At 47.4% G+C, this 72,089-nt stretch overlaps 1 protein-coding gene across 1 annotated transcript; it reads right to left on the bottom strand.

Moving 5' to 3' along the window:
• Positions 1-31,492: 31,492 nt before the first annotated feature.
• Positions 31,493-47,244, bottom strand: cdh10a (cadherin 10, type 2a (T2-cadherin)). Its single transcript, XM_068748049.1, has 11 exons — positions 47,035-47,244; positions 41,547-41,841; positions 39,661-39,780; positions 38,521-38,688; positions 38,220-38,401; positions 37,146-37,399; positions 35,421-35,557; positions 35,217-35,338; positions 34,693-34,801; positions 33,979-34,230; positions 31,493-31,983 (listed from the first exon to the last, which is right to left on the bottom strand). The coding sequence occupies exons 1-11, from the start codon at positions 47,242-47,244 to the stop codon at positions 31,493-31,495; spliced, it is 2,340 nt and encodes a 779-aa protein (XP_068604150.1).
• Positions 47,245-72,089: the final 24,845 nt, after the last annotated feature.

Raw genomic sequence — 72,089 nt, 5'->3', positions numbered from 1 at the left:
GACTTTAAAAGATCGCTCGAAGAGGTTGACAAGATGGATTCTTATTGCCTGTAATCCCTGACTGATAAACGAGCGCTGCCGCTTCCTCGCAACCACGTATGCAAACAGCGGCTCAGCGTAGTGGCGAGATCGCGCCTTCTTGAGATTATTATTATTTTTTTTTTTTACATCCGTAGGTGTCAAGTAATGGTTTCACCTTCATAAAATGTTCCCGGTTCCGACGTTGACGCCTTCTTCTAGGAGCATCAAGGCCGTGTCCGGGCTAGCCGTCACGCGAGCCTAAAGGATGTCGTTGTAATGTCTTTATAGCCGCACGGCTCTGTTACAGGAAATGACTGAATGCATTTGGTCGCATTTCACCCCTGTACAAATGAGATGTCCTGATTTATTGAGACCCATGAGTAACCGTTGTATAAATCATCTCACTGCAGCATAAAGATGGTGAGAATTTCCAACTCCCGCTTTCCGCAAAATTATAAATCACTTGGCTTCCTTCTGGGTTGCAAGGTTATCTTCACAGAGGCACGGTTCCTTCTGGCAAATAAGTAAAATATGATGCTGTAGCGATGAAGAGACGCTCACGAGGGACGTTTTTACCTGTATTGATAGGCTGGCGTGGCAGTTTAGCGGTTAGCGCTAGAAGGTCATGGTTTCTTTTCCGCTGAAGGACCTGGATTTGTCCGTGTGGAGTTTCCTGGCTTCCACACCCCACCACAAACTGGAATAGACGCCAGCCCGATGAAAATGAACATGTAACCACGATATGCCGCGGGAAATGTCTCCATTCTGATGTAACCGACGCACAATAATCACACAAAGCCATCCCTGGGATGGGTTGTGTTCCAGACCTGATGCCAGTACCTTTTATTTGAAATCCAACAAATTTCATTTTGACATCAGATAAGAATAAACAAGCCTCATTAGCATGACTAATTAAATCGCTGCCATGACTCTAATTAGCTCCAAAAAGCACTTCTTAGATCTCCCAAGTTACATCAAAAGGAAATCTCTCTCAATTAGAATTCCGAGTCCCATGCAATGTTCCCTTTGTTTACCTTTCCTCAGTCCCAGTCTCCTTACTACATCGTGGTTGACAGCTAGCATGCATCACATTTCCATATTCACCCGCCTCCCAGCTTGGGGTTCGCTGCCTTTTTTCAAGGCCTGACACACTTACAAGACGCAAAACTCATGGAGAGCAAAGTTTTATTGATGGAAACGCATTCAAGTCAACATAACAACTTTAAATTAGACTTCATTTGATTTAGGAATAGTTTTTCTGCAAGAAAAAGTGAAATATTGAAATGTCAAAATGAACGTAATGAAAAGTGACTCGACGTTCCTCCTGATTAGTCTGTTTATTTGCCATCTGCAGTGAAATGCACTTCGAAATTGGGGTGAAAGAGTTCACAACAAAGCAAATCACTCGAGTCTAAATCGAGACCGTTAAACAGTCACATTAGGTTAAGACAACTTTAAAGTGCACATGTGTAGTTAACTTTAAAAGTGCTTATGCGTAAATGACAGTGCGAGACAGTTTATAGCCACCATTAATAGTGGAGATTAACAGGGTGCGATTAAAAGTGTCTAAACTCGACAATTTGCAAATTGGAATGTATGCAATATCGCGTATAACTGCTGAAGCCCACTGGGCCAATGGATGCAGCGATTCTGCGGTGCTGACTCAGGTCCGGCGGCTCGGGGGTCAGGGGGGGCAGTGACGGAGTGATATTACTGTCATCGGTAATTAGAGTTAACGAAAAGGAAAATGCCTATCGATTGGCCGCTGAATGCGGAACCACAAAGACGGAACATTTCTTTGTGAAACGGTTGTTAAGCCAAGTCACCTGATTCGTCTGTCCAGAGGTTGTGAAACGGGCTTTAAATAAATAACCTCCTTAATAGGTTTTATTCTCTTTTGCCAGTATCAAGTCCACAGCGAGTCTCGTGCTCTGCTAATAAAAGTAGGTGGCCGTCCACGCCTGCAGGAATCCGATCACATTTAGGATCGCCCCCCCCCCCCCCCATGTCAAGGATACGGGCCACTTCAGGTTCAGTCCATTAGTTAGAACAGGCGTTCATCCGCCACCCAAGCCTTGACCCGGCACAGACATGTCACGGTTTTCAGCCGTGGCTCCGTGGGCGTGCACACTAAACCTGTCACGCAATGATTTGTCGAGTGAGACCTTTTAAATATTAAGTGCCCGTCAATGTTAAAAGGAAGTGGAGCTTTGAATCATTCAGTGACACGTCCAACAAAGGAGAGACGGGAGATGCAAGATGTGTCCGACAGCCTCTGCACCGCGAGTCACCGGGGGGACGATTTGGATCAGTGTGAAGGTTCATTCGTCGCTGTAGAAACCTGCGGTACACAATTACTGCCAAAGTAGCGATTGATTGCTTCACCTGGCTCACAATGTGCTGCAAATGAAACTTTGGGTGGTGGGAACATGCAGGTCAAAGACAAATTGTCAAAATGAAGCGGTTGGATGAAGATATTGTTTCATCTTCTGCATAAAGAATGAACTAAATGATTATTTATGTGATTAATTTCAAATAGAGGCAACGTTTGGAAACCAAGAGGCAGTTCAAGTATACAGTTGTTGTTTTTTTAAAGATGAAGACCAGATACTTTTTGTTATCCGACTCCATGGAACGGAAAATTACTTAATAAATATGGATGTAAGAGACATTTATGCACTTCGAGTATAACATCTATACGTCTCCAGAACTCCTGGTTTGATGTGCCCTCTATTCCCACAGCGCTGAATTCAATCTGAATGTATGAGAATGACTGCGTTATGAATATCTCATTACTGCCTCTCTCTCTGTCACGTCAAGTTTTTAAAGGTTTTGGTCAGAATGGGAAATTAGAAAATCACATGGGATGTCCAGTTTAATTTTTTTCTCCCCAAGAACAGTGCACTGCGAGTTTGTTAGGTCAGCTCTGGAAAAAGACAGGCTCCGGATGCCTCAAATAAAAGACTACTTGAGCTCTAATAAAGCCTAAAGCCGGCATCCGAGGATCAGCAAACCTTGTTCTTGACATTCGGATGAGTGTTAAAACAGTGTTTGAGACATAAGTGAGAAAGGCGTAGCTTATTTTCCGAGACTATTATCTGCCCAGCAATATTGAGCTTCTGGCCATTGTATTAAATGTCATGCAGTAAAATCAATAAATCAAGTCTAAATCCGAAAACGTGGAGGTGGCTGGAGGTTGGGGAGTGTCTGAGTGGCCATTGGTTCATCCTGGTCCTGGACTGGGAGGGTTCTGTCTGTGAATATGTAAAAAGAGAGAGAGAGAGCATCATTTTAATGGCTAAATAAAAGCAAACTCTCAAATGTCATAAAATAGTCAGTACGAAGCCCAGAAGGAAAGAGGATTGTATTTGTCTGGAATGGATTTGTCATTTGATCTTAGGGAGCCTATTCTACTGGAGTTTGATCCAGACACAAGTAATGGCGTCGTCGAGGAAATGCGTGTTAATGTCAGTGGTCAAGGACGAAAGCTGGAACGATATCCAGCACTGAAAATTACAGGCCAATTACCACCAGACGAAGAATCGGTTCAAATGACTTCGCAAAGACTTTGAGAAAACATCAAAGCTGCTGGCTGACAATCAACTTTGTAATGACGACTAAATGAGGATTGGTGTAAGGGAGTTCGCCGGTACAAATAAAACACACATATCTGCATTAGCCCATTAGCCCCCACTAGACGATTATAAAGTTAAACACACGAACGATAACTCCATCCTGGGTCAAAACGTCCAAAAAGATCTTTCTTGTTGTTCCTTCCTGTCTTCTTATTACAGCCCGGAGTCTTAACGTGAACTTAGCAAAGAGACCAGATAATCTTTGCAACAGGAGCTCATAGTGGAAGATTCTCCTTCTCCTTTACAGTCTGTTTTGCATCATATCCAACAAAGTGTTTCCAATCTCCTGTTTGTCAGCCACGAGGTCATAGAACACAGCCCTGGAAGAAAAGACCAAGAAATGGACTGCCCAGCTTAGCGAGACAGACATAGAACATCAACTTTATACCGCTGCTAAGCCCACATCTCCACAGCCGCCGCCTCGGAGAGGCCCTGTGAAAGCAGAACGGCGGCTAAAGAGCGTGGCGCTCTGTGGAGCGGGCAGCATGAACAGCCAATCAATGCGAAGGGAAAGGATGAAGCTTTCTGAACCTTTAACTCGGTTGGAAAACCTCTGGAATAAACAGCCGCCCGTAGAAACAAACAATGGCGGGACTGACTTTATTTCTCCATCTTTTCGTACTTATTTTTTTGCATGACCAGAAATATAACTCGGCTTCGGAGACGCAAGCATCGACACCAGTGACAAATGGATGGATGCACAATTTCACAAGAGGCCAAATGACGGCTGCAGCTAGCGTTTGGGGCGATGCGGCGGCTCGGCCCGCATCGAGGTGGGACACGCTTCTATAACGTTATGAGTTCGCCGCCCTTTCACATGATGGAGTATAGTCTTATTATCCTCGTGACATATACTGATGACTTAATCATCCCCGTCTTCTTCGGTGCTTGCCGCAGCATCTGCTCGCATTCTGCTCGCATTCTGCTCGCATTCTGCTCGCGTCCCGATGTGCAGCGACACATTAAATCAAACTCCAAGAAGAACAGATTCAAGATTGCCGAAAAGTGGAAAGCCTTTTTCACTTACATTTTTCAACTATCAGGGACGGTCCGTTAGATGATGATGATGATGCCATGCAGACTATATTATACTATATACTATATATTGTACTGTAATACATGCTACTGTGTGACTGTACTTGTACTCTAACATTCTATCTAATACATATATTCATCATCATCATCATGAACAAATAAGCTGTTCATGGCGAGTCGTCATAGTTACGTGGTTACATAGGATGCGTAATTACAGCTAATTTCACTGCAGTGTATTGACAAACGAAGGCTAGAGGCGCCAATACCCCCGTAAGCTATCACTTATGGGCCCGCGTTTTTTCCGTATCCAATTAAGGGACCCCCTTCCGAGCCGAATTAAAGGAAAAGTATGTGACAGAGACGGAAATAACTTTGCACCAAAGATGGGAAACCTCGAGCCTCCGGCGATCACGTCGAAGCCTTGTATGACATCACGCATACTCTCACGCTGTTGGCTTGAATACGTGAAATAAATGATTGATTAAATCAGATTTCAGCCTTTGTCTTTATGGGTAGCATGAATTCTAAATTGCATGCAGGAGCTGCATTCCTCCTGTTGAATAGCATTTTACTTGAAATGCTTTTCCACCAGATCAAAGTCCAGGTAAAGCAATTCCTAACCCGCCACGCCTTCTAGGACATCAAGTCATTTACAACTGCCCCTGACACGATGCCAATGTTCAAAGTTACTTGCACCATAATGTATTGGTAGCCGGTGGGCAGCGTGTGTGTGTGTGTGGGGGGGGGGGGGGGGGGGTGTTAGCTGTGGCTTGTGACTGGCTCTCAATCTAAAGCTGCTCCGCTGTCAGAGAACACAGAACTGTTGGCTAGAACATGCGGTCTAATTCAAGTCTACGCTAACGGGCCTGGCACGCCGCTCCGTTTGGAAAGCAGACTTATTTATAATCTCCAGCTAGAACACGGACATGTGAGACTTGGCCAATCCGAATCTGCGTCTTTACTCGAGATGAATCAAGAATAACACGTCTCGAGTCGAAGACGCGAGGGGATTGGCTGCTTCGGTATGCGGCGCCTGGTGAGAACCGAGCGGTTGCGTTGTGCTATGACAACTGTTTGCTGCCATCGAGTGTTGTAAATATGCTGTTGACATTTTAACGGGAGCCGTCACCCACCGAGCTATTCCAGTAATTGCTCACGTCTGACACAAATTCGTCAGCGGGAGCAATCGGAGTTCGTAAGCGCCATATTCATTATTTTCTGTGGAGCAGCCATATTTCAGACGTTATAGGCTTCGGCTAAAGTAAAGACACTTTAATATCAAGCTGGGTTTTAGTGCGGGCTAAGGGTGAGGGGAAGAAATACACCGTCGGCACGGTATTGAGTTCCCTTTGTCTCTAGAAAAGTCAATAAACAGTATGTGATTGCAGTAATTGCGTCTCTATTTGCACTGAGTGGTCATTTAGCTCATACAAAAGGAGATAAAGTTGTGAAGAATTATTTCTGCGTGGGTGAATTCTAGACCCGTTTTGGTTTATCCGAACAGGGTAATTTATTTGTCCTTCCACAGCAACTGGCTGCATATCAAAATAAAAGCTTTTTTTTATTGCCCCTTCATGCTACGCACATAGAGCACATTTACAAAGGTGATTACTTTTAGATTACAGAGACATCTCAGAGAAATTCATTGAAACCAAACGGCTTGATGCTTGGGTGCTGTAACCATGGCCACCGTGGATGGCGATGGGGCAGTAACAGTCAGCCGTGGCTTCTTAAAGATGGCGTCATCACAAAGAATCTTCTCGGAACCCAAGCCCTGCAATCTGGGGCACCTCCAAGGTCCCGAAAAGTCTGGTCATGCACAGTATCAAGCACAACGGCCTGGAGATTCGGAGCGCCTCCCTAACCAACCAGCATCTGTTGGTCTTTTGGGTTTTAAAAGCCCAGTTAGTGTAACTCCGGACACGCCTGTTGGTTTGTGACATGAAGATGTGGGAGTGGGGGTGGAAACCAGCTGCATGGCGTCCATGCAGCTCATCATTATTGGCTGCCAGTGGATCCATCCCGACTTCCACGTCATTAGCAGGGCAACTTTCATCAAGGGCACCCTTAAGTCAAACCATTAAGCCAACTGGTTTTAATTGAATTACCTTTTACGACATGTCCTGGATGGGGACCGGCTCCTCTGGAGAAAATGTGATGAATGAATTATAAATGTCCCTGTAGAAGAAAGAGGTCCGCTGGTGATGCTACCTTTCAGTTCAAGTCCCTGGGATAATGAGCTTAGGTTTAAGAGCAACGAGCCAGACAGCGCTGGGAGAAACCGGGGATCTCCGGGGATACAACTTCTTAAATCCTCATCTCTTTCATGTCATAACTTTCTAGGCACGGAAGCAGAATGACATCGAAATGGAACGCAGGCAATTTATCACACTTCCCTTCTGTTGAACTAACGGGAGTTTTAAATAAGGAATGACAGCCGCTCGGTGCCGCGTCTCCAAGGTACACAATGGGAAGTAAAATACTTTAATCTCGGTAAATATAAATAAATACACATTCAATTCTGATGGAGTTCTGTGGTTCTGGGTCGACCCAAACGAAGCTGCGAACATGCTTCCGGTTATCGATGCGACTTAAACACCGGTTTCAACAGCGCTAACCGCTGCACTTGTTCTAATTTGCTGTGGAGATTGCTTGTTCTCCGGCTGAACAAACACCATTAGCCGTCCTTCCGTAGACCCCCAACAGGAGCTTATCTCCAGTCGCCATTTTTTTGTGATGAGCTGGATAATCCCGTCTGCCCCGGTGGCATCGCAACAGTAGATGCTAACAACCGCTAGCTAATGAGGTGAAGGGAGATTGTTCTCCTGGCATTTAAGCGCTAAACGGCTAATTGTCTCGCTAGCTCCGTGATGGTTAAAAGATCGATAGTCGAGGTTTGCTGCATTGGATCTTAAATATTCCTTTGAGCTTTGACAAATTGAAATTTACATGCTTTGCATTGCGCCTCAATATTAACACACATGATGGGGTTTTTCTCTTATGTTCATATTTTTGAGAACATCTGTCTCTTTCTATAACCAGATGTTTCCGTTAATCCAGCTCTCTTTTTCTGATCTCTTTTAGCCCTCGCTGCTTTTCCAGTATACTTCATTTTGTGCGGTATTTTTGGAACCTTAAGTGTAAGCTGGTTACATGTGAGAGTTTTTTTCGTCCTTTTTTTTTTTTTTTAATCAATTGGCATAGAGGCTACAAATAAATGTTTCCGCTTCCATATTTTCAGTTATATTTTAAAATATCACATTAAGCTCAGTCTGAAACCTCAAAACACAAAAGTTCTTGCCGGGTTTTTTTTCCCCTGAGCATTTAAGCATTTTTTATTTTTTGCCCCCTCTGATGTAATTTCCCCCGGGGTAACAGTGATAAAAACACACCATTTCATTTCCCAACCTTATCCTGAAACTAATGGTATTCTAATTCTGTTTTACACCAGAAGAGAGAGAGCAACAACAAGAGCCGCGGGACCTCCGAGGGACGCACCTATGTTAATGAAGCAAGTTTTTTCCACTAATGAGACATGGATTGGCAGCGGGGATTGTTACGCGTTTGAAATGCTAATGAAATTTAGAAGAGAAATCACTCTTCGGTCACATGGCTATACCGAGATAGCGAAGCCAGGACTCCGCTGATCCAAATGGAGTCTTGAGAGATCGGCAGATATTTAAGAACAGAAAAATCAGTGTGTTTTCATCCCGCCAGTCGTGACTAGTTCATAATGCGGGGGGGGGCAAAGTTCATATCTGTGGCAGTTAAGCTGCTTTGAAAGAGTGCAGATCTTGGATTTAAATTGGGAGCTCGTCGGGTCACCGGAGGGCGATTCATATTCATCCCCCAGCCGGATACACACTGACCAGATCACAGCGGTCCAACGGGTTCCTGTGGCGCCGTTGGAACAGAATCATGGCTGGCGTGCGTCCATCTGCGTTTAGCTGCTTCGGCTGATGCGAGCATATGTCGCCTTTATAGACGGGTAATTACAGCGGGCATCATGGCCATATAGCAGACGGGTCGTAAATGGGCTTATCAACCCAAAAAAAAGATAATGTGAGCAGTTCTGATTGGCTTAATTGAAATATGCTAAATTTTCAGCGTCATTGCAAATATGGAAGATACTTAAGTATTCCCATTAATGTGTGGGGAAATATACGCATATTCAAATTTCCCGTTTGGTCAATGAACTAGAGACAATTTAGGATTACATTTTCACAGGGCTGCATTTTGTTCCTGCTGCTGCTGTGGCTTCACCTAAAATGCATTTAGCTGATGAAACATGAGCTGAATTTCATCTGGCAGCACTCTGGGAATGAACTCGGAGCTGAAGGCAACTCGTTCTGAGTGTGCAGGCGAGACCAATAAACTCAAACTTTAATTTTTTTTGTCAAACACAAAGAATCGGAGGAATATAAACGGTACATTTTAACGTTAAAGCAGTCAAGGAAACTTTTGATGTTCGTTTATTGGTTTGAGCTTCCGATTCCAGAACTTTTCTGCGGTTTTCTTGATTGTTTTAAATTGAACAGATTACAGATCACAGGAGGAAGCTGGCCTTTGAAGAAAACACGATAAGAACCAAAGCGGCGTTTCCTCTTATATTCGCCATTTGCTCGGGGAAAAAAAACCCAAACCCTCTTGGTAATATAGATTAAAGAAGCAAGCTGTCTGCCGTGGTTTAAAACGCTGCTTTGGATAAGGAAAAGCGAGCTGATCTATTGATCCCTGGGAAGAAACTAATACATTATTCCGTGTCTGAACACAAAAAGAGAAAAGGTCATCAATAAATTAAATGGAATATTGAACATTACTCTCCTTAATGGAATTTCTCCGCATAGATATCACAATTAATCTAAGTAGATATTCTGAATGGAATTCATTGTTGCCCTAGAATGTGGATGTGCATCGTAAATAATGAGGACTTCATGGCGCTGCTTTTAAAAGCAGTGCATGAAGTGGGGCTCGCAGAATTCAGGGGTCACGCCATGTCCTAATGGCTTCCCCAGTTTGAAGCACTCTGTGAATTAGTCTTATAAATTGTCTTCTGGGACGGCCATCATCCCCACCGGAGGAAGAGGGAGAGAGACAACAGGGATTGGAGCGGAGCGAGAGCTGCCAACATGTTTTATCTCGCCTCGGAACAAACGGTAGGAGGAGAGGTGGAGGGATTTAATGGATGCTAATAGCACCCCTCGAAGAACTAACAGCCTGGCCTGCTGAAAGACATCAGAGCTCTGTCAACCGGAACGTCACCCCCCCCCCCCCCCCGGCGCTCGTCTGCATCCATGCCGCTTTCAAACCACGGTTCCCGCCTCGTCAGAGGCGACGTGACGGGACGTTGTGATGACTGATGGCGGCCGTCTTCTCAATTTAACGTGACGTGGCGTCTGTCTGACACGTGAAAGGGCTGCTGAGTCTTTGTTAGGTGTAGATGTTCCAGACGCACGGCGCGTGATGTCCTTTACACCCGTGAGTGTCTCAACAAGAAGACGGATGCTAAGCTACGCTAAACATGGCTGCACCTTTCCGTCGTTGTTTCCCACTTAAAACTTTGGCAGTCGACTCGCAGATGAAATAAGAACAAATTCACGGTCCCGTCCTCCAGAAGCGCCGCCCGGGGGGACCGAGCTGCGGCGAGCGTGTCGGAGCCGGCGACGCCGCACGTCCCCCTTCAGCTGTCGTAACGAGAAGAAGCAGCTACCTGCCGTTTTAATTGCATTCCTCACTTTTCACTAATCACAGAAGACACAATGGCCCCCGTGGGCAGCCAGCCGGCTGCAGCAGAAGGACGCCGCGTCACGTTTATCCCCAGGCAACATAAAGCATGGCGGCAGCGGAGAAGTCGCCCCTCCCATTCTGGACGTGTCCGTCACATCTTACAGGTGTATCGTCCTTTTAATGCCCACACAGGTAGCGGTGCACACTGACCTGAATATGGTGACTTTATTTTGAGGAATAAAAACCCCGAAAAACGTTCCTCATCAGTTATGCAGGTGACTTTAGTAATGCATAAGTAAAGAGAGACAGGAAGCTGAGGCGGTTTTATTTCTGGTCTTTCGCTCGTCATTAGGAAGGAAGTGTTGATTGCGGCACATAATGGCCTCGCCGGCGGTGTTTAGATGGCCTCCGCATTAAGATGGGCGCTCACCGGCAGGCGTGAAATCACGATGCAGACTTCTATCTGCTTTCACGTCGCCGTTTCACGCTGACGAATGAATAAACTCACGCCTCTGTTGCACGGATAAATCTCAGAGCGGCGGATACGGAGGAAACCCAAGCTGATTGGCTTGCTCCGCTGCCCCTGCGTTCCGATCTTAGCCAATAGGGTCCGTTGTTGTGCTTCCTTCGTCCGAGTTAATGTTACAATTATAAGGATTATTGGGTGCAGGCGCGGCGACCTCTGGATTAAATACGGAGCTTCAGATGAAGATTATACGTCTTATCTCTGTCGATTTTCGGGGAGAGGCCGGTAAAAGCCGTGGACCAAGTTTCTCGGCCTCGCTCTGGCCGGCGATCAATAATCAGCAAAATGGTTCCATTTATTAAAACCATTATCTTTAACGGAGAATTGACCTGAGGCGAGATTATTTTTCTATACAGGCCAATCTTAACCCCCCCCCCCCCCGGCCACGGCATTAAAAAAAATGTCCGTCTGAATCGATATTTTCTGACGTCTGTGTCCATCCAATCTATTCATGGGGTTTGTTTGCCTCGCAGCACTTTCCACTTCCCAGCTGAGGTTGTCACAGACCGCTGTAGAGATGTGCCGATAGGACAGATCTGAGATAGATGCCCCCCCCCCCCCCCCCCCACCTCCGCCCCAGCGCAGCGGCACCATGGGGGCAGTGTCCCCCACGCTGGACGCACGCTCAGATCCTGAAGTGAACGCGCTTCTTAAGGCTGTAATTCCACTCTTTGCTGCTCTGGGCTGTCTATAGTTCAATTACGCCCCCGAACAAAACGCCATTATTGCATCATTGTGTTCCGAATCCTGGGAGACGATGCAGCAGCTCGCGGTAAATTAATTGGACGGCCGCCCCGACCTGCTGCGTGTAAAACACGAGATGCTTTCTTTGTTTTGATGATTAATCTTGCAGCAATTTTTCCTGACGGTTATTTTTAGCCTCCTCATTATTCTGCCAAGCCAAGGTCACGCTAACGAACCACTAAGTGACTCGCCATTAGCCGGTCCCTCCACCTGAGAGTCCACTTATCATGAGTTCCAACTTCCCAATTACGGTAACCATTAGTATTCCGAAACGGTCCTGATCTAACGGGCGGCGTTCGCCTCCGGCCTCCGGTGATGCTCGCAGCCAGGAAATAAATCTTTATTTGCTGCACCTTGACGAATGTCTCCGATAGAATTTACAATTTCTGAACAAGTTTCGAGACGGGCCGAACGACACCTGAAACTCGTATTGAGTGTGAAACAAAGAAAAGCGCTTACTGCAGCGGTTTCTGCCTGGAGGAGGGCGCAGGCGGGTTCTGGATTCACTCGTTCTCGTCGAGGCGTCCGGACTGGCAGCACGCTCGTAATTGAAGGCTTGGATTCACAGCTGGAGTTAAAGCACAGTGAGAGCAGCGTAGAAGATCTTTGAACTCACCCCGGATTCTTTCATAAATCAACTTTTCTTGTCCGGCCTAAAGAGTGTTCTTTTGGATTCACCTTTCTGGTTTGGGTGTGTTGTACATTCTTGGGAACTTAAAATCTCTTTCTCTGATATTAAATCTCAATAATATCCAAAATCTGGTTCTGGTCTGGATGAAATTCGGTGGTAAGACAAAGATCCCCACCCTACATAACTGTCAAAGCAAGCCACACCCAGTTCTGTAAGGAGGCGTAGCTAACCTAAGCTCATTTGCATTTTAAGCCACACCCATCCACAATGATCAGAAGGGTATACAGGCAGCTAATAATAGATGATCCAAGTGGTTTTAGGCCATAAATTAAATTGTTAATAATGAGGTCGAGGCGTCGGCCCGACAGTCTGGTTAGGAGGATCCTCTCTGCTCCTACATCCACAATTACACATTTCCTTTTGTTCGAGTTTTTGTTTTTTTGCAGCAAACTATTTGCATTAGCGGTAAACAAGTTCATAAATTAGGATTTGTTGTAATTAAAAGTACAGACTGCACAGAGCTTGAGGTAAATCGGGATGCGAGTCCTCGCAGGAAACGCCGTCTGCGAGCTATTAAAAGAATTAAATGGTACCTTTTTGAAATCGCGATACCTTAAACAATAATTTTATGAGTGGTCAAGCATGAAATTAGATCCTAACCTAGCCCGGAAACAGCATTATTGAATTTTAAGTGTGCACTAGCCTCTCTCGAAGCGGCCCCTGATTCCGGCCAGATGTGAGAGAATGTAACAGATATGCAACGAGACTGCAGACAGAGATTAACAAATGTAATCTACATAATCGAATAACCTAAAATAAAGGCCTGATTGTTGCTGCACGGAGCGCCAGCCTCCCCCACCTTGGACTCCTGGCTCCTGAACCTCCCCCACCAGAACATCGGGCCGTTACTTGTCCTCACAGCTGGTCCCGACGGTTGTGAGTGTGGGGCGGGGGCAACGGTGGCAGACTGATGCACAAAGAGTGTCTGTATTATGCTAATGAGCCGCAACGGCTCCTTTCATATGCTCTGCAGAATGAATTGCGTTTAGCGCTAATGGCTAAATTTAGCATCTGGGGGTGATGGGACAGACCAACGGTCCAACCAACGCTATTGATCACGCCATAAATTCAGAGGGGCGGGGGGGGGGTCTTCCTCGGGGACGGCGTGATGCGTCATGACAATGCGTTAATCCATTTACCGTTTCTTTTTACAACTGACTGTCAAAGAATGAAGTGTGTGCGTGAACCGGTGTGGATTAACGTCTGCTTGTGGTCCTGGACGCCGGGATTATTATTAGCTTCTCAGCGGAGCTGCTCTGCGTGCATCAGGATCTCTGTGGCGTATGAATACAGCGGTGAGACCCTCATTAGAGTTTCCACTGTCGGTGATTAGTTTTTCATCAGCGTCGGGTCAAACTGGGGGGTGTTGTGTTGTCGTGTTGTGTAACGGCTGAACTGTGAGTCCTTTGTCTGGAGACAGGAATGAAGAAACCCCATTTCACCCCAGAACGAGCAGCGCCTACGTTTACGCGTTCCACATCGGCTTTCTTTTTTTTTTTTTTTTGTATCTTCCTCCCCTCTTCAGATAAATACTGTTTATTCCTCTTTTCACCTCTTCCATCCACCATCTGCTGCCCTCGGATCAAGGGCGGCTGAACAACTCTGAGCGCAGCATATTTCCTGCTGCTGCAACTGAAAAACGAAAAGAAAAATGCCTGAGAGGAGGTTGAATTATCTTCTCAGGTACCGGGAAAGATCAGAAAGGTGCAACACCTGTTGGTGAAATGCATCCGGAAAGACAACCGATACAAGAAATGCCACATCATACATGTGGAACGGACGAGAGGATTCCACTGGGAGCCTGAATCCTGAAAATGATCCCAAGGAGTTGTTGCAAACTGCAAATTAGCACAAAGGTTTTCCTAGAAGATGCTGATTTAAAAGCCTCCAACATAAAGACGGGAGACGCTTCGGCTAAAACGAGCGGAAAAGGGACCAGTAACTTCTACGAAAAGGGAATAATATTAATCCACGTTGAACTTTAGAGACAAACTTCCCCTCAGCAGACGGGCCGCCTCCCACTCCTCCACGCCGTCTGATGGAATATTCTGCTCTTAATGTCTTGGTTGGTAAAATAAAAACCGAAGTGGAATAAACCCAGCCAGCCTCTACGCGATGGCGGTGACATCCTGAATGGCAAAAGACACTGCAAATCTTCACATCCCACGTCGGGGGAGTCGAGAGCAACAGCTTAGCGCCCCGAGGTTGTTGTCGTGGCGTCATCGCGGGACGCTCCTCTGTGCCGCCTGACTTCTCTGGCTTCAGGGAACATCATCTTTCGCTCTTTCTCTTCTTCACACTTCTTTACGCCTCGTAAATGTGACGGCTGAGGAAATGAAGCAAATAACTTTGGTTTTGGTTTCGTGCGTCTGAAGGAGCGTCTTCGAGGTGGATTCGTTTGCCTCGTCGCCGCCGCTGATTCGATGATGCAACGGTTCGTGCATCCTGACAACAAAAGTCGAGGCCTTTCATTTCGGCATCTAAGTGCCCTTTAACATCGTTTTTTTATATTTCTCCCAGCTTATGTTGCCGTTTTACTCTGCGCTGTCACGCTCGCAACATGTCTGCGCCATCGACACCCAGCGCGGCGGCGGCGGCGGTGGCCTCCCGTCCTGAATCTTAAACAGGAACGACGTCGAGCTTTGATTGTTAATAATTTGGCTGGAGCTTTCGGGTCAGCCGAGCGAGGAGCATCTCCTTTCTCTCCGTATCGGGGCCTTCTGTTCCTGCAGCTGCCGAGCCGTCTGCGTTTGAGACAGATGTCATGGAGTCTATGTGAAACACCTTCATTCTTGATGCAATAACCCCCCCCCCTCCCCGAGCCGGGGTAACATAACCTGCAACACGGCTGGGAGGCGTCCCGGAGCTTCCGGGAATACTCGGAGTCCTATGACATGAATGATTGTATAGGAGCGATGATTTGACCCGCTCTGAAGTGCATCGTCGACTGGAGCGCCGCCGCGATAAATCACCCTCATAAACAAGCACACGTCTTTGTTTTTCTGTCTTTGCTGCAAAACTATTCATTTCTAGTTTTATGTCGTTAATTCTCACCCTTGAAAGGATACATAAATAAAAATAAAATCGGTCTTTGGGAGGGATGCGTCTCTGACGGCGCTTTGGATGCGTTTGCTCCGTTTCCCGTCTCGCTATAATTAAAGGCAATCGATGGCTTCGGTTATGGCAAGCTGAAATGCAACTCCGAAATTAGGGAGAATATCGGCTGCCGTCGCCGTGGCGACGATGACTGCTCCAGACCGGCCATTGGGCGGCTCAATGGACGCGCTGGAGCTGTTGGCCGTTGGTTTTTGGGCTCACACAGTCTGAAGCGGAGCAGTTCCAGGAACTACAAACCCTGGCAGGCAGAGCGTCTGAAGGTGCCATGGCAACGCTACAGCAAATTAGCATGCTGCAAGTCATTTAGCACAGATACTGATATCTGGGAACTCTTTAAATGTGTAAAGCCCAGCCTGTGCAGGTCGCCTCGACTACACGGACTGCCGGACGAGTGTTCTCGCGTGTTCTCAGGCACACGCTAGCGCCGCTGGTTGGCAAAGACTCGCAGGACAGTAAAACAAATCGCATCTGAACAGCCACGCAGGTCGGATCATGAATATGGCAGCAAGCCGAGACGGTGTGGCTCGAGCCGGTCCTTCCCCGAAGACGGACAAGAACATGCGTTGAGCCGTTAATTAAGATCCGGACCGGGCCCGCGCTGCAGGATTAATTACCTCGTTGGAACGTTGGAGATGCTCTGCTTGGATGTCATGGATAGGACTTGGTCCATTTATCACCCCCATAAGGTCAAGCTCGGCGCTGCATTGTGTTCTGTAATTACAAGTCCGTTGTTCTTCCTCATTGCCTTTGATTGTGAGGAATACGTCGGAGCGTTGATCAGCGGCGCTTCAATCAATGCTTGTCTGCGTTATAGACGTGCACCTGAAAGTACCTGAACTCACCTCCTCACGGATACGGCAGAGGGAAAAGCATTGCATGCGGCTTCGGGCTTTGGAGAATACCACTGAGCAAACGTGTGTCTCCTGACACCTTGAGTTAATGCTCAGCCAGCTTCCAGCGGGGCGATGCATTCTGAGCCACTAGTGAAGCGTGACAATAACCTTTAACGTTATCATTTACACACGCATTAAACCGCGGGACAGATCGTCCACAGGCCGCCCCGCAGCCATAAGTCACCCGCCTCTGATCGGCTGCCGTCCTCGTCTTCTCGCGCTAACGTTCGTTGGGGGGCCAGAATCGTCCATCTTATGGAATTTCATTTTTGTCTTTCTCTCCCAAGGTGGAATATTGTGAGATGTTCCGAGATTAAAAAGAGGGGGCGAGAAGGGAAATGAAATCTAGTGACTCTTATCATATGGCTTGTCAAACAACATCAGTTCATGCGCCAGATGTGGGAATACTGCGTGGGAGGACGCGGATCGTGGCCCGTGGTCTGTGGACGTCGAACGGTGTTTTCTTTGACCCGGGGCGAGTACAATGAAATTAAAAGAGATGTAAAGTTATCAGGAGAGAAACCGTGTAATGAAGCGGCACCCGGAGTTCTGAGGGGAAACTCGACCGAGTGTTTGTCTTCGTGCGAGCTGGGGACTCTGTTAGCGCAGCCGCTAACCGTTCCAGGGACGTCATCGCTGTCACATCGCTTTTGAAACGTTAGTTCCAGCCAGCGAGAAAAGCAGAAGCAACATCTAAGAAATAAAGTCTGCAAATGTTCGTCAGCTGCAGAGCGATGCGGCGCTTTGGCCCTCGGGTCTCAATAATCACTTACTGCCAGCTGTAGATGTACTTAATTAATCCCTTTCCTTCCCACAACGGGCTGGGGGGGGTCAAAGGCGCTTTATTTTGAGTACAATTAAAGATGCCCTTCCCTCCAATGTCCCCCTCGATCAATGGGACTGGAGGAAAACCTAAAGAGTCAGGAAGACGAGGCAGAAGTTTGGATCCATCGGCTGACCTTCGGAGGCCTTTGCAGGCGGGGGGGTCCCCCATCCTATCCTGAGGCGAACGCAGCTGCTGTCCCTCCGGGTTGGGTTTATGAAGCTGCGGGATTTGCACTCGGGCGGGACGCCGGGCCCCGAGCGTCCCAGCTCCGCCTCCAGAAACAAACACGGTCGTGAACGTTGATATCGATATAAATAAAACGCAAGTTCTGATCGGCGCCGGCTGGAGAGCGAGCTGCTGCAGACGGCTGCTTCTTGACTCCGGATGAAGAGTTTTCTCATTTGCACTTCCTGGAATTGACTGCGAACTCAAATGACTCTGACAAACATCCTAAGCTAAGCTAACGAAGTGCCATCAATAAAACCTCATCAATGAGGCCGTTAAGGCGTCTACGCAAACAATGCTAGCATCTTCTCGGGGACCGCCGTTAAAACGCTGTTTAGCACCGCGCGGGGTGATGAAAGTGCCATTTCGCTTCCTCCCTTCAGTCCGTGTCGCCGGTCCTGCTAATGGTCTTCTCACCGCTTATTAACAGCAGCCAGGTAAAACGAGATCACGGGAGCCCACGCTGCTTTGCCTTTCGCTCAGGGTGTCAAGCTGGAAGTAAAAAGCCTAATCCAGCTGTTAATTGTTGAGACAAATGGAAGCAATAAATGTTGCCGCCTCCGGTTTCTGCTGCCTTTGGTTGGCGCCTGTGTTGCCACGGTAACACAGACTCTGTTACCACGGAGCATCCTAGCATTACTGGTTACGCCTTTTAAATCAATACGTAGTCGGACGGTAAAAACACGGTAGAGCATCTGGATCTTAGTCATGAGACGCCTGAGGAGCCAATGAGAGGGCAGAGAATTTGTTGTCAGAATTAAAAGCACATATTTGGGAATATTTTAATTGAAAGTTGTTTTAGAAGTTAGTTAGTTTTTATTTCATTCTGACGAGACAAAAAAAACTGCACCAAAATAAAAGCTCTATAAATAAGAGTTGGTTGAAGTTGACTGTCGCGACTTCAAAATAAATGTCATGCGCCGCCAGTTAAACTCTTCAAATCTGAAGCTGTTTGCGTTTGAGGTCAGTATGTAGCGTATTAATTAACCACGGATGGCGTTTCCACGGCATCGCTGCCTTCGTCTTTCAAAGTCGTTGGCTTCCAACGAGCCATTGAAAACTTTGAATGAGCATGCCGCTCGTTTCTTTTTACCCCCGTGCGTGAGTCAGATCATCCGGGGGGGGGGGTGGACACATTTCAGGGTTTATTTAGACAAAGGCCTTGCGAGTTGCAGCTGGGAGAGTGATTCATCACCCACTAATGCACTCACACGAACACCTCCAAGGCTGCTGTGGGACGGATCAACGGCCGGATGGATGGATGGATGGATGGATGGATGGATGGGCAGCGCTGTGGTCGGATTCATTTGTGAAATATTCCCATTTCCCTCGTTCCCTCTCCATCCTGGTTTAGCAATAGCCATAATAAACATTTTCATTTAAGTGCGTCCGCTCCTTAAAGAGCGATGTCAGGTGTTCCATACCCCCCCCCCCTCTCAGGTGTTCCATATTTCCCCCCCCCCCCCCCCCCTCTCAGGTGTTCCATATTTCCCCCCCCCCCCCCCCTCTCAGGTGTTCCATAGATCCCCCCCCCCCCCTTTGTTGAGAACAACCAGGTCACTTTCATCTCATATACCCCCTTTGGCAAAGAGTTCTCACACAGAGACTGAAATAGCAGCAAAAGGAATGGTGCATCCAGGAACATGAGCACACTGGGAAGAACTGGATGCCCCCCCCCCCCCCCCCAGTAGCAGTAAAAGAACGGACTGGTTGCTGCCCGGAGCTCATCTTCACAGCCAGAAGATAATAATGAGGCTCCGTGTGAGCAGCCAGGGACCCAGGCTGGGTTTAATAACTGCAAGGACTGTTCTGAAATGGAAAGGTCACTGGTTTATACAGAGACTCAGAGACTGGTTTCACTGGTCTCACCTCCAACAGCAGGCCAGGGGTTCTCTTTGTGACCTGGGCAGTCAAATCAGACCTGTGAGGTCCCGGTGCAACATTCAGAGGAACTGAAAGTGAATTTCTATGTGAGGAAATGCTAAATGCTAGACTGAGCGGCGAATCGCGTCGCTGGACAAAACCGCACGCTCCACGGAATGAGGCAAGAAGCCGACGGCTAATTAATTATCGGAATGAGGCAAGAAGCCGACGGCTAATTAATTATCGCCCTTAGCAACGGTGGATGCTCGGCGCTTATTGTCGGACGCAGCGTCCGTCTTTCTTCCACGCTGACGTGACTTCTTGTTGCTGGAAATGTTTCCTCTCCAGTGCATAACTGTAGATGGGGGGGGGGGGGGTCCATTTATTTGTTTGGATGTGGCGTTTTCATTCTAATTACCTGACTCCAGGCTGGGAAATAAAAACCACTGCTGTGGGTTTAAGCAGCGCCGGTTCTGGATGAGATGTGAGACGGCCTTTGGGCCGCATTCCTCAGCTAGCAAAAGAAAAAGAGATAAGAAACTTGTCGTGGAAAATCTTAAATCTGTCTTTCCTTTTTTTTTTTTTTACTGGAGGCTGCTTTCCTCGATAATAATTCGACTTTGTCGTGATGCTAAATTAAGACGCAACCGGACCCGAGGTGCAGGATCGCTTGCTGCAGAACATATTAGAAAGGACAATCAGTGCTGTTTGTCGGGGCGGCTTCAGGTCCGACCGCGCCCAAATGCGCCCGGTGCCGGCCGGCTCGCCACATCATTCATGTTGCAACGGACTGTTCCACAACGCACCGACTACAGTTGCTTTAGCGCTTTCATTTCATGGGCGAGCTGCGCACCGCTGGTGTCGTAAAATGAAGGCATAAAGGGAGTCTTTGCAGCACAGACCTTGCGTGTGCCCCCCCCCCGTTGGTAGCGGATCATAAAAACAAATGCTTCTCCTACGTCTGTCGGCCCTATCGGGACGACCCGTCTGCAGGAGAATGCAGAAACTCGAACTCGACGTTGGTCTTCGGTGGAGCTCGCGTTGGTTCCGCTGACGAGGCGGCGAGTAATTCGCCTTTGGGATTGTTCTCTTTACTTAATGTTCTTGCTCACCGCTCTCAGAGTAATAACCATTTCCTGTAGAGACCCTCTTCCTCCACGCAGAGGCCTGCGCTCCGATCCGCTCGCGCTTTGACAGGAAGTCTTCCCCAGGCGTACGGACACGGGTCCCATCGAGTGCATCCCATCTTTTCCGATATGGAATATTGGGGAATATGAGGACTGGGTGGCGATCCGGGCTGGCTTCGATTCCCTCTCCTATCCTGTGTCCATTAAAGATCAATGAATGAGTGAATTCCCTTTTTTTTTTCTCCCGTGGTGCTGGTCGCTGTATCTCTGGAGGGAAAAGGGAATGGCGTTCCCGGCGACAGGAGCGTCGACTGTTTTATTTTTGTGGGATTCGGTTGCTGCGGTTTTAAAGGACACGCCCATTTAAATACAAAAACAAATAAAGGCGGATAATCCGATGTATATTGTCGAATCGATGAAGAGCGCCCCCTCCTCCCCTTGATGGGATGGCCTAATTAATGCAGAGGGCGATTAACCGAGTCCCATTTGATCGGACACACGGTGCGAGCCAGTGGCCCCGTTATCCCGTTGGTGATTGAAGTGTCCTTCCTTTCATCTCCGCTCTTAATGCCATCAGATACCATTACTGATTGTCCAATTTACTCCGGGATCCGAGTGCTCTGGGATCACGCAGCGAGGAGGTGCGTCACAAATAGGAGGCCGATGCTCAGTGAGCATTCCAACAGACGGTTCCCACCGCCCGCCTACAAACAACCTTCAGAACTGAAAAAGCAAACTTTTCATCGGAGGTCGTTTCCCAATAGACTTTACCTTCCAGGTGAAATGGGTCGTAAGCTGTTGTTTTGGGAGACGATAAAAAAAGATGCTCGCCGTGTTTAATGGGAAGACCCAGAAACATCCCTGCTGTAATATCTGACTCTGACAATCTGAAGTTCTGTATTACGCTCTGAAATATCGCCGTTTCCAGGAACAATTCACACAACACGACAGGAAGGACATTTATTCTAATCCCATGCGAGACGCGTATAAAAATGATGGTTGATGATGTTCTTTAAATGCATTTTTGACACATGGGCTGTCTACATCAGGAATCCCAGCGTTGTTTCAGGGACATATAATATAATTTATCACCCGCCTTAGAATAAGAACATCATCAAAGGTGTGTTGATCGGATCCCGACGGCAGACGGTGCATCGTCGACGCCCCCCAACACGCCTCTCCCCAGCAACAGCTGCAGCGGGACTATTGTCTTTAAAAAGGCAGATAACTTGTTGTCACGCACGGACCAGAAAGATGTCCTGATGGCTAATGCAATAAACCCCCCCCCCCTAAAAAAAAATAGAGTAACAAATGTTTGTTTTGATGAGGCCGTTGTGGGTTTATATGCTCCGGGGATTATGAAGAAGCGACACAGCTGCATTAAAGGTGGTGTTAACATAAGCAGATGGTGTGTGCGTGTGTGCGTGTGTGCGTGCGTGCGCTGGGAGGGGGGGGGGGGGGGTGCTGAGGGCATTGTTTTCCCGCAGACACCACAGCCTTTATCTGTTAATAAACCCTCTTGGTAAACACAGATATTCTTAACATTCAAATACAGACTAGGTGTTAATTTGCACAGATTAAATGCCCCGTGTTCTGTTTTCATGGGTCTCTATTGTTTTGTAAACAAACAAATAAGCATGCTGGATTATTGGATTAGCCCCTCCCCAAGGCAACAGTCGTGGTGCTGCTTCCTGGAGGGAGATAATCCCAACTGGAAGGTGTTTAGTCATTTAGACCCGCATGCGGCGTAGCTTGTCTCTGTGTGGCCCTGCAATGCGCTGGCGACACAGCCGAGGTGTTGCCCTGCCTCTCGCCCGTAGTAATGTTTGTCATATCATTGTCGTGCTAACATGCTTTCCCATTGGATTGGCTAAAGGTTAAATCCGTAGCCGAACAACAGGAACGTCCAGGCAGAGGGAAGGGAAGGGTATAACATGGAGTCTGTACTCCATGTTATACCTTTTAATCCCAAATAAGATCCTTCAAAAACAAATGACTCTATTTTCCTTCGGTTGTTCGAGCCACACAACTTTGTGCAGTCAGTCAATAGATGAGCATTAAACCGTCAACCAAACGCACCCTTAGCTTAATCACCGGCAACAATAGCAGTGGTATTAATTTTTAAATATTTTGTCTGCACATAAATATTGTGCGATATCCATCGAAGGCACTTTCTTTTTGCGCTCGCCGAGAATAAAACGTTGTTAGATTGATGGAACGCAACGAGAGCGCGGCTTTAGAACCGTTAGCATTCCTAATCTGTCCACATGCGTCACTTACGATGCAGATGGGATCTCCACCAACGTGGACGTGAGCAGATTCCTCACGTTCTGATCGCTTCAGCAGATTAAAGCAACATGCGTGAAACTCAGCCAAGGTCAAAGCTGCAGTACGTCCCCCGAGGACGCGTCTTCATATCGCTCCCGTGGTTTAATGTCCAAGACGTGATGTGTAGCGTGGGCCAAGGGTTCCGTCAGCTGGCCTGCTAGCTGCTCAGCCTTTCGTATCCGGCTGCAGACGAGTCTTCTCTCGCCGCCCAACTCCAACTTCACTCTGGCGTTCATGGAAGAGATGCTCGAAGTGCCGTCACGTCGGGCGCCGAGACATCCTGGTTCATGTAAACGGTAGAAGAGGACAGCTCTACTCCCGCTGCAGCGCCGCTCAAAAATAAAGTGCTGACTCGTGATGTGACATTGACGGTCGGCGAGCCGGGCCAGCCCGTTGGGGCCGGCGCGTTAAGGTCATGCTGCTCCCGACCTTTCCGCCCTCTCTGACGGCGCCCAGCGCTATCTTTAGCACCCGACCTACACAGAGTCCCAACTGCTACCGTGTTGATGATTAAAAATGCATCGGCCTTTAATGTTAAACATGACAAAGGACAACGAGACACAGGCCTGGGACGCCATGGAAACCAGCGTGGAGGCGGGAGCTTTGGATCCATGATGCATTAATATTAATCAGAATTTAAAGCCGACCACGGGTTTGATGATCCTGATTGTACGTTAGGATTTAATGCCATGGCTCACTTCAGTTGACTTTATCTTATTGATGTGTCAGAGCAAAATCCAATATATCCTCTTGGCAGCATAAATAATGCATCGCAGGCTCTCAGGGTAAAGAGGAGAGCGGGTTATAAATATGAAACGTATTGACGAGGCCTCGCCAAGCTGGCACCTGCCGGCAGCAGGACGGCTTCCAGCGAAGCTACAGACAAGTGTCCTCCGTCATCTCTGACCTTCGTGGACCTCTGCAGGTCCTACGTTTGTCCCGGGAAGGCCAGTCCTACTCCCGTTGGGCTGGAGCCCAAATCCAGTTTTCCGTAATCAATGTGAAATCACCGGATTCGTACTTCATGTTGTGGAGAGACAAAGTGAAATCTCCAGCATGTTTTGGACAGATTTAAACAAGAGCGCAGTCTCATATTTCTGTCTCGCACCTGCAACCATTAAAAAGATGTGCAATATTTATTCAGGATATCTTCATTGGGAGCATCTTTCAGCCTGGATGAGGAGATAATTGTTACCTGGACAGATTATGTTTTATTCCTCAGCAAAACTACTTTGCATTTAGTGAAAGTCACTCAATTCAAGCAGGGAAACGTAAAGTCGACTTCAGCTTCGTGCCTTTAACCAATGAGAGAGAGGAGAGTGGAATGCTTCACCGAATGCAGAAGAACACAACACTGGAAGAGTTTAGGACACCAGGGAAGATGTTAGCACTGAGGGATGTTAGCAGTCATGCTAGCTGTTGTAGTCCCATCCATCGGCATTCCTGACAGCATCGGTAGAAGCACCTCAACCTTCCAGCTGTCTGCTTTCACCCGTCGCTTCACATCTGCTTTGTTCCCACTTAAATACTGAGAAGGACTTTCTTACTTTCTCACTTTCTTACTTTCTTACCGACAGTTTCAGGAGCAGCAAACTGTGGTTTTGCACCTGTGAAAAACTCCAAACAGTTTGTGCACAAATACTGGCGGATTCCTTTGATGTCTTCCCAGTTTTTACGCCCTGCTGTTCTGCTTTTGTTACTTTTATGTCTCCCGCTGCTGTTTTGACATCATCCCGACAGTCATCTGCCACCTTCTCCTTATTGATGGGGGGGGGGGGGGGGGGTGCACATTCGTGAATTAAAACACACCCAAATGATGGATGAAGGTGAGCATTCGCCCGCTCTCGTCGGTTGTTAAGACGCCAAACTGCAGTCAGGTCAAGGTGGCGAGGAGGACGAGGAGGACGAGGATGCAGGTGAGCCGATGCTGTGTCTGACGGACGCTCTTTGGCTGTGCTTCACCTGTCCAGGTGGCCGGTCTCAGGCGATCTCGGAGGTGAAGCAGCCTCACCTGGAGGTCCTGACTTTGGTGTCACCGCTCTGGAATGATGTCACAGAAAGCAGCGCATTTGGGCTCTTTCCCAGGAATCTTCCAAATCAAGAGCGGCAAAGGAAGCAGGTTTGCTAATTTGCTAAAGAGCCAGGAGGCGTGTCTGAAGGAGTCCAAAGCCCCTCCCACAGGTGAGGCACATCCGTGCTTCATGCACCAGCCCAGAAACATGCTGAATACGTAAAGTGTTTTTACTCACCTCTCAAGTCTGCAGAGGTTACACTGAATGCTGCGTCGTATCGGCCGGCGGATGCATCGTTCATCCGACGCTAAACTTCACACTTAGACGGGGTTATCTCGGGATGATGGAACGCTCTGCTCGTGGCTGTCCTTCCCTTTGTCAGCAGCACTTGTGTATCGCTGGTCGGTGTGACGAGAGTCCGCTGTTGCATTGTGGGATTCTGTGGAGCTCCAGGCGACCCACGGAGCTTTTTATCTGGCCGTGCAACCTGGCCGGATGGCGTTCTCTGGGCACGCCGTCTTTGTGACTGGCCACTTGGCTTGTGGCCCAGGGATATTTGGCTCGCTGTGGATAGCACAGTCATCCCATCCCCCTAATTCCCTCCTCCTCTCTCTCTCTCTCTCTCGCCCCCTCTTCCCCCTCTCTCTCTCGCTGGCCACATGCCTAAGGACAACTGCAGTGCTTTGTGTGGCCTGGCAGGTCTCTTTATACTGACTTTGTGGCCATGGCTGGTGGTAAGACAGTGCCATGATAGCTAAAGGCAACCACACACTTACACAGCGCAGTCAGTCAGTCACTGCAAGGTGGCTTTTTTTTTTTTTTGCAATGCATGAGGCTCTATCAGCTGTGACTCACCAAGGCACCGGCGTAATTCAATTGTAGGGATGGCCTTGGGTGCTGCAGAATCAGAGGACACACTGCAGCCTATTATCCACCTCTCCGGACTGTCTATCAAACTGATAGCTCACTCTCTGTGGCATCTCATTGACATTGTGTTGAATGTCCTGTGTCTGCCCTGCTTAATTGAACACAGAATTACCCTATTTGGACACGCCTAGCGGGACGGAGTTTAACGAACGTGGAAAATAGAAGATGAGATCCGGCGTTGACCTCTGGAACACACTCCATACACAAAACACCAGAGGCTGCAGTCAGATTAGCTGCAAGGGTGGTATAAACATTTTGTAATCGGTCAGATGCTAGCACAGCAAAATATGCAAGCGACACATCCCAGCTCTCAAACACGGCAGAACCGGGGAATTCCTTTAAAGTTTTAGGTTCTCGGTGAATATTAAGACGCTAAACGTGAAGCGTTGGGTTCTAGGTGGACGTAAACCTTCTCTTAAAGGGATTTTATTTCCTTTCAAGCAAGGTGAGCACGAGGAAACGGTGTGTCCGAATTCATGGAGCGTGAAGAGGACTAGCAGTTGTCGTCTAATTCCGGAAGGCTAAGAGACTTTAGCATTAAGACGGGAAAAGCCTGTCTGCAGGTAACAAAAATGACCCGCCACAATGGCTGAAGCTAACTGACGCTACCTGCAGGAAATAGCCTCGGTTGTGAAACTAAAACAATAAGATAAAAGACGCTAAAACGCCCCATTGATGACTGACGAGTCGCAGTTTAAGAGACTTCATTCCTGCGAGTGACCTGTTTTCCATTTGTCAACTTGTACTGATTCTTATTTCTGAACTTTTAAATTGAATATTCTTTGTCTATAATGAGCAATTGGAATTAGAAATACACTTAGAGATGAGTCTGCAGCACTGGAGGAAGCGAACCTACGGCCATCTCAAGCCTTTGGTTGCAGTTCAGTATATTCCCCGGTGCTTTTATGATGGCTTTGACTATAGTCTGCAATCTATTAAAGATACGTGACATTTTCCCAGCTGCGGCGGATTTGCTGCAATGTCCTGTTATTTCTTCAAAGATATCTGCTGCCCTCTGGTGGCCATCCTTGACATCAAATCGGCTCACACGCTTACGTCACGTGAAATGATTACCACTTCCTGTCCAGTTTATCTGGTGCAGGATTGCTGGAGATCAAGGTCGGAGCTCTCTTTGCAGTGCAAAGTCGCCATCTATAAATGCATAAGTTCAATCATTAGTGGTGTGAAATAAATGTCGAATGACAACAAAACAGTGGCTTCAAATTTGGCTGCCTCTACATGTTGTGGTTTCGGGCTTCCAGGAGATGGAGCCACAAACCAATGGATGAAATTCCATAACAATGGAGGAAGGAGCGTCAAGATCTGAACAGCTCAAGTTGGGGAAAAAGGCAGTTTGATCAGATTGCATGAATGCCCACAAACGAGTGAAAGCAGCCGTCGGACGGAGCTGAAATGCAGCGGTGCATGAGTATCTGACGGGCACGTCCCCAACCTGGCAACAAAAGAAGCCTCATTGCCGTATTATTACCACATCGGGTGCTGTGAGAGAGCTTTTGTTACTACGCACAAAGACAGAGCAGCAATTACATTTCCCCGAAGTAAAAGTGTCCAGATGGTTTTGAAATATGCAAAATGAAAAAAATGGTTTTGTCATTAAGATGCTTATTCGGAACTGCTTTCGCTTGTAATTAGAACGAACTCGGCAGCGTGCCACGCTCGTGACGCTTTCCCTCTTGTGCTCAAAAGTCATTTTCTTTTCCCACGTCCTTAACTGCTCACCACTGCCACGCTAAAATCGCTTTAATCCTGGGAGAGCGGCTCCCAGATTGCAACTCCAGCTAAAATAAATACAAATAAAAAGATCAGAGCAGCGTTTTGGTTCCGAGGCTTGACTCATAATGAGACAAAGGCAAATTACTGTGAAAAGTAAATTGTCTTTTCGGTGCAGGAAAGGATCAAACATGTTGAGGATGCTGCTTTTTAATTTGCAATTTCAGTATTGAAATCCACTTCAGTGTTCGCTGCCTCCACTTCAAGATTCAAGATACTTTATTTGTCATCATGCGAACATAATAAAATTGTGTGCAGGCCCACGGCTTAAGGCACTCATAGGAACATAAACAAAGATCTCCATGCACCACAGAAGAAAATGGCGTTGGAATTGACAGTTGGGACGTGCATCTCAATCGCCTGTAATCTCCACTAGGGGCGCAAGACAATATTGACTTGTGAAATTCCCAGGGATTACGTTTAGGTCTTTAAAAACTGTCCTGCCGGGGCCGGACATGTCAAATAGTCGTGTCCTGAAGTTTAAAATAAAGAGACCTTTATTGATTCCTTTGTTCCGCTTGCATTTCACGCTTCTCCGTCCTTGTTGTCGGGAGTTTTATTGATCGGTTTTCATTGACAGCAGATTTTCCCCCTTTCAGACTCCCGATCTGAAATAGTAGCCTGAATAACAACTATGTCTTTTAGCTTGATTGATGGACCGCTCCACGCTGGACTAATCTAACACCAATTTATCCATTTTTCCGTGTCCCGTGTTTGTAAAATGTTGGTCGTCGCGGCCGTGCTTCAGACGAAGCAGGTGTCTCCGACCCCGGGGTTCGACTAAGCTTCTCGGCATCCTCGGCCTTCTCTTCGCGGGCCTTCTCTTGGCCCTGCTGTGACTTATCTGGCTCAGAAACGTGTGACGATGTATCCCGAGGTGCACAACCTGGCCGCACTTCAACACCTCATAATCCCATCTAAGACGCCGTGCATGCGAGATAAGAGTTTGGCCGCTGTCCAGACACCGAATCGGGTCTGAAAGAAGGACGGAGCGTTCTGCTAAATGTGTCCATATCGATGTCGGCCATGTATATTACAGCTATAAGCTGGCAGTTACTTTAAAACGGCTTCTCTTGGTAATTTATTTTAAAACCAATTTTACCTGGCAGCACATTACGAGCCCTCCTGTATTGGCTCACGGGGGCTTTCGGGTTCTAAAGGTCGGTTAATGGTAAAATCAATCCTGCACTCGAGCCGCATGGAAGAGGCTTTACGAGCGCCCAAATGGACAGTTATGTAATCAATGCGTGTTAAAAATAACACCTTTCACTTACGTTTCAGCCGCGATAAGCCGGTGGGGCGGGACGCGTTAGCGACCTCTGCATCTGCTCGGTGCTGGTGTCCGGGAAGGATTGTTTGAGAGGGGTATTTTAAATCTTCCAGGAACAGGACGGGGCGGGAGGGAAGCCTCGGGTTTCTCGTTTGTCCCGTCTGCAGGCCGATATCTCACCTCGGTTAGTGTTTGCAGACGTTTCCAGTCACAAAGCACTCATGAGAGACGTGCTGCAAGATGAATATCGAGATGAGACCGAACGCGGCGTCCCGTGCTGCAGCCTGGCCGTCGCACTAAAATATGGCTGTCGCTTGAACCAATAAAGCTGCAGCATCCCGAAGCGTGTTTATCATCAGGGGTTACGTGTCATGTTTTATTCCATGTGACATGCAGATGCCTTTCTGACATCAAACGGGATATGTTCTGCTTAATCCCTCTAATCACTCGGCCACATGTGATCAGGATGAGAAGATTCTCTCTCTCCGGAAAAGCCGACGGAGACCGGAGGAACACGGAGCCGGAGCGCGATGTTCCTCACAACAGGTCGCGGTGGTGAAAATGGTGGCAGCACATGAAACGCAATCAGGATGCACAATTAATGAAACGATGGAATAATAATAATCTCTTCTCCCTTCGTAGCGGGCCGGAGTCGGAATCCTTTGATTGGTCCCGCTGGCTTGAAGAACCGTGGATGTATTTTTAAACATGCTCTTGCACATATTTATTTAAGATTGAGCTACTGTGTGTAAATTGTGCAAATGTGCTATCTGTCAGCGTAGCCCCTCCCCAATCGTCATTCTACTTCCTATACACCTGCACATTCCAATGCGCATGTTGAAAATTCCAATGCCGGAGCGCTATTGCGTGGTTGACTTGAATAAAATAACCTTGACATTTGCAGCAGGTTCAACTGGTCCATAAAGATTAGAGCCGTGCTTTGGTGAGAAACTTTCACTCATTCATTTTAATTTCCTCCTTATTTATTCATGTCCAGGTTGCAGGGAATTCCAAACCTTCTCCAGCTCTTCTGGAGAGATATAATCCCTGCAGATCCTGATTCTACTGCGCAGGCTACGTATCGATGCGTCGTGTAAAAGTCCTGATTAGAGGAGCGACGCGTGAATTGTTACGCCCGTCACAGGTCAAGTCCTGCAGGGGTCAAAGGGTCAAATGCAAGACAACAACACCGAGCCGAGAGTCGGGAGTAAAATAAAAAGCAGCGCTGCCACAAACCTCCGCATGCACGCTATCTCTAAAACTATTAACTGTTTCTGAGAAGCGATACGAGATGATAAAACACGCATTCAGCCGTTCTGTGAAAGCGCTGCCTGCTCTTTTCCTGCCGCTCGTTCTTTTTAGCGATGATGCTACAATAACAAGCTGAGCTGCTGAGCTAAACGGTTTCATCGAGGGAGCAAATAAAATCCTATCAGACGCATGCACAAATTTGACAGCGGAACAAGGTGGACGTTTGTCAGATTGGTGCACGTGTTCCGAGCATTTCGGAAAGCGTGCATCATGAAACCGGACGGCAGCGGCGTGTGAGGCGGCGCGACGGCGAGCCGGCAGCTGCCGAGTATTGAAACAAAGCGAGCGACGCGAGAAGGTCGTTGATTTGATGTATTGTCGTGTCCACAGCTGCCCACTCATCAAGTATGAGGTTGGAGAACAGATGAGTGTTCAATCTACCACATCAGGTGTGTGTGTGTTACACACACACACATATAATATAATATAAAATGTTATTTTTGTTCCAGATGGAACTCATGATCATTGTTGCTCCCCCAAATAACTGTTGCTGTTCAGGTATTGTTTGTCTAGATTGGTTTTACGCAAACCAACATTTCCACCCCCTTCTATTGTTTCAGTGTTTGTTTTTTGTTTTTAAGAGACACCAAATTCTACACAAGAAAAAAAGCTTAAAAAAAAAAAGAGCAGCTGAAAAGAGTCTTCACAGCCGATGGACTGAAAATAGAGCTGCCGCTTCTTTTCTGTCTCATTTTATTAAGAAAATAAGTATAAAAAATATAAATATAAAACAAGATGAGTCAGCATTCAGGCGGCATGGTTCCAGCGCAGGACCGTGTTCATACTACGTACACTTTCCTTTACATTTTACACCGATATGATGACATGGATCCACAGTTTGACAAATAAACTGCACCAACCACTCACATGAACGTTGCTTGTTGAACAAAGATAGCAAATAGTATATAGGACGTCCCTCGTTAAAAACACTTTGTACATTTACAGTATTTAATGGAGGTGGCTGGAAAAACCAGACTCCTTCACTACCCCCCCCCCCCATCCGTTTGCCATTAAACATTGATAGTATACAACACCCACTATCTCTCAAGTCAATTACAAAACACATTGGCCACACCATTGTTCACAAAAACTCCTAACATTCAAAGGCATCTTTACTGATCATGACCAAAAAACGGTAAAACTTTAATTATGCTGTAGCTCGAGGAAACACAAAAAAAGAGACGTTCCAAACCAAGTCTGTTTTGACATCCCCAAAAGTTTGGGAAGGAACTTTCTGTTTGAATGAGCATTTGTGCGCACACATACTCAAATAGACTACCAGTTAACTAGCGCGCTAGCTAGCAAACTAGACAGGTAAACAGATAGTTTGATAGATAGGTAGACAGACGGTCAAGTACCCGGCTAGCTAGATACAGACAGGAAAAAAGATGGGTTTGGAAGGAGAGGCTCCGCCTTCCTCCGTCTAGGTCTCTCGTTCTGGGCTCTTCCCTATGTACATCTCCGCCAATTTTTTAAACTGCGGCCCCCAGTTGCTGAGGTAATCGTAGTCATGGTCGCCCTCGGTGGCGGCGGACTCCAGCGAACTGAGAGATTCCGCCAGCGACCCGCTGCCCTCGAAGGCGTACGTAGCCAGGGAGTCGTAGGGCGGTGCCGTCGGATCCGAATCGTTCTCCTGAAGCCTCCCATTGATGAAGTCTCTGACGTCCGCGTTATCCTTTATGGGCGATGTCCTCCGAAACGGAAACAGCAATTCAGGTATGATGTCCCTGCGTAGCTTGTTAGCATCCATCACCTCCGGGTTGCGCAGCGTTCCGATATCAAAGGCCTGAGTGTCCTCCTCTCCGCCCCCTTCGTCGTTGTAGCTGACGACGTTGTCTCTGACGTCCTCTTTGGAGATGATCAGAGGCTCCTTCTTCCGCTGCCTCCTCAGGGCGGCAAACAGCACCACGATCACTGCACGGAAAAGAAAATGCAAAGTGAAAGCGGCGGGAAATGCAGAGCGAGAGCTCGGCGTAAGATGCGTGCCTCCTAACATGTGTCATTCATTAAAGAGCACGGAGGGGAGCGAGGAGCGCAGAGGAGACGCGTTTGCTCCCAGCGATGAAGCCTCAGGCATTCACCTCAGTGAGAAAGCTAAAACACACGGCGGCCTTAGCATGCCTTTCCTTTTTCCGGCCTCATATCTCATCGCTTTCCTCAGAGGTTGCAGAGTGAGCGTGTTTCAGGTGGTCGCTTCTAAATACGCCCCTGATTTAAAATATTGAAATAACAATGGACGGAGGCGGTCTCTCATTTCGAACGAGTGCAGGTCTGCCTTCATCTGCGCTCCCTTTCTTCTCCTGTCTTCCCTATTTTGTACCGTCAGCGGGAGCTGTCGTCGCCACCTCGCCTCCCACTTGGGTGTTAATTACAGTTCCTTCAGAGTCCATTGGAAGGGGGGTGGGGGTGTTTTGTGACGGGGCTTTACGGCCTGACCGGCGCCGCTTTGTCGGGCCTCCTCGAGGTGGAGCAGATAGGGCGAGCTGTTGCAGCCCAGCGCCCGTCCGTTGGAGTCAAGCGGCGGTGAATGAGAGGCAGCCTGGCGGAAGGATCGGAGCGTGAAAACCGTCGGATAACGAGCAGATGCCACGATATTTTGCACAAGAGGAGAGCGTGGATTTTCACCTTTAGCTCATTTCACATGCAAGGGGGAGACCCGCCCCCTCCCAGACACGGACCTTTAACAACATTGGACTTAAAACAAGCAGATGGAGGAAAAGCTGGTGAACGCTAATTTGCTTTTATTTGTCAGTTTATTCAGGGCGCAGATCAAACAGCACCAAACCGGGGGGGGGCGTAAGTTCAACACGTGGAAACAGTAAGAGGCGCTCATGTGGAACTTCTTGGGATATTTTAGTTATACTTTTTAAAATGTCTGCCTTCATTCTGCAGGCGAGTCAAGAGATGTTTCTGCGTCTGCTCAGCCAAGCGTGGTCGGGTTCTGAAACCCATTACTTATGTACGTGTCCGCCGCCATCAGCGCCGCTGTTTTCTGCGTAAACGATTGGCGTTTGGGGAGGGGGGGTGCTTCTGGATGCCAGAGAGTAGCATGCGACCTACTTTAGCAGAGCAATGCACAGACCATTTTTAGATCTTTTCATTCATCCCTTCACTTCTCACACTGAAAGAAAACATCCGTCCTATTTCAGAGTTTGCCTCGTTTGTCCAGCCAGTTTAAGACGGGACCTTTAACCCGATGTTGGACCGTCGTCGTCCCCCTCTGAGCTAGCGTGGAAACAGCTACGACGTCTGTAGGAAGCGACCAGAAGGGCTTGAGGTGCGTCACCCCTGAGAGGCGAGAAGTAGCTAGCAGCTAACGAACGCCGCGGCTGGACATGAACGCCTTTTTGCTCGGAGACAACCGCCATCTATTCAGATCCCTCCTAGAAATATCAACAGACACCGAAGTATATCCGCTGACCCATTTTAGCTTTTTGATGAATTGTTTGTCTCTCTGAGAGTGACAGAATCAATTAAGTAGCAGACGATCTCTCTTCAGTCTGCTGACAATAACACGGAGACGGGGGCGGAATGCCAAAGCAAGGTGAGCGTTTCACCGGCGAACAAAAAGGCGGGACTATCAAGGCTCTTTCGTGTCTGCAGATGCGGTTAATTAAGGATTTTAAAGATGATGGTTGTTTTTGGTGAATGCCAATTCTTCTTCTACTTTCTTCTTGTCGCTTGAGGGGGTCGCCACAGCGAACCAACCTTCTCCACTTCACCCTGTCCTTTGCAACGTCCTCCCCAACACCAGCCACTCTCAGGTCCTCCCTCACTACGTCCATGCATCTTGATGAAGACCAATATAGATTACATTTGCCTGACTTCGCAATCGCAAACGTAGGCGAACACAAAGAAACGCTGAAGAATAAGAGCGGGTTTTAAGTCGGGCATCTGAAGGGCACTTACTGAGGAGGATGATGACACAGAGCAGAATGGCGACCAGCGCTCCGGTGGTGAGGCCGTCTGAGAACGGAAGGACCTCCGGGCTGCACGACTGCATGTTCCCACGGCTGTCGCAGCCGCACACGCGTACGATCAGCGTGCTGGTGCTGCTCTGGATGGGATAGTCGTTGTCCGAGATCACCACAGGCAGGAAGTACATGCTCGTCTCGCGCCGGTCGAAGCCCCCTCTCCGTGTCACGATGTTGGCCGTGTTGTCTACGAAGGGAAGAGGATGTTGAATCATTTCTTAGTGTTAAGATTGAACTTTAATTACACAAGAGCATTATATGCAAATAAAAATAAATAAAATGAGTTCCGTCTGCTTGCTCTGCTCTGTCTTTTCCACGGGCGGAAACGAGCGGCGCTTAAGTTCCGGGCAGTTTCAATACGCAACACTAATTAAACGAATCCTCGAGGCAATACTTTAATTCAAAGCTTTTTCTTAATCCAATAATTTGTTTTAATCGACTACGACTCGAATACGACCACAATTCCTTAAAATCAATTCAAGTCTAAATCTCGCTTGTTAAATTCCACGTAGAGCGGAATATCTAATTTTCCCGTCTCTGCAGAAGTCTGTCCGAGACACACAGGCAGATGGCGCTAAAGCGTAAAGCTTTTTGGATCAGCAGTGAAATAGGCTGAAGGCTTTGAGTTCAGCATTCATGCATATCTTACCTTCCCTGTCAACGATGGTGAAGTTTGGGTTTCTGTTGCTGACGGTGAAGACAAACTTGTGTCCAACCAGAGGCTCGTCTGTGTCCACGGCACTTATGGTCTGAATCAGCTGTGAGGAAGAGGAGGAAGTCCAGTCATTTCTACTCCTCGGGGATAAATAAAGTCGTTTTGATGGTTTTGATTCGCTCCACAACTCAAACAAGCCGGTGCCGTTATTTACGTTGAGGCTTGCCGCTTTAAAAAAAATACCACTCCCCCCCCGGGAGATGTCCCTCTCCTCCCTCATCCTGACCGTTCACCCTTAACATCTGTTTGGTTCGTAGCACCTCCGGCGCACAAACTTTAATATCCTTGCATGGGAAAACTCTCCGGAATCGAATCTGCATTTGAATGAAGCTCGGCTGCCCTGCGTGACGAGGTCGGAGCTGATGCATCGCTGCATCATGAACTTGCAGGGCAGAAGACTCTCAAACACTTCCGCAGTAAATCCCAGCTTTCCTAACGTGATGAGATTTCCAAATCACCTGTCCTGCTTTCACGTTCTCACAGACGAAGGTGTCGTAGGACATGGCGAACTCCGGAGCGTTGTCGTTGACGTCCAACACCTTGATGAACACGGGGACTCGCGTCGTCTGGCGGGGGTTATCTGAAATTAGATTTCAAACAAAATACGTGTAAGGAAAGTAAAAAGTCACGCAGTGTGTAATGTAAAATAAAACGGGTCTTACTTATTTCGGTGGCCACCACGGAGATGTTGTGCCACTTGGACATCTCTCGGTCCAACGCCTTCAGCGTTGTGATGGTCCCGTTCACCGAGTCGATGTTAAACAGCCTCTCCAGATCCGTGTGCCGATCAATAGAGTATCTGAAGGAATAACGGCTCGTTATTGACGACATTTAGAGCATCAGTCCGAGCGACAGCTCATAATGTAGCATCGCTCCGAACCGAGGAGGAGGTTGGGTCCTTCCTTCTTGCACAGATTTGTCACTTCCTTGCTTCATTATTTCTTTCTTTTTTAGCACGCTTGTTATTTCCTAAAGGAAATTAATTCCACACCCTCCATGGTCAGACGATGACAAATCTTTCATCACGCCCGCTCATTTGTCTCAGTCAACTTTTATATTCCTCTAGAATTTGAATACGTGACACAAGGCGCCGGTGGCGTGCAAGCGAGACTAGCGTATCGCCGTACGTGCGGATAGGCCGCATAGCTGTGTGAGTATCTCCAGCAGTTAGGCTCTTTCACTCCACCGTGCCACAGAGGGCGTCCGTAATTCTGGGATATAAACAGTGTCCGTATTCGCTTCACCCTGTTCCACTGGGAAACACCAGGATGGAAGGAATAATATCCTTTTTTCTCACTGATGGCTGATTACATTTAGCCAAGTGGGCACATTTCCACCCTGCCACTAAAATTAAACTGATAAGATTTGTTATTTTTATTTCTACCCTAGGATGCTTGTTTCCCTATTGATTTCTTACTGCTGCCGTGAACAGAACCATTCGTTTTCATTATCTTCTCAACCCCATGCTCGTAGAAGCTCGGGTGCAGCCAGTGAAATATCTTTTTGTGGATCTTCACAGTAAAAAAACAGCGAAGCAGCTTTCCTCTCACAACTGAGTAAAAAAAAAAAGAACCCGCTGATATCAAAGACATGCAATCTCCGCATCAGACTTCACTGCTCCCCCGTTACCGGGAAGTTGAGTCATACACAATAAATCCAATGCTATAATTATGTTTTCGGCGGTATGCAGGGTTCTTGTTGATCGCGTCTTGTGATCTCATCCACCCTTCTCTGTCAGGATGTGCACTTTTAGCCTCAGTAATGCTGCAGGAACGCTTTAAGGCAGAATTAAAAAGATTGTAAATCACACGCTTTCATACCATTTGGGATCTGAGGGCTTCTGGGGGGACTTGATTTATACTACAGAAGATGAAGACGAGGACGGAGAAGGGTGCATCAACAATGAGAGAAGAGTGAATGGAAAAGTTTAGGGTTAAGAGTCGGAACTTTGAATGTTGAGACAAAGGATGCTGAGGAAGGAGCTGCCAGGGAACAGGGCGAGGAGTCTGCCTAGGAGAAGATACATGGACGTAGTGAGGGGGGGGGGGGCATGAGAGTGGCTGGTGTTGGGGAGGACGGCGCAAAGGACAGGGTGAAGTGGAGAAGGTTGGTTTGCTGTGCCGACCCCTCAGGGGACAAGCCGAAAATACAGCATTCGAGTTGTAGACTACAGAGTTTGGGGGTAAAACCCCCGACCTTCAGATACCCAACTTTCCATTGGTGCTGGAATAACTAAATAATACTGAATTGTCTGCTAATCACCTCAATAAATCACAACCCTCCTAATTGGTGAGGAAAGATTTCCTAAATGGGGTCATTTATTTATTTAGTCAACTGAGAACCAAATTAAAAAAGAGACTAAATGGTCCAAACGTCTTGGCGCGTACTTGACTGGCTTGTTGTCGGCGTCGGGGTCCCTGGCCGACACCACGCCGACGAAGCTGCCGGCCGCCGTGTCCTCGTGCACCTCGATGACGTAAGGGTTCCTGGTGAAGACGGGAGGCTCGTCCACGTCCTCCACCGTCACCTTGACCGTGGCGTAGTCTTTGAATTGCAAGCCGTGGATGAATCTGGCATCCAGGTAGGTGTTTCTCACTTCCACCCTGAACTCGAAGTCCTTCTTACTTTCGTAATCCAACGCCTGCAGACGGAAGAGTCGGAAGAGTCAAGCTGCAGACGTTTACATAAAAACAATCCACCTTCAGGAATTTTGATATGCAATTCATTGCGTTTCATTTGTCTGCCTTTTATCTCATTCGTACTCTGAAGTCTACGTTACAAATTCAAGCGAGGAATACTGATCCCGGAGATCCTAGGGGGGAGCTAAATGGGTTTCAAGCAAACGACTGCTTTATGTCATTCATTTCACAGGCTTAGGGTATCTGATTCGACACTGCAGTCTCCAAAATAGATTCAGCCATACGTCTCCCTTACATAAAATCCCTTATCTGAGGCTGTTGCTAAGCCGAAACTTACTATTCTTTCTTTCCATTGAATTTAAATATACATATTAAAACAAGATAAAGTCGCGGCTCATTTTTCTATTTAAATTCAAAGTTGAGGAGGAAAGAGAAACTCTCAAGGGTAAAGGATTAGACTTAATTTTTTTTTTCAGGAAACGATGAAAGCGGTTTCATCCGGGCATTAACTTGGATTCAAAGGGATGAGTGTTTACTCCAAAATAAATGAGAACTTTTAAAGAAAGGCTTCATCGTACCTTTCATGCAGGTAGAGAATGCAATTATCTCGGTTTCATTTGCTGGATTAGACAAAACGTACGCCGTTTAAAGAAACACTTCCTGAAAGACGAAGGAGGCTGTGTGAAGACATGTCTCTTGTCACGGGGAGTGTTATGTCTGATTGTGCAGCCATTATCAATCCATTAATTGTGAAGCGACTGATTGTGATTGTGTTTGATGCTAGCGGCTGTCTGCACATAAAATACGACTAGTGAAAAATACCTTTTTGATGATGATGACACCTTCTTGAGTGGTTTGGTCAGTGATGATGTTGAATATATCATGGCCGCCCACAATGCTGTACTCCATCTCAGCGTTCCGCCCGATGTCTGGATCATCGGCTTTAATTCGTCCGATAGCGCCTCCTATTGCTGTGGACTCCACCGCAGTCACGCGGAAGGAATCTACACGTGACGGTGAATGAACCGGATGTTACAAACATGGACATATTTTGTGTTAACCTCAAACGTTTGGACAGAATTGTTTAAAAGTCTGTCAGGAATCTGCAGAAATGGTCTCTTACGGTTCGCAAAGCGTGGCGGACTGTCGTTGACGTCAGAAAGAGTGATGCTGACAGTCGTGGTTCCCGAGAGCCCGCCCATCTGTCCGGCCATGTCTTTGGCCTGGATCACCACCTGGTAGTTTTCCTTCACTTCTCTGTCCATGCCAGGCAGAGCCGTCTTGATGGTGCCTGGAATGAACAAGTCTTTTCACCACGCTTGCCAGTTTAATGGAAAGTGTCATTTGGGAAAATTGATTTTTGCTCTATGAATAGTGACAAATTTTATGCATTTTTATACTACTAATTTTATCTGAGGGGACTTGTAATTGCTATTCGACTTCTCTGACAGCAAGTTGTCATATCTTTGCTTGTGTCGTTTGAATGTCATAGAATATAAAGTTCTGTAACGCAGTAAGGAGTCAGAAAGTCATGAATGAAGAAACCAACAGCTACCGCAGAGCTATTCTAAGTTTTGTCCATAGGTTAATTCAAATATGATTTCTTCCTAAACCTGACCAAGCTGATACCGTAGGATTCATGAATATAACACTCACCTGGATTTAAGGTATTAAACGACATGCAGAAAGTCAATTGATAGACAGGCAATAGATGTACTATCAGTTTATGTACCAGCCTTTAACTCATTGAGTCTCACAGGGGATGCATGAGTGAGGTTGAAAATGTCGCTTCACTCTTGCTTTTCATTGAAGGATTAGAGATCAGACTTTCCCTTGTGTCCTCTTTGAAGATATTTCCAAGGCAGTCTGCAGGTTGGAATGGATAGAACTAAGCTCTCCGTTTGCCTCTGTTTCCAGCTAACGCTGTTCCTGAGCTATGTGCTCCACGCTTTACACCGAGAGTCAATTGACATTAATCATTGCATCTATTCTGAGGTAACCAAAAGATCATGGCACCCTAAATGCCTGATACTGGTCCACTATTGACCATGCTGGATTTAAAGTACGTGGATGGACCTCAAAGTCTAAATAGTGTGCGTTTTACGCAACTGGTTCACTGATAACCGTTTTATCAACATGCATATGTATGTAATTCATAGACTGCATGATTCATTCTCTTATTCAAGCACTGCAAGACACTCGTTGACAGACTTGCATGAGAGTAGAAATTGCATCCAAGAAATTCCCGCTGGATTTGGCATACCATTTTCCGAATCTACAGAGAAGTATGGTTGTCCTTGCAGGATGCTATAGACAAGCTTGGCGCTGTTCCCATATGTCTGATCGTCAGCATCGTTGGCAGTAACCGTGACAACAGATGTACCTGCAAGAAGAACATGCAAAGTCAAGTTCCCCGCCAAAGCAGCGATGCAGCACATCAAGACACTTCAGTAACCAAACCCAATGCTCTAAAGCTATTTGCAATTTCCACCAATGAGATGAGTCATATGAGTAGTCTTTAATTTTATGTTTTGAAAAACAGGGCTTGAGAGAAAAGGTAATTAGTTTGCAATAAAAAAAAACACATGAATGTCTCACAAAAATCAATTGGGAACATGGAATTAGAGCTCAATTCTTTCCTCGCTGAAGGAACTAAAGAGGTAGATGCTGCAGTTGGCTCATTTGTGAAGAGAGACTGATAGATCGTCGCCGCAGACTGTATCTGGCACCTCAGAGAAAATGATTACCTTGATTAAACTTTGATCTCCCGCTTGATTGATTGTTAGAATATCAGTGAGACTGAAAGTTTCTACATCATCAAGACTTAAATGAGGATTTCTGTCTCACTGCCCTCAGGTAATAACATCCTCGAGTGGTTTAAAGTATGCAAGCATGCAGACTGTTTTGTTGAGGAAGTTGTTGCTAATTTAACATAAATCCATACGTAAATCAATTTTTTAAACTTGCGCAATCAGTGCCGCCTTCAGCTTTTTCAAGGTCACTTTTCCGAAGCATCCGTTCTGACCTCCGTTGTCATAGCCACAGGTGGGGCAACATTGGGTACATACTGACAAGCTTCCGCCGAGGATCTGGAATACAATTACTGCGCTCATGAACATGTATTTGTATGCATGTGCTCACGGACACCGTCTTACATTTTCTGTCTGGGATTAGACGCAGAAGCCAATAGTGAAAGTGCTTTACCCATCTGAAGCAGCATCCCATATCATATCACTAAAAGAACCAAGGGACGCAATAATTATTAGCCTCCCCAATGCTTGAATTTGTGACCTCAAAAGATTATAAAAATATAGATTTAAGCTTAGACAAACTCAGTTTCCTTCACATCGCCTGCCCTTGACTTACTCCAGCGTTAAATCCTGTGTAATCCACCCAAGTGTTTCATTGCAAATACTGTCCTTGGCATTCAGGAGACCTCTGCCATGTCCTATTTGGGTCTGTCTGTCTCTGTGCATACTAATGAACACTTGAACATCTGTCCCACTTAGTCCCGGCGCTGATAGCATGAAAGGGAGCTGCTGATTTTTCACGGCCGACTGACTTGATTAACCAGCGTGTTCAGTCTGAACATATAAGGCAGTTTATTAGTCCGGAGATGAGGAGCGTTGACCCTGACCCACCTTTCTCCCGTATCAATGCAGCTGGGATGCGTAAGAGCAGGACATCATGAATGCCAAATAGACCATTGTTATTTGCCACCAAAAGACTATTGGGTTTTGATTTACCCCTGATTGCTTCTGTGTATTAATTTGCGGTTGCATAATTGAGCATTGATTCAAAGTTGCATGCATCATTTTCATAAGCTTTGTTTGTATTCGTGCCAATTGGTTTACTTATACGACTTGAATGGAATGAAGTGGAGGGCAATGAAGCAAATCTTTAATTGGAAAGACGATGACAATCTAAACTTCTGCTGCCTATTAAAAATGGCAAACTTGTAATGAATGCCTAATGAGCCTGACCAAACAAATCACAATCACATGGAAAAAGGAGCCTGCAGTCGAGTGCAGAGCCCCGCCGGGCTTAAAGAAAGATGATGTCACAGCTGATTGACTGAAACGAGGGGTTGATTATCTTGTGTCCTGTTTAAATGTAGTGGATTCGTGAAATGAATCTGCAGACACTCACCAACTTCTGACATTTCAGGGACGCTGGCAAAGTAGATCTCCTTGGCAAACTTCGGTTCATTGTCGTTGATGTCATGAATTTTGATATTGAATTCCGTGTCGGGCTCCAGCTCCACATTGGTGTTTCTGTCGAGCACCTTTGCGTTGAGTGTGTACATGGCTTTCTCCTCCCTGTCCAGCCTTTTGGTGGCATGGATGTCTCCAGACTTCTCATCGATCAGGAACAGGCTGCCCGCCCCGTCTCCGGTCAGAATGTACCTCACGGTGCCGTCGCCTTTGTCCATGTTGGAGTGCAGCTAATAGTTAGACAAACATGGAGGAGCAAATATAAGAGTTATATTGGGTTCTCATTTGGGCATTGTGTCTTCTGTCATTTACATTTCCCCCCAAGAAAACAGTCGTGCTCTACTGTGTAACCAATGGCAACAGCACATCGCTGCTTAAATTCTTCTGAAATGCAAGACTTTTAAACAAAAAGTTATTCAGAATATTTACATGTCATTATTGTCCTTGAGTGCCTATTTTCCTAAGAATAAATCCTTGCCTTTTTGCTCACATCAAGTCTGTTTGGAAAACTACAGTAGATGTTGCTTTTCACTGTAGCTCAACATTTTTGAACTTTTATTATTTAAATGTATTTTAAAGCTTCTTTATCACATTCTTTTTCTTTTAATGTATTATGAATTGTAGTTTATAATGCAAGTAATGAATAATTTCAGGTGATGGTACAAGGTAAGAATAAATAAACACACTTGAGTAATTTGCGCCAAAGTGTCGCTACTTGTGAACACTGAAATATTGGTCTTGAACTCTTGATACCGCCGGTATCAAGAGTGGCACACTTCATTAGTTCAGATCAAATTAGTCTCTTTTTTTCCCCTCCAATGTGCGCCCCTGAAAAATGAGGAAAAATCAGACCTCCAGCAACAGTCGCTAAAATTAGTCACCTCCGACCTATCCATCACCTTGAAGCGGCGACGGCGGGAATGTTGTGACACTTTGGCACCTGATTCAAGCTCATTACTGTTCTGGATCTGTCAGCAGGTATTTTTAGAGCGCTTCCTCGTGAGTTCACTTTCTAAACGACATGCAGTTAAGGACAGAGTGTACGTTAGCAAGTTATTATTATCTGCACGCTGTGAGGAAAATAATTATATTCTGCCTACAGTTGGAGGAGCGGTGCCACCAGTGCAACTTTGACTTGGAATCAGGGAATGTATGGCCAGTTGGGTGGAATTAAAATCAAATAAAAAACCTGTGGACACAAGACAACGTCAGGTCCAAATGAACAATATGTGCAATATTTGGGGTTGTGTTTGAAAGTATTTGTCACGCAGATGAACTCCATTACCAAAAGTCCATTAAAGTGGGATATCACCCGGCATGGATTTCCACATGTATTTGTGTTCCGGGACACAAATTCATTGTTTGTGAATGTAAATTCTCCCCTGAGCTGCAGAGCAAGGAGCCGAGGATTTATGATGTGTTGTGGAGGCTGCTGCTGCTATTGACTATGAATGACAGGCTAATGTTGTAAGCAGGAGAGTGTTTGTATGAATTTTTGCATTTAAATGGCCTTTATATCCATGGCATTTACTGTTGTGGGAAAAAAAGAAAAGTCACCTTCCCCTTCCTTTGAAATCCATTATCTGTGTCGCGGGATATTAGCTGTAGGAGACATTGAACATATTTCATCGCCGATACTCGGAACTACGGCCATTCAGACGCGTCTCCGCACTTAGTGTCATAATTGGACCGATGCACTTTCAGACCTTGTCGGACCAAAGGAAGTGCATATTTTTTCTCTTTTTAAATCTTTTGATTGCATTCTACATCAGTTTTTTTTATTGGACTATTGCCATATTTCCAATGTTGTTTGTTATTCCTGCAAAAAAAGGAGGCTTGGAAGGAAAAACAACAAACAGCAACCCATCAAAAGCGACCTTAGCCTACGCAGCAAAGCTGTCTACAAAACGGTGGGACTTCTGCAGCCTTCGCCGAGCCTAGCAGTATGTAATTTACACGTTTTCCTGCTTAGACGTGGGGCCATGTGAGCCCTAACCTCATGCATTTTTGATAATTGTTGCACGGTTACATAACATCGGCTTCCTGAGCACATGGGTAAACATATCTCCCCACGGTTACGTAGATTTCCTACGGGCTGATGGAACATTAAAGGACGGATCCTACCCAAGTAAGCAATGTTGTTCTGGGCTATTATGAGACGACAATATTGCTTTTGTTCTAAATTGCCACGGCACTTTGCCAGCAACACAGAGGTGCAAGGTTTGATTTCCGCAGGGTTGCCACGGAATAAAATGTAATGCATGCAGCGTCTTGACGTCGGATGTAGAAACCAAAGCTGGAGTTTTATGTGCCAGAGGTGATGTTGTTGACGTAAACTCTGCTTCTAACGCAGCATAAATCCGTACAGCTTGTTCCCCCCTGAAAAAATAAATACATGCATTGTTACTCTCGACAGTGCAAAACAGAGTGTTCACAAAATCAAATGTTAGCACTACTACTACTCTTGCTTGGATTTAGTGGCTCTCCTTTCAAGGCCTTGCAGCACAAACACAGCCTTTTCAAGGCCTTACAACAGAGGCACAGAAGAGCGCCTTGATGACTTAAATCGCCTTGCACAAACACTGAGGAATTGTCAGTAAAGCAGCGGAATCATTGACAATTCTTGTCAGGTCTCTGGTAAGCATTGCATGGTGCTGCACAGAGGAGATAGCAGAAGAGAGCACAGAATAATTACCCTTCCTCCCCCTCTTCCTCCATCTCTTAAGACAGGTAAAAAACCCAATTCTTTACCATAGCGGAACGCTGTACCATACTGTGCCGTAAGCTTTACATTATCTCAACGGTGGGCTTTTTTTTTTTCTCCATTTCTGCAAAATTCAAATGAAAAATCCACCAATTCGTGACCTGCAAAAGTCTCAAGGATACGTATTAGCACAACAAAGTAAGCTACCTTGAATATTCTAATTTCTTTACAGGACAATGCAGTGTAGCGGGAATTTAATTGGATTTTGTTCACTTCAAACACGCCACTCAAACGGCCCACAATCCAAAGTTTGCAGTTGCATTGCTCAGCATTGCGAGTGTTCCACACTTCACAGCCCTGCTTTAAGAACTAGGGCACCAACAGCTGCACTCGCCGAGAGCTCACACTCATTAAGGGCCTCGTGAAAAGTCACTCACGATGATATTTGAGCATTTTGAACCCGCGCAAGACGTATTTACAATCAGAAAATCTGGTCTTTATGCATCCCTGTGTTTCTGTGGCTCAAAATGCTCGCAATTATTTTCCTTATTATTCTCAGGTATCAGTCGTCACCACTCAAGGCAGCTTGTCTTTTGGACACGCTGATGAGCAATAGAAAGCTCCACTTATTGCACCCTGTGCTGCGGCAGTCATTTGCGGCTTACTTTCGGTTAAGGAGCGAGCTGTGCTGGACCGTTCTGCTCTGAATCCCATTGCCGTAATCAAGGAATCAACCACGGGCCTCTCGGCGAGCGTGTGTGGGGGCTGATTCGTGAGGTTTGATTGAATGTAAAATAAACAAGGTCTCCCACTGAGTAGTGCAAAGGCCATTAAACGATCTTTATAAAGAAGAGCATCGATGATTTGATGGCTTTGTGCCGGCCATGAAAGTGCTTTTTGCATTCTCTCTTGGGTAGCCATCTATTTCTCCCTGGATCGACCTGTCGAATCCATTTGTTGGGCTGTCTCTCCATCTTTAAATACCTGTCTGTCTCTATTGTCCTGTCTCGTTTTGGTCTCTATCAGTCTGTTTTATTTAACTATATCTGTAGGGCCGCATCCCTCGTTGGCTCAGAAGCTATGAATGGAATCGGCTAATTGATTAGGATTTATCGATTTTTCAGGCACCTTTCTCTGACGTTATAGATTCATCAACGCATTTGCTATCTTTTCATCCTTTTATCAGTCTCTGTTGTGTCTCTATCGAAACCGCAAAGTTAAAGTGACAAAACTAATGATCCGGATCCTCACAGCCCCCCCCCCCCCCCCACCTCTCGGTAGTTTATTACAACCTCGTGTTTTTCTGACACTTTAATGGTGAATGATGTTGGACGCCGTCACGCTGCAGACTTGGGGCGATGCAAAGCCTCAAAGTCGGGAAGCGAGCCCCGACTCGCCCGCCGCTGACGGGGACTCGTTTAGAGTTAGCATCGGCTTTGCTACTTCATCACGTAACACAGAAAGGTGAATTTCATCCGCCCCTTTTGATTGATATGTTTTCCCTCCTTCTGCTCTCCCTATCCCATTTATTTGTTTGCCGGTTTTCTCTCTCTTCACTGCATCGGGATGATGGTTTCTGCAAAAGCAGTTGTCATATCCCCCTCCTGAACCTCGCACAAGACACTTGTTTACTCCAGAGAATGAGGTGTGTGATGAAAGCCTGCTTCCGCTGAGAAAATTGCCTGTCGACGTGTCCCTCCCTCGAGTTGATAACTGTAGCATTCCCCATCACACCTGCCTATATAGTGCTGGCGCTGGCGAAGTGACAAGAACCTCTCTGATCTCGGTGCGTGGGGAGGAGGAGCGCCAATTGTCCCGAAACTCTGCTCCTTTGGTGATTCAGAGGAGGAAAGCGTCTTCGCCAGAGCTGCAGTTTGAGTCGGCCTGTTTTTACGCCTGAGTAATTTTTACCTCCACTTGAAAGCGGATATAAAATTTGCACTTTGTGTGGGATTTGTGTTTGCCAAACTTATTCAGATGCGTCCTAAAGGTCCCTCAGAAGAGCTGCATTGTCGTCAGGAACACTTATTGAACCTTGCAAATTGTTCTGTACGTAAATATGGAAGTGTGAGGTTAATTATCTTGATACTATCGTAGACAAGAAATGTCTTGCTGCAAAGGAAATTTACATCAATTACTAATCAAATTGCATTTTTTCCTGACCTTCCTTTTCCTACTCTTAGTACCTCCAAACATGGAGGGTATGTTTCCACCCATATCCCAGTCTTCCTTATGGATTGGTTGGGTTCTAGGTTTTTTGTGGTCAGGGTGGGACATGTTTTAAACAAAATCCCATTTAACTATCCTGCAGATTCAGATCGATGTGGTACACGTACTCAAAATGCTTGAAATGCAGAAAGGTCTCGATCACGTGAAGGGCCTATGATGCTCGTCGGACAGAAATGACTCCATGTTAGCTGTGGAACATTTCCCGCATTGCTGCTTTTTGGTTAACAAGGATGTTCTTATCACTTTTGTGTCCAACAACGAATCAATAGAATATTGAATTTAGAAGCAATAGCATGTTTTTCCACTGAGTGCTGTGGATGCCCGGAGGCAAAGCGAGCAGTTCATGTTCAGTTAACTTGTTCCTGCTAGCTCCAGTTAACAGCAGCCGGATTCCTGCCAGCCCATTCGTTTTCAGCCAATTACATCAAAGACTTCTCCAACAAGCTAACGCTGCTATAATTAGCCTTCAGACAGGACGTTTTGACGTTACCTTGCCAACGTACTGATGGTCATTTCCGGTGTATTCTTCCAGCAGAAAGAATTGATTCCACATCCATCCTCGTTTGGACCGCTGAAGAATCCTCCCATCGCTTTCCGTCATCCCAAAAAGATTCCCAATATTCCTAGACACGAAGGGTAGCGCAGTGCTGGGCCAGGGGAACGAGAGCATCAGGAAAAGTATAACCTGATTGGTTATCATGGTATCCAATAGGATGGTGAATGTCCTCAATAACTTCTGAATTATGGTAACAGGCTTCTGATTGGATGAACACTGGAAGGGCGTGTCATCAGAACAGACATTGTATTCCTCTTTGATGTCCTTTAGGTCCCTGTGAAAAGACAAAATTCCTGTCAAGAACTCTCGTCATCCTTCAACATCTTTTTGGCAATAGACGTTAAATTCTAGCAAAGTAGAACAGCCATTAAGACAGGTGTATCAAAGGAGTCTGTCTTTAGTTAGTGCCGTTAGCGTAGCAGATGCTAACTTTCCTTGTATGAGCTTGAAAACCCCTGTTAAAGGTTAGGACAAGGATTTGTATGTCTTTTTTGTTTAGCTCAACAAGTTGAGTCGTTTTAAGCTAAGCTAAAGACTATGGTCCAAGGGACAATCTCATGGACTTATGTATTGATCATAATGTTTTGAGAGGAGTCTTGACAATTGCAGAACGGGGGCGTGGACACAATGTTTTATTTCATACGGTCACATGATTAGATCTAAGCAAACGTCAGAGTCTGATCCGGTGCCCCCCAAAGGTTCAGAACTCCTCAGTTAAATATAGATTCTCTTCTGTTCCAATAATGTTACTGGTGTGATTCTAAATCCTCGGAGCAGGTTCTGGCGGTCAATGGGTCCGGTGACGAGGGTCACGCTATTATGGGACAATTACTTTTAAGTGCAATGACAAAATGTGGGAAATGAACTGCCTTGGCAGGGATTTGTCTCGTAGTTAATAGAATGGAAGTAATCTCATGAAAAGGAATGAGGCTGCACTAATGTTGTATTCCCCCATAAGAACGTTACGATAAAAATGATAGAACGTCATGACATCAGAGATTTAAATCTGAGTGGCCTTACAGGATTATTGAGCATTTTAAACAATATTTTTGGATGATCAACAAAAAAATATACTTTGTAGAGGGTGAAAGATGATTTGTGGATCATGTTTAATATCGACCCTGGATTGTGTACCGCGTTCCTCTCAGTGTATATCTGACTCCGTAGTATTTGCAGTATGAGTCATCAGACAGCCTTCAAAGGTGGCGATGAATGACTGGCAGAAATGAAAATGCCACTGTGATGTAAATGCCCCGCCAAAAAGACGGCAATCGCCGCGACGCATCTCGAATGAAGTTCAATCCCTGCAGCTACAACTCCTCGCCGTACCGCTCTGCTCCTCTAACCCGTGTTTGAGGTTTAAAGACGGGCCCGGGACCGCCAGCAAACGACCAACTGCTACTCCAGGCTGCGTCTTCTCCTTCCTGTCCCTGAGCGCATGTGTGGTGGTAGATGTTCCGATGTGGCACGGACTAAAAGCAGAATTCTCCTCGTGCGTATTTCCAGTTATTAGCAGTCCACCGCCGATGCTTCACTCCGGACCAGGGGACCAGTCCCCTGGACTCCTGAAGGGTAATTTGGGCACGCATGCATAATGGATTCTCTTTGGGGGAGTTAATCTCAATAAGCCTTACCTCTCTTTCTAACGGTGGCCATTTAGCCAGCTCCCCTTATCAACGCCGGCGATACGCCGACGAGCATTCGGCGAGAAACGCCTTCTAGTCGAGCTGCTTTTGTTGAGCGCTCTTAAGCAGGGAGCGTCACGGCAGCAGAGCCATTCGGTGTAAACCGTTGCTCGTCCTGCTCAACTGTAATGAAACAATTTAATCAGCGTTGCTTTCTAAATAAAACTCAGCCTCACAAACGTTTTAGGTAAAATTTGTCAATGAAACATCGCTTTAAGGGCTCTGAAGAGAGAAGGCGTCCCGCTATCGGTCGGGACGGGCAGGAGGACGATGGGAAAGCAGCAGAATAAAGGTTGAAAGCTGTGTCGTTTGACTTCCGTCGACAATGTGATCAAATATATATGGCGTTGTAAACAGCAGGTTAGTGCATCTTTCGTGCATGTGCACTCCCCACATCAGGAAACGTTGCCTCGCAATTAATCCAGTCTGATGCTTGTGATTGTGTTTTCTAATTATCATTCCGGCCTGTCCTTGAGTTTTAATAGCATTCCGGATATTAATCTCCGATGCAGCGTGCCTATTAAGCAGGACGCCAGCGTGCCTCATCCAAACACTCCATTAAAGGATGAACGAGCATCGGATCCCATGGAATTGTCTCAACTTCAAATTCAGTGGGTTTTATAAGAAGTGAAGTTGTTTACGATGAGATTAAGCTGCGGAGCGTTTACGATGCGAAGGAACCAAAGTGTCTGATACGGCTTTATGAATATTCTAAACGCAGGCTCCGCTGTAATCTGCAACCTTTCAACATTCTTCATTTGCTGAATAAGGACGTCTTTGCTCAGGTGATCATCAGGATATGCTTCGTAGAGAAAAGCACAGCTTCGCACATTAGCTCCCGCAGATTTGTGTGCAGATGCACTCCAAAATGAACACGCTGGCTTCCCTTGCAAACATTAAACCGAGCTCTGCAATGAAGCACTTTTTTTATGGCTGCTTTGACTTTACTAGGACACTGATTGCAGGTAGAATGTGCAGCGAGGCCGAGTCCGGCCGGTAGAGCGTATCAGGAGGTCTTGCATCCGTGATAATCCTCCATACGTAGGACAATGGGGCCGACCATCTGTTTCTGGAAGGAGGCGCAGCCGGTTTAACAAAAGTGATGTCACCCTTAACCTCCTGATTAGGAAACATTCTTTTTTTTTTTTACTAGGTAAAGAACCAAAATGGCAAATTTTCTACGGTTTAATTTAAGCACACATTGGAACACAAAGGTGGAATCCGTGATTGCCCGTCCGCGGCGTCATAAATATCAACCCGATGTAAAGATGCTGGCACCATTTTGATTATTTTCAATGAATTAAAAACTGGCTTTACTGCGTGAGAGCCATAAATAAGCCCAGGCGGAGGCGCGTTAACGGGGGAGACGAGCACAAACATGGAGGGAGGGCAGCTGGGGGTTGCAAGGTCATAAAAGTGGCGTCATGATTATTTGCGGCGATTGCACTGTTCATCCAAGCGCAAGATTTAAGGCAGGAGTTTCCAGGGAACAAGCACCATGTATGTGTCCTGGGGGCGAGGGACTGGTGTCGCGTGATTGGCAGTTTGAGGAGCTCCACTGATGGCATTGACAGGTTGGCCCAGAGCCTTTCAGTCCAGCATGAGGGTGTCGATGCACCAAATGCAGCACCGGTACGAGCCTCCACTTGGTGGAGCCCTAGACCTTCCAGAGTCTTTGGCAAACCGCAACAAGCTTGTATGTTTCCTTCGTCCCCCAAACCTTTTCTTCTTCTATTTCTTCTTTCTTTTTTGTTACAGTGAACACTTGTGTGTAGAAGAAGCCAAACGAAGGGGGGGGGGGGCTCTTTGCCTTGCAGTGATAATAAAACCCACATCGTTTCTTTTTCTTTTTGTTTGGGAATACCATTTATTCTACTGAGAATCCTTTTCAACACATTTTAACATGCAGCTACATAAAGCAAATAACGTCAGGGTTAGCTTAGCCACACCTCAAATCACCTGTTCAGAGTTAAAAAAAAAAAAAAAAGTAATTTCATTAAAATGGACCAAAATATCAATTGTAAAGGATTTTCCCTCCTCTGCTTCCTGCTACATTATAGAATGTGGACATCTTTACTCTCGAGCCTTAATCTTTAAGCAGCGGCTCATGAGAGTCTCTGTCTGTGTTGGATTTCTGACTTTCAACTTCATTTCAACTCTGAAAGTTCACTCCTTATCCATCAGTAATCCGGGGGGGCGGCAATCATGGCGGTAAAGGCACAACCGGATCCGCGTCGCCGTCCGAGCGAGAGGCTGCAGAGAGCCGAGAAAAGAAGCGAGCGAGGGGCGGACTAGGTTGATGCTGAGCAGGATTCACATGGACGTGCTCTGCAACACCGCCGCGCCGCGATAAACACTTTCATGCGTTTTTCGGAGATGGGAACAGGAGAGAGCCTCTCCGTCGAATCTACCCAGAGCACATGACGGGTGAGCTTTGCCCCGGCTGCCTCCGGGCAGACAGACCGATATGTCGGCGCACGCAGAGGGAGCTCGGCGGTGGACATTTGAACAGGTGCACCCCGAGACACAGACGTCCATGCATGTAGAGGACAGATGCATCCGTGCGTTCACACGCGACTTGAAGCACTTTGGATCCGGTCGTAAAGTTAATGATCATCTTCGTTTCTGCACATTTCCACAGGCAGCGTTCTAAAGTTGGATCTGGACTAAAAACGCTTTTCATTTGAACCTTTTTTTTATGCTTTCCACTTTGTGAGAAAGCAGATGACTGACCCCCCCCCCCCCCCCCACATGCAGGTGCATCCGTTTTCATCTCCATGAATTAGCGAGCTCTAAACAGGAAGTCTAATCGCCCCCTGATGAGTTTATCAAGCCTCCCAGAAGTTGCAGCACTTTTCCCTGAGACATCCACACCGCTGCGTTAACCTGGCTTCGGCACGGAGCGGCACGGAGCGGCACGGAGCTCATCCCTGGAGTCTGGGGAGCAGGCAGCATATAAATACGTCCTCGGAGTCGGGAGTCGGGAGAAGCCCTTACCTTTCGGTTTCACAGCTTAGCATCCATCCGTGTCGCTGAGCGCTCGGCGGCTGTGTTCCACTCCTTTAGCGCCGGAGAATCTGACTCCTCACGGCAGCGCTTACATTCCAAGACTGACAGCCGCACAGCTGGTGTGTGTGTGTGTGTGTGTGTGTATTAGAGAGAGAGAGAGAGAGAGACTCCTGCCTGCTTACCTCCCTCACTCTATGCTGCCTTCCCTCGCACAGTTTCTCCTCCTCGCTCTCTGGCTTCTCTCCCTCCTCCCTCCTCAACACACTCGTTCTCTCTTTCTTGCCCCCCCCCTCCCCTCCTTAACCCTTCCTCCCTCCGTTCCTAGCAGTGCATCGCTTCTGGCGGCGGATGTCAGAGGCTGAAGCTGAGGCGACTGCCTCTGATTGGCTTCCATTCACAAGTTAGAGATAAAGAGAAGGGAGAAAGGAAAATGGAAAGAAACGCAAGGGGGGGGGGGGGAGTGGAAGGGGGGAGGGAGGGAGGAAACAGTGCCCGAACATCCCAGTGAGCATCGTTTGAATGTGGAAAGAAAGGAGAAATGGAGGAGGCTAGATTCTGGAGACGATGGTGGACGCCGGGAAGACGATTCCGTTCCCCCCCGGTTGTAGTTGCATCCCGTCTTTGTGAGAGGCCTCCTCCGACGGCATCCGTCCGACATGACGGATCGACTCGATATCTAAAGCAATCGGCCTCGTCTCATCTCCTCTTCAATGACGGAGGGATGAAGGAGAAAAAGGCCATAACTTGTAAAAGAGCCACACAGAAAGGCGCGAGGAGGAGGAGGAGGAGGAGGAGGGTGCTGCTTTTCTTTGCCCCGTTCGTCTTCATCTCTCCTCGCTCTGACTTGGCGGCGGTGTTGCAGCAGGTGCACATGCAGCCCAGGCACTCCGTCATGTCTTCCCGTTACACACCCCATGTTGGATGCACATCAATGCATGCAGCGAGACCGTCTCGGCTGCGTTGGATGATGGAGGCCGAGGGGGACGTCATTAGTCGCCAATATCCGTCCCCCGAACTCGCACCTTGAGCGGCTAAACGGCCGCTTGGTGACTTAGAAATGCGCGGGACGCCGCTCGGAGCGGCTCCGTCGATGAATCATTGAAGAAAAGCAGCGTTTTCGCCGGCCGGCCTCATCCGAGCTCAAGTTGCATCTCGGTGTTGGTTTGAGTAGATTATCAGCTGAGCCAGATAAATAAGAACGCAAACGGGCCAAACGAATTAACATCTGAACAAGCGGCGAGGGCGGCCTCGTACCTCCTCGCAGCTCATCGGTCAATCCCTGGTTGGGTTCATGGGAGCCGGGAGATTAAGAAGTCGGTGTTCCTGTTCGCCCGTGTGTGCAAACGGCGGCTTGTCGACTGCGTTTGCGTGCACGTCAGTGGGAGGAGGCGTGTGTGTCGTGTTTTTACCCGCGTGTGAACACGATGTGTGGTTTTTGTTTTCCACGCTAACAAACCAGTGGAAAGGAAACGCTGGCTAATTTGTACATAGAATTAGGATTGATTTAGCAGCTAGCTTCACCCCCCGCCGGGACGGTAATAACACGGTAGTTACACAACTCAAACAAACATCAGAGAAGGAGCATTGTCAACAGCCGCACAAACAATGTCGGCCTTCCAGACAAACAATTTCCAAAATTCCCATTTTCCTCCATTAATCCAACTTTTCCAGGAAGAGGAAACGGCTTCCTTAAGTACGGCCGTCTCCCGATCCCCTTCCTGTTCTCGACGTCGGCCTGTTGCGCTCGCATTCACCTCCGCTCCGCTCGCCGCTGCTGATTAGTTCTCTGATTTCTCCCGGCTTTCCCGAAGGAACGCTCGAGTGTGGATGTCTGCCCACCGTTTGCTGCGTTGGCATAACGCCAGCCGCCGCCGATAGGTTATTAATATTACCCTCTGCACAGCAATCACAAGACCGCATTACCCGAAAGCTCCGATGCCGCCGCCCGGCGATGGTTGCCATGGCCGCATGCGAGTCCGTTTAAAGTCGCAGGAAGTCGGGGAACTTTTCTTTTGATGGCACATTTCCACGTTTGTCTTTTGAAAGAAGCTTCTTTGTTAAATGAACGGTATCCAGCTCATCTCCGCAGCCGCTCAGGAGTTCTGGTTCTTGTTAACAGCAGCGCGACGCTTTTCACACCGGCCCTGACCTTTTCCTTAGACGCTCACAGCCCTCTCAAACAAATCCGCCTTCTTGTCCGACTGGCGGATGGAACTGCCAATTTCAAGCTTTTTTTCTTTCTTAAACTTGACAGGAACCGTTCCAATAAACCGCATAGACTAAAACAGTTATTCATCCGGCTTTGCACAATCTTGTTTAGCAAAGAATTCCTTTATAAATGGGAAATCGTTACCAAATGTCAAAATCTTCCTTTACGGTTTTCATTATCATCTATTGTGATGTCGAGGAAATATATTATTTAATTCCAAAAGGTAATTATTTTCTGGATGGCATTTGGGTAATGACTTTCACATCAGCGTAAACATCAAAGAGCACGGAGAACAGGACATGACCAAATAAGGTAGTAGTTGGAAACGGCATGAGCCGTTCCGGGGTTTCTGGGGATTCGTCAGAATGGGGGGGGGGGGGGGGGGGGGGTCTGTGCTTTGATTGACATTCACTTGAATAAATAACCCAAAGTCAAGTAAATAAAACATGAACGTCCATCCGTTTTCTTTCAGTTTTCTGTGTAGAATTGCTGGCTGCCAGTGTGGACAGGTGCATTGTGGGTTGTGGGTTGGCTTCATATCTGACAGCGTTATTTGCAGTGAAACAAAAGGCGGAGGGGAAAAGAAAAACGTGTAGTCTTGGAATTTCTGGCGTGCAAAATTGACTGTCAACAGGAAAATGTTTTTGTCAAGTCCAGAACCGAGCGGGCAAATAATATAAGAGTTTAACGTCTGCAGCAAAGCCGTTGGTGTTAGAGAGCAGGAGTCAGGAGGCGTCGCCCGCCGCTGGCGTCTCAGCTCCTTCCTTTTTGGTAATTGCTGGCATTACAGTCTCTAACAAAACTGTTGCGTCAGTGGAAAGCACAGAAATGAATTAATAATCACGATCCAGCTCGGCAGCATTTTCTCACGTGGTTCCTCTCAGAGGTTCGGCTCGCCCGAATCGAGATGATCCCAAGCTGCGTGAGTCCCACTCTGAACATCGATTCTGTCGGTTGATGTGTTTAAAGTAAGTATTGACGGCCGCTGCCGTATAGTTTAGCATAAATATATTTCTTCTGATGCTTTTGTGATGGATTGTAAGGATGTTACAATTAATGCTGACGCTCCTCTAATCTTTATTCCATGGAATAAAATATTTATTCTCAGTTGAGCTGCCGAAGAAAAGACTCTTGTCCTGCCACTTTCAGTATCGGCTGCTTTTCTTGTGTTCGACTTACTGCTTCTCGGAACAAATTGAGTTTGTTGGCCAATAAACCAACCAAATGTTGAGCTAATGCTCTCTGTAAAGCAACTTCCTGTCTCCCACATCGGGATGCATGAGAGGAATAAAGGTGAGCAGGAGTAAAACAGAGTATATGTGTGTAAATGGGGAGGGGGGGGGGGGAGGCAGTGAGGTTGCAGGGAAGAGACGTAATGGAGGTAGAGGACTTCAGGTACCTCGGGTCAACGGTGCAGAGTGATGGCGAGAATGTGGACAGGAAGTGAAGAATCGCGTGCAGGCAGGCTGGAACGGGACAGACGTTTTGGAGAGGAGGTGTGCAGGAAGAAGGAAAAGCCTGAGGATGCTCATGTCCCAACCGAAGCGAAGACACTTCCCTCGCTCCGGGACACTCACCTATGGACACGCCCAGCAGCCGCTGCGTCAGCGTTTATTGGCTGAATCGCCTCTGTCATAAACTTTCACAGTGTCCTCTCTCCTCGTGGGCTTTTGCCGGATCTTGCTGTGAAGCACTTAGCCGGCGAGATAATACATTTATTACTCGAAAAATAATTATGCTCGGTGTCAGTTCGAATAACATCTCCGCCCCCCCACACCCCCAACAATTCCCATGTGAAATACTTTGTCGCACATGAAAAACAAGCAGAGCAAAAGATCACCAATTATAAGGCTTGAATCGATAAATATGTTCTATCCTGTTTGTGGAAGAATTTGTTATTGAAGCTGGACCAATCGATGGAGAAACTTCCTTTGTACTCGGCAAGGGACAAAAAAATGTCCACTGAGAAAACAAGACTTCCTCTAAATACTCAAATCGAATTTGTCCAACGTTGACGTCATGGAAACGCATCGGTCCGGTGGCCGATTTCCTCTTCCGGGAGGAGGAGTCATGGGATCGAACAAGCGTTTTAAGGTTTTGCTATCTCATCTTGCCATTGATCGCCCAATTATGTCAAACCGTCCACACCCATTCACAAGCTCGGATACACGCATGGACAGGGGGGCTCTGAACGAAATGGCCACACCTTTATCTCTGAAGGTATTCCAAGCATCCAAATGGTCGGAGACGCTGCGGAAATCCCAGAACAGCCTGGAAGGATTATATTCTATATCCCATCTATCTGAGGAATCCACCAGGATCCCTGAGAGGGGGCTCCAGGATGAGAGGAGGCGGGACACGCTCCTGGATAAGCGCTTGAAGGCGGATGGATGAAGAGGATCAATAGTTCTCCGGTGGATCCCACCCAAAAACTCAACATCGGATGCTTCCCGATAGAGATATCGCTTTACTATGACGCGCATTCATAGTGGATACTTCAAAGCTCCCGGGTTGAATTCTCCAACGCAGGAACAGCGAGTTTTATTGCAGAAAGCCGCGAAAAAGGTAAAAGGAAACGAGAGAAGAAGCAGAATAGACCTGAACCATGAATGGAAAAGATAACGAGGCAGGTTTCCTTGGTCCAGGGGTCACATGACGAGGGAGAAGAGTTAGCAAGCACTGCCCCAAAAAGCACGACTCTGTGAGCAACAGGCTGCTGCTCGGGGGGGGGGGGGCACCACATGCTGGACGGACAAACCGGGACGTTTGTGAAGAATAATCCTCGTCCTACGGCTCGGCTGATGATGCGAACCGTCGGGCGGTGTTGACCGACTAAAACCGAGGCTGTGGTTTATTTATTTTTGTTTGTCTTTTTTGTCCATGCATGAATACATAATGCTGTGGACTCTTGAGCCCCCCCCCCCCCTGCGTAGGGTGACCCACATACTTTTTTGTTTTTTTTGGCTCAGTGTTTCTCATCAAGTCCATTTTGCCTTACATAACCTCTGTTTGTGTAAACTGTGCTGTGTGGACGGGCAAGCTGAAGACGGGAAGCGTTCAGAAAGCAGACGCCTCCGTTCTGTCTTTGTCTCTTTCCTCGCCGGTTCTTTCGTTGTTCCCGGCGCCGGCGAGGGTCGCTGCTGCTTTGATGCTGCGTGGAGCTGCTTGCCCTTCCTGCAGGTCTCCAACGGCAGGTCTTGACTTTGATGTTTCCTCCTCTCCAGCTGATTAATTCTCTAATTGGCTGTGCAGAACGGCAGAATCAATGCGGTGATGAGCCACAGATGATGCGTGGAGATAAACGCTAATGCATCCAGTCGCTATATCTCTAAGAAGACACTGTGGCCACCGGTCCGGAGTCTGACCTGCTTCTACTCGTTTTTATGCTCTATCTCTTTTTCCCGGAGAACGACGTGGAAACGGCGTTGCCATGGCGCAAATTGAAGAGGTTACAGGACATGAATTGCAATGACAATGCAGAGTCTTTATTCCAGCGGCAGCGAGTGAAAAACAAAGATATGCAAGGAGTAATATCCTATTTGGCTTCCGAGCTTTCAACGGAAATCAACTCGGTGAAGTCAGATTGGCACAAAAATATTTCATTTATGTGTCTTTTAAAAAAAGTATCACACCGTATGCATTTCAAGGTGACGGATTTGGCTCCAAACGTTTTATATTTGTACTCGCTCTCATGTATATGCAATATTAAAGGCAAAGACATGGTTGCAACCGAACACGACTTAAGAGACAGACCCTAAATTCAGTGAGAAGTTTAAAACAGAGATCCAGTATCTGCTGATTAATGAATATGTTGCAGCAAAGTAGTGGAACGAAGCGCACCGAGTGGTTTACGGCATTTGAGATATTTGCGGCATGTCAAAGGGAATGTGTTTTACTTTGTGCGCACGCCGGTACTCTCTGTAAAATGGATGTTCACGTTAAAATACTTCAGAGGATTGTGCTCAGTCCAGCAGAAGTACTGCGAGGATTTCCCTCAATTATTAACAGGCGTTTTAAAATGTTGATGGGGGGGGGGGGGGGCTGCACTCGTTTGAACCTGCAGCAACAGCAGAAAGCGCCGTGGACCCGACGCCGACCCGCAGTTCAGCATCATCGATTTTCTAAAGTCTCCTTTCTTGGATCGAAGCCCTGCATCCAACTCGGATCAGTTCTGTTTTCATCTGCGGCGTCTAAATATTCCTCATTACGGAACCAATTTCATTTCTCACTTCTTGGTTGTCTTCTTACTTTGAGGGGGGGGGGGGTAATGCTAGCGATATGGACATCCCTAACAGAGATACCGGAGCAGGTAGAGTCGATATATAATTCAGGATCATTTGCAGCTGTTCCATCCTCTCCCGAGCCCGGTCCACTCCATGTGCTGCTGCTGAGGAATAATTCATCTCGGCCTGACATTTCCACGCAGCTCAACGTTCCCACGTTATCCATCGCTGTGGCCGACGGTATACGATCTTTAGCCACTCCCCCGGGCATTCCTCCGACAACGAGGCGGGTGCCGAGTAAAAGTAGATTCAGAACAACCCGAACTAGGAACTAGGTTTCACATTCCTCCCATCCAGGCTGCCAACGTTCCCGTCCAATGTGCCGCAGTCCCCGAAACCGAATCACCAAGCATCGAACAGCAAACAAAAGCATTTTATTTCGGGACTCTTTGGTTCCTTAAAAGCAGGACCAATTACAATGTTTTTGCAATTCAAATGCATCTCTGCTAATTTACTTCCTGCTGACCTGAAAAGTCTTTTCCTTAAAAAGACTTCTTCTATTGTTGTTGCTGCTGCAGCTGCTGAGTCTGTGACAAACAGGCAGACAGGAAGTACAGGTGTTCCTCCTTTCTTCTCCCGGGTTGGGGATGTCTCTGACTGGCACACGTGGCCCGCCGGGACCGGCACTGACAGAAGCTGCTGGATGGATTTAAGTCCTCCAACACATGCTTTCTTGGCTCGGGGCTATTAATACTCCTGAGGCGAGGGATTTAAGCTTCTGGTGCGGGACTGTTTCCCCGTTTTTAGGATATATTGCAGAATAACTCACCCTCAAGGGCAATTTGGTGGCGATATTGCGCCTGGCCTGTTAGCGCAGTTCATTATAATGATGCACAGTGTGGGGAAGTTATTTGGTAAAAAATATGTTCATTTCATCACAACGCGTTTTTTTGTTTTTTAAAGAAACCCCTTCAGCTCGATGATTAAAAGGAGGAAATCTAAGAGACTCTGGAAACGGAAGAGAAAGAAATGACTGACATTTATTTATATCCGGTGTGAAAACGATCAAAAAAGAATCATCGCTGCCAAAAACAGCCGCGAAGAGAACCAGACAGTCGAAGCGGCGGCGCTACACAAGAGCGTAATTAAGATGTTGTCACAATGTGGAATCGGGTTGTCCAAAGTTCAGCAATAAACCGAGCAGCGATCGATCACATTCCGTCATGAAGACGAAAGATTCTTCTAGATGTTTACACCGAGACGGGCAAATCCGTTTTCATTCTTTCCTCCTTGGAATTAGGAATATTTCCAAAAGGTGTAAAGCTGATAAAAATGTTAAACGGTGCGGCGCTTCGCTCTGGGCAGCGTTAATTATAATCACACGGCGCCGTGATGGCGGCTGAGCAGCTGCTAAACGGGAATTACAATTCATAATGGTGTCAGAGCAGAGATGCTGCATCACTCGGCAGGTGGGAACATCCCAGATTTAGCTTTTTACAGAGCCGGTTCCGTTTACAAAGGCTTGGCCCGACTCCAGCTTTCACTCATTCGGAGATGAGCTGAAAGTTTTATTTGTTTCACTGACAAAATGGAATGAAAAACGTTAAATAATTATCTTTATCTCTTTAAATAAAACAAGACGGAGCTGTCTCGAACCGGAACGGCGCCGAAGCGAGTTTGCTCGATCTTTACATGGCCAGTAAAGAGGAAACAGGAAGCGATGGACGGATTATAATATCGCTGTAACGCCATGCCGGTGGAATATTCCTTGATTTAAGCTGACCCGCTCCATTAAACGGGGAGCTGCCGCTCTCTGGACGTTTGGAGACGTTCAAACCAATCACCCAGAAACCATCTTGCTCTTGATAACATTTTCTTTCTCATCTTCTGACGGCGTTCTGACGGCGGCTTTGTTTGGGGGGGGATTCTCCTTATTTCCGGCGAGCTCCAGTCACAGTTCAGGTTGTGCTCGTTCTGGCGTGAGTCATGTCTCTTGCATGAGTCCAGACCAGAGTGGAAAGACTGGATCAAACGCACCTGCGGCGTACGGCCGGAGGTTCTCAGCTCCTCATTATATCCGTTCGTCTCTCCATTGTTGTGCTTGGTGTCGGCAGAAGGTCTGAATTAGCAATCCTCCTCGCCGCTGCTCTGCTGTCCAGGCTCGTTGAGAACATCCTGGTCCGTCTCTCCATCCAGCCCGTCCGGTAATCAGTCCTGATCGAGGACTGTGGCATGAAAGGCAAATCATTGCATGAAAGACTTCTGCTTTTAGCGTGTTAGCAAATGCTAAACTCCAAGTTCCTGATGGTAAGAATGTGTTTTTATTCAGAGGAACTACCTCCAACAGAAGTGGGCGTGTAATTAGGCATGATTTAAGAACTTAAAGGTCTTAGCTCAGGTGTTGTGAGGTGAATATTGCCTTCAGCGGCCCCGCGGTTTGGACCCGAGGCCGGCAGCCTCGGTGGCAGCGGCTGCTGTGACTCTCCTTAGAGGCCGCATGGAGCTTGTTTCCTTTCCTTTATTTATTCATCCTCATTTCTGAGGAGTTCACTTTCATCCTGAAGCTGGAGCGTGGAGAGAAAAGAGGCGGCTGCTCTGACATTGTCCTGTGTGCAGAGGAAGGCTAGTTAGCCAAGCAGCTGCTGCATTCATTTCCTTTAAGGCTGGCCTTTGGGTCTTCTTCTGGACACCGACTGTCAAACCCCAAAATAATGAGCTGGAAAGAGGGAAGGAATAAAGTGACCCAGGGCCAGCATCGGTGATTTTGACCATTCTCATAATCAAATTAGCTGAAATTATTGGAAACCAGTCAATTAATCACGTTATTAGGTTACCCTAACCCAAAATAGGTTCTTAGTGTCGAAACGAGTCGAGAAAATCCAGGAAATGTTCCCGCTTGTGAAGCTAAAATGGAGGTTTTGGCATTTGTCTTACGGTTCAGCTACTCCGCCGATCCTCAGCGGCCGTTCCCTCGGCTAGCTTCAGTATTCAGCGCATTGTTTGATCCCCAAACTGTCATGTGTCTGAATATGCCGTCTAACGGAGCTGCATCAGTCATGTCGAGATGTTTCACGTGAATTTCATACATTTCCAGGGATGGATTTTCATTGTGGGAACTTTTTTTTCCCCGTTTTTCTGTTGTGCATCCTTATTGTTGGGATACGTTTTCATCTCTCGCTGGCGATTAAAAGATGAAATCTTATCCCGCGTCTCTTTTAGCGTTGAACGTTCCAGAGTTGCTCCGGCTGTCACCGCGTTAAAAACGGTCAAATGCACAGGAAATACGTAAAAGCATCCGAAGGCTTTGTCTCTGAACTGAGAGCCCGCTCGCTGCTTAATCCACAGTGGCGGTTCCCGACAATGCTGTAACGAGCGCGGTGGGATATTAAGAGTATCTGTTGGTCGTCTCTGATTAGCTGCCACTGAACTCTGACTGTAATCCCATAATCCCAGCCTCAGCGTTCAGACTCCAAACAAGCCCGCTGACGGGAGGAGCTGCGGAGGAGTTGTTCTCCTAACGGCGTCTTTTAATCCATCACGCACGGCTCCATCACACGTAACCTCGGACGGGGAAGGAACGATGACCAGATGACCACGCCTGAACCCGAGGGGTGCGCCGGGGCTCAAACGGCCAACAAACGCTTCCTTCGCTCGCCGAGCAGCGAAAACTAACCGAGTCTAAGTGGCGTTTGATGCATGAAGTCGGCGCGGCGTTGAAATGGCTGCCTGTAAAGATTTAAATGTAGATCCGCTCGTTGCCCTGACGTCGAGCTGTTATGTGTCTGAAGTGGCACTAATGGTGCATGCATTAAAATAAGCGAGGTTAGCGCCGTTTGCAGATGGATATTTAGCCTCGTCGGTATGTATTTGAGTAAACGGCCCTTTTTAAAGTGCAGCCATATTGGAGGGGAGGGTTCGGATTTAAACTCTGACCTTGCAGGAAAAGTGCTCGTGTATCACACGGAGAATGAGACGGCGCATGTGCTCAGGGTGAGGATCACGTCCCGGCTATTAAACTTTACTCGCGGCTAGTGTGCTGAGTGCGGGAGAATGCCATTTTAAATCTGATTGGAAAGAGGGAACCTCCCACACGGTCCTGGCGAGGTTCTCGGGTCGGAAGGGGCGGTAACAGTGAAGCGTCCTTTACAAAGCGCTTCACCAAACACAAAGAAGACGCTGTCCGGTCCCTGAGGTACTCCTGATGCAATCAGGGTGCTCGGTTAGATGTGCATCCGACTAACTGCTCTATGTATTCCATGCCTTGAGCGCTTTTCAAGCGACTTATCTGGACCCTCAGGTGAATTTCCCCGTGAGGGAGGAAAGATGACCGTAATCAATCATCCTGGGTTGGTGCAGGTTGATCGGTATACCTATCCTCATTCAAGAAATGGGATTAACCGAAAGGAACCGGATTATTGACACGCACGAGGAGGAGCGTCCGTCTCGTTTAGCATGTCATCTGCATTCTGTCAGCGTCTTGGATTCAGGTGGGACATCGGCCCAGGAATGAGGCGCTGATTGTTGGACCACCCAAAACGTTTCCTGTCAGAAAAACCTTCAATAATCTAAAGAGCATCTGTCAAAAAAAAAGAACAACATGGCGGCGTCAGCAGCTGCCGCCCGTTTCCATTCGCGAGCGCCGTAACGTGACCGTCTGAGAAGTGGCGCCCTGCGTCACGTCAGCCGGCGCCATTGTGACGTGCAGCCGTGTCTGATTGGCCTGCAAAATGCAGCTAAAAATATACAGAAAACAAGCAAACCAAACTCATTCAAAGCTGCTTTTAATCCTCTATAAAGCTTCTGGTTTTTAATCCAACAGATTTTTATTTTTATTTTGTATTTTTATTTTGTATTTTCTTTACAGCTATTCAGTAATGGGAGCTGCTCGTGACGAACCGGCCTTGAACCGTTGATGAGGATTTTTCAGTAAAGGAAATTGGAAATAGTTGCTTTCTTAAAAGCCTGGTAAGAAGAAAGAATAAACCCCCCCCCCCCCCCGCCCGGACAGTTGTTCAAGGCTCTGTCACAGCCCGAACATGAAAAGCGTGGCAAGAAGCACCGAAATCTGCCGCAAAGCTGGACCGAAACTGTCAGATATTTATTTATGAGTCCATCCAACACGGGGAGGGGGGGGGGGGGGGGGTCAATCTAAGATGAATTTAATTGACTCCTTAGACAATAAGCGACATGTCAAGTGCATGGAGGAGCTTCGGTTTAGCATCAAAGCTAAATGCGTGCGTTTGCTTGTACATCTTATTTTCGTGCTGCTTGACGTCCGTTTGTCATTAAATGTCTTTCTTCATTAAAACGCAGCGGCTTTCAATGGACGTAATTGATTCTGCTCGACTGCCTGTTAATGAAAGCCATCGACGATGTCCCCCCCGGCATCAGCGCCCCCCCCAGTGTTTACAGAAACATAAATGAGGCGCTGCCAACAGCCAATCGAAGGCAGCCGCCTTAAACATACGATGATGTATTAAAGTACTTGCTGAAATGAATCGACGGGCTACAGGAAGCCATTAACGGCGCATCTTTTCAGAAACGGGCCGGTCAGCACTTCCAAAGACGGAACCGACGAAGTTCTCTGATCCCGGGGCGGTTCGGGTTCACACGGGATGCGTTGTGTTAATGAATGGAGAAGGATTAGCAGCGTCTGATTGGTCCGGAGAAGCCGCCCATATCGGCTATAACGACCCGCTTCGACACGTGTGATTGGTCAGTCGAGTTTATCATCGCTGATATTTTACAAAGTCCACGTCTCCATGACGACCGGACGGTAATCCCACCGGGAAGCATTCAGTAAATGCATTTGTCCGGTGTAACGGGATGTAAATCTGAATAAAATCTTACAAGACAACAAACGACGTGTAAAAGCGGGGGGGGGGGGGGGGGGGGGGGACTGCATAAATAAATGTGGGTGCTGGAGAACTAAATTGTGTTTCCAAACATACACGCAGTAAATAAAGCAGCAATTCCAGAAGGAAGCTGATGCAGAATAACATTATTTACATCAGAGCCCCCCCGATAGCTCCGTCTAATGGCGCCGGCGCCGGCGCTGACCAACCCGACGTCTCTCTGTTGATTAAAACGGGCCCGGCAGACATTTGCACAACGATTCGTGCAATCTTACTCATCATTTTCAAAGGAGTGCCTCCATTTATTATTATTATTATTTTTATTTTACATCTTATTACTCTGAGAGCGACGCCTTCAACCAATGAGCTGAAATGATGTCACCTCCTGTGAGTATTCGGGAACTTCCTGAGTCTTAACTGGGCTTCAGGTACTTTAAAATACTCTGTACTAAAAAATACGACGATAACATAACGCTGCTTCCTCCTCCAACCGATGTCGGCCAGAGCGAACTCGTCATCGTCCTCGCTGCTCTGGTTTTTATCTCATCGAACCAGCTAGGAAATATTCCCGGGCCGGAGGTGAAGGAAGAACCAGAATGGTTTGAGCGATCCGATCGATATACGAATAACGCAACCGGTGCAGCGTACAGAAACAAACGCTGGCGTGCGATACCGAAGCACCGTTTAGCTTTGCATGAGCAGGTTTTTTATTTTTATTATTTTCAAAGGGAGGACGTGATGCATCGACACGGATTAAACGCCCCCCCCCCCAAAAAAAAAAACTAAATTCCACAACCCACTTTTATTCCGCCAGAAGGAAAATGCACCTTCCAGATATGATTCATGTTTCCAGGCCTTTGCAGAGCCCCTGCAGGTCACCTCGTGCGCCTGTAGCCCAATTTTAGGATTTCTGAGAGCCAAAAAAAAAGAGGAGGCTTCTCAGGTAACGAGAGCCGAGCGGTCCGTTAAAAACGAGTTCAGCCTGCTTTACGCCATCTTTCCTCATTGCCCCTCCCTCTTTTCCGCCGCCTCGGCATCTATCCGCTCCTCCTCCCGCTGCTCCTCCTGCTGTTCCTTCGCGACTGAATCAGATTGAGAGTCATAGATCACCAGAGACTTTGCAATAATTTATATGCAAATCGGATGCCATCTATTAGCCTTTCACAAAATTAGTTTATATTGGAGGAGAAAACAGAGCAGCGCCTCAACGGATCTCTTGCAGGCTCCCCCAGGCAGGAAGGTGAATGTCATGAAAGCCCCTTTTAGACGTTGAACGAGGTTGACCTCGTGTGATGCAACCGGGTCCCATGACCCGACTTCTGAGGGGCTCATTTGATGGATGCTGATGGAAGTTAAGATTTAAATGTAAGGTTGTTGCCGTGGCGAATCTTTCTGGTTGGGTATATAATTTAACGGCAGATGGAATTCAGCCTTGATCAATTAGATCAGTTCAGTCTCAAACTTAAAAAGTGCCCAAAGCAAATCAATAACGGCGTCCATGCTGGAATACTCGCAGGGCATAAAGGTTCTCAACCACCAACCGGCTTCATGCCGGGCGATTTTTCCTCAAACCATGTGTAAAAATACATACATAAACACTTCAGGGTAATCCAGGGGTCTTGTCTTTTAATCCAGGGGTCTTGTCTTTTAATCCAGGGGTCTTGTCTTTTAATTCAGGGGTCTTGTCTTTTAATCCAGGGTTCTTGTTTTTTAATCCAGGGTTCTTGTCTTTTAATCCAGGGTTCTTGTCTTTTAATCCAGGGTTCTTGTTTTTTAATCCAGGGTTCTTGTCTTTTAATCCAGGGTTCTTGGTCCCTGTGTAAGGCTCGTTGTCTCATTTTCTAGCTTGTCTCCACATATGATGCCGAGCGGACTTGGTGCACGAGTCACCTGTTGATAACCCGTGTTTTAAATCCGACTCCTGGTTTGTCTGGTAAAAGCAGCTTTCTTATCTTGGAGGTCGTCGGCTCCTCGTCTTCCTCCTCCTCTTCCTCCTCAGTCGGCCTTTTGTTGTTTGTTCTTTACTCGTTTTAGTTTACGGGTTTATATTTTTAGTAACGAATCACATCTCGTCGTTTTTCATAATGAAACACTCGGACTCTAATCGATGCAACGGAAATCATATAAATGATTTAATTCTTTCCGTGCGGCCCGGTAACAAATGTCTCACCGACCGGTGCCGGGCCTCGGCCCGGTGGTCGGGGACCCCTGCTAGAATGACACCCACTGGCCGGGCGCCGTGCTCCTGTTTCTGTGCAGATATATTCGGCTTATATTTTGTGCCGTTAGAAATAATGTCTCGTTTGGAGGAAGCGCCGGCGTGGAATGGGCGAGGACGCCGCGTCGCTCCTAATTAAATGACGGCGAGCGAGCGCATCAGAGAAACGCTCTAATTCAAAGGTGACGTCCAGGCAGGAACGTTGTGTGTCAGCCATCAGCATACAGGCGTCGGCTGGCAGCCTCTCTAATGAAGGACCGCGGCGCTGCAGCGTTTGATCCATCGGCTGTCACGTTGCCTGGCCGTCGCCACCGCTGAGGTTCGCCTTCATCACCGCGCGGCGCCGTGCGCTGGCCTACTCCTCCCAATTATTAATTCTATTTCCGGAGACGTAGCCCAGACGGTGCGGTCGAGGGGGTCGGGGGGGTCGGGGGGGTCGGGGGGGTCGGGGGGGTTCGTGGTGTCCCAACCAGTCCAGCGTTGGGGCGACGTTTATTCATGGGTCAGGAGTTCAGCGCCTGTTGGTTCAACCACGGCGGTACCGAACCGCTTGATGCACGGATTTCTGCTAGAATGCTCTTACAGGTGAGCCCGAACATGCGCTGTCGTGTGGATTCGACAACACGGCGTCATGTGGACGCCGCGGCTTTCCCGTCAGACTCCAGAAAAGGCAGCTGGAATGTTTCAGGATAATGCGTAACGTAGCCCCTGAAGCTTCCATCAAACATCACGCCTTGCTGCAGCTCGAACTGGACCCAGGTTCTGCAGCTGCTCCGTTTACTCTGCGTTACTTCCAAACGCGACGTTAAGCCTGTGGGTGGAGCATTGTGATTGTTTTTAGAGTCTCAGTAACCATCGTGGTCCGTGTGAAGTCTGGACTCGTTTCTGCAGCGTCCTCCGCGGGTAAACACAGTGACTGTTATTTCTCAACTTGAGTCATCTGTGCTTCTGCTCGCCGCAGCGTTTCGCAGTGATTCATTTCAGGATGTGTATCATTTTTCATCTTAAAAGCTAACGCGTGCTAATGGCGACGGGACAATTAACCACCGGCCAATTAAAACTATCCATAACGCTGATTAAAAAGCGCTGCTCCGCTTCCTCGCGCTCGTTCGGCAGGAAACAAACGTCTGTGTTGTGCGGCGCCGACGTTTTTATTGTACTTAAAGATTCACAAAGCGGCGCCGTGAGAGAGGGGACCGTCAGGGGAGCGTCCCGTTGACGCCCGAGGCTCGGCTCGGATCCCTGATGGACAGTTATTGACTGAAGCGAAGTTGTTTGTCCTCCTCTACGAGTCCATTCTGGTTTCATGCCGTCCTGTGTCAGCTGGCTGCTGCTGCGGTGATGGGCCAATCATCTGTCTACGACTGGTTCTGATTAGATTCTTAACGTTCCATTCATGTTACGCCTGATGGACGGACTCCTCCATAATCAGCCATCGGATCTCCATCGATCTCACCGCCACCTTATTTGGAAACGAACCCCGGTCCGTGGAATCCAGTGGGGACCGGTTCAAACGAAGGAGCGTCTGTCCCAGCGTGATTAGGAAGGCGAAATGAACGGTTTTATTTTTCAGTTCTGCAGAATGTTGGCGCTCGGTGCCGTTCCTTCAGGACTTGCCTCCCACCTGAAATCAGACAAGCATCTGGTCACATTTTCCACAGGTTGCTGCTTTTAATCATGCTTGAAAAATAAAAAAGTATGGTTCCCGGTTCTGCAGTTGCAATTTGCATGTCTTTGCAGCAAAGCGAGTCCCAGGTGCCTCAGAGTGCGTTCCTTGCTGCCGTGCAGGTGCACGCCCCGCGTAGGTGTCGCACCTGAACGAGGACAGGTGTGTCTGGAGTCGGCGTCTTCATCTCGGTGCCCTCGTAATCTGTCCACTAAAACTGAACCTCTTTGACGGAGGTAAATATGTCACGCACATTCATCTATTGGAATGGCCTTACAATTAATTATGCGTCCCGTGCATAATTAATTAGACGTTGGGCATGAATATTCATGAGCGTCATTCCAGCGGCCTCCTGACTTATTGTTCCGCACCGGTTTATAGGAAGTAGCGCAACGTGTATCTTTTCCCTCCTCTTTATTTATTGTCTCCTTTCTCCCCATCTGACAATCTGACCAAATATGTCGGAGCGTTTATACAATGCACAGTCGTGTGGAAATCGAGGGAATAAATCAGCGGCGTGAAACGGCTCATTGAACGCGTCCTTGGAAATTCACGAATCGCCGGTGTCCTCTCCTGTTTGCTGACGTTCACAAATTCCTGCTTCGTCAAGCAGCTCAAATTCAGACTAATGCTTTATTGATATATTGTGGGACTCGGCGCGTCTAAGAATAATGTACTTACTGCACGTGGGCGGTGGCGTGGCGCGTCGGGAGGCGGCGCCGGCGGGGACTTTATCGTTACGAGATCATCCTGTGTGTCTGGTGATAAATGTACCGAGTAATAAAGGCGGTAAAGATCCACACGAGACGACACACACACACACACACACACACACACATGGTATCAGAGTACACGTGTTCTTGTTGTTGTTTGTCAAACAGGTGAGAGAAGTGCAGCAATAATTCCCTGAGTGGCGGGGTTGACGCGGCGGGGCGTGAACCCATGTTTGAATCAGAAACGCGCCGTACTGATGGAATCTCGCCGCCGTGCGTGTTTCTTGTGCACGATTTGAAGACTTTAGCTTGAGTGTGTTTCATTGGCAGCTCCTGTTCGGTGACGCACGCTTAAATCAGGCGACTGCGTCCGGATGAGCGTCTGAATGAATCATGGGAAACCCGACGCTGTCAGAAAGGCATTCATTTCACATTGAATGGTAAATGAAAGGTTTACTTACCCTGATTTTGTTTTATTCCATTAAACAATTACCTTTTGCACTTTTCGAGTTGACGGATAACCGTTCCCACCGAAGCCCAAAGCGTTGCCTGACAGCATCCCGAGTGTTTCCTTCTGGGCTTCTGAACGCCAAACACAAAGATTACGAGTGCAGAGCCGCCCGGCCGACCTTTGCTTCCTGTCTCGGAGGGACCCGGAGCTGAAGTGCAATCAGATGAGCGGCTTTATCAGCGTGATTAAGATGTGTGCTGTTGAGCCGAAGACTTAATATTAGATGAAGCCTCTGCAGACACGGGAATGTGCACAAGCATGGCAGAGGACTGTTTACAAAGGACTTAAATCAGCTTTTATTTATTAGCATCAGCAGCTGAGTGTCGTATCCGGAGATTCTGCGACCCCCACCCCCCCCATTCCTAAATCACATCAATCCCAGATACCAAGCTGAGCTGCAAAACGCGACAGCTAAAAGGATTCCTGCATCCATCCATCCTTCCATCCATCTGTCCACCCCCCCCCCCCCATCTTAGAACTACAATAAGAAGATTTCCTTACGTTTTATAGATGAACTGATTAATATTATCGGCTCCTCACGTATACGTGCAGATCTATAGCGTCCTTCTCCTTCATAGTAACCTCTAAATCGATAGGCGATTCTCTGGGACAGCAGTTTGTCCTGCTGCTGTGGGGGGGGGGGCGTCTCTTTTTTCTGCTGCCCACCTTGGCACGCCGCTAGCTTGTCTCCACATCAGAGCTTTTGCATGAACTGGAGGTTGGCACGGAATCCAAGTGGCCGGGGGAGATAAGGCCGCCTCCGGGACATTCCAGATGCAGGCATTAGGCGAGCGGAGTCTTGATGGAGAGCTGGGCGAGCTCAGGCCTTTGATAGTGCTGCCGATCCCGCCGCTGCTCGAGTGTTGGGCGGTCCGGGCGGCTTCAGACTCGTGCAGACGCCACAAACCAGTCGCTGCACAGCCGGCGAATCGTCGCGCTTCCTCTGACATCCCTTCGCTTTTAAGAAACGCTGCGATGTTTGAAATCAAATCGAACCGCACGACTCGATCCGTATTTGTGAAGCCTTTTGTCGTCCTGTTCGTACCCATAATTCAGCAGGAGCGCGCCGTGTGCTGCGTTTTCCTCCTCGCCCTCCCAATCGCTTTCTCCTCGCCGACATGCAGGCCATTCCCAGGAGATCGCCATGATTTCAGCGCCTTCCTTATCTGACAGTAACAGTTCCTGTCCCATCCTGGATCTAACATTTACCCCCCCCCCCCCCCCGTCCTCCGCTGACTTCAAGTACCTCTGCCATCTCCCATTCACGCCAAGGCCTGCAATGCAAAGCGACAACCCAGACCGCGGGGGGAGGACGGCTGACAAAGTGGCTGTCGCTCCGCGCTGGCGTTTCTTGGCTCGGTAATTCCGTAGCAGCTAAATGTCTAAAACGGGGAATGATAACTCATGACTTTATGTAGAACAGCTCCTCATTAATTTAAAACCGCCACATCAAACCAGCTGCGCTTAATTTACCAGCAATTAATGGTGATAATAAATTTCTTGTCATTTTTAAATTCTTAAACGCTTCAAGAAGCACTGAATTATGTTTCCCAGGCTCGGTAATTATTTGTATTCTTCACGAGAGCGGCGAAGTCTGAGATCCCTAAATGCACCGTGTGTGTGTGTGTGTGTGTGTGTGTGGTTGTTGTTGTTGTTGTTGTTGAGCATCACAGAAGACAACACCCTGATTTAATTTCCTTCTCGATGATGCTAGAGAGGAAACGGCCCATTTCCAGAGACGTACCACTTCCTGTATCTGTCGCCGAGTTGAACTCCTCTCCTCCTTCGGGATACGGCGGCGGGTCCTGAGTTCATTCATCCCGACGGGAAGACCGAGCACAGATGACGGATTCTTTTGCCCCATTTACCAAATGCCGGATTGTTTTCTCTGCCGAGTATATTTCAAAAATTCCGACGGCTAAAAAAAAAAAAGAGCTTTTCCTAAAATCTGTGTCGGCAATCTTTTATTTTCCTGGACAAATCACTGCGTCGTCTCCTTCATAGTAATATGATATTATTAAGAACAGGCTCAGAAGGGACCGCCTCCTTCCCTCTCTATCACTTTATATTTGCTTCAACTTGAGAAATAATTCAACAAAGGCATATTAAAATGTCCTAATCACGTCTTTCTTCGCCCGCTCGCTGATTGATAACGTATCGCGGGGACACAATTACACACTTACCGCTGACCCAAAACCTTCATTTATTTCCCGGACAGGCCAATAGCTGGCCAAATGAAATACAGTGACGTCTCCTGGCGTCGACCTCCACGGCTCGCCGTCTCAAGGTTTCATTTAATATGCTCGTCTGCAAATTAACCGGATGTAATTTGGAATTTAATATGGAAAAGTCTTATAATAAAGGGTCGCATTTGGTGTGTGATGAAATGGTGTGTAATCCATCATGTGGACCCGCCCTGAGTTCGGGGGGGGAGTACCTTATCTATATGTTTGTTTTTTTCATCATTATCATCATATTTAAAAATACACATAAACTCTGATTCACTTTGACTTTTCGTGGTTGGTGTATAAAGACACCAAGAACAATCCAGAATCTTTTGGTGCTGATCCAGATCAACATGTGGACGGTGTGAACCCAGTTAGGAGGGGAACGAGCTGCTTGGGGGAGGTCTGCGCTCCCAGAGTGATTAGTTTGTGTCGGCGATTAAAGGATCGGCCCGCCTGCATTTATTGTGACGGGGTCGTCTGGGAATAAAATCAAGCATCTGAAGTGAAACATCCCGTCGCTAGCTGGAGACAATGATCACGCCATGATCAATCCCCCCCCCCCCCCCCCCCCCCGTCTTGATTAAAAGCCTTGTTTTGCCGTCTGTCTCATCTGTCTGCGTCCGTCTCGTTCTTATTGCTCATCAGAATTTACATCTGATTGAGGGCAAAGAA

This window comes from Brachionichthys hirsutus, chromosome 14 (assembly GCF_040956055.1).
Source record: "Brachionichthys hirsutus isolate HB-005 chromosome 14, CSIRO-AGI_Bhir_v1, whole genome shotgun sequence".
Classification (NCBI taxonomy): Eukaryota; Metazoa; Chordata; class Actinopteri; order Lophiiformes; family Brachionichthyidae; genus Brachionichthys; species Brachionichthys hirsutus.
This window is presented reverse-complemented; position numbering and strand designations above follow the sequence as displayed.

Excerpts from the sequence above, each read along its gene's own strand:
- cdh10a (XM_068748049.1), bottom strand. The coding sequence starts at position 47,244 with ATGATAACCAATCAGGTTATACTTTTCCTGATGCTCTCGTTCCCCTGG. Across the intron at positions 39,781-41,546 it reads CCCTGAAATGTCAGAAGTTG|GTACATCTGTTGTCACGGTT; the intron begins GTGAGTGTCTGC and ends TTCTTCTTGCAG. Across the intron at positions 38,689-39,660 it reads CTCTGTAGATTCGGAAAATG|GCACCATCAAGACGGCTCTG; the intron begins GTATGCCAAATC and ends TGTTCATTCCAG.